Raw genomic sequence first — 66627 nt, forward strand, 5'->3', positions numbered from 1 at the left:
AAGCTGTGCTGCAGCTGCAGTTGCCTGCAGGTTCACCTCGGCTGCCGGCTCCGCTGCAATCTCTTTGTGCTGCCAGATGGGATTGCTTGCTCCTGGACATCAGGAAGCCCTGCAGACAGCAGCCTCTCCCACCGTGGGTTTCCCTTGCTTCCCTACAGCCGGCAGCTTGGCAGTAACGTGCAGCAGGCCGTGCATCAGCTCTGCCTTACAGCGTGTCCCTGTGCAAGGAGACCCATGAGAGCTGTAGGAATCTCCTGATGCAACACAGTAAGAGGAGTTAGAAGTGTGCTCTTTCCCAGGGCTGTTTATTGGCTGTACCCAACGCTGATCCATCGGCCCAGACCACGCTCTGTGCTGCAGAGCTCAGCACTCTCCACCCTGGGGCCACCCAGCGCTACAGCCTGGTCAGCATCCTGGGCACCAGTGAGCTCAGAAGGTGAGCAGAGGGGGAGCATCCCACCTCCCACCCCCAGCAAGGCAGAGGAGCGCTGCCTGAGGCTGCCCGGGCGTCCCATGCTGACAGTGGGGTGACAGCGCCAGGTTGGGTCTCCCTCTTGCTGCAGGGCTCTTGCTGTGCCAGGAGCCACTCAGTGCTCCCACTCAGAGGGCAGGATGCTGCAGGGAAGCACCAAGGGGCCTCAGGGCTGCTTCTGAGTGATGATGTCCCGGATGCAGGTGTACAGGAACACGTATTGGTCCTAAGGAAGAGAAAGAGGGTTCTGGGGTGAGGGCTCCAGCAGTTTGCCTTATTATTTTGCAATTAACCAGCAGGGTAATGGTAAAGCAGAATTCACTGTCCCAAGTGGTCCATGACTGCTCTGTACCACCAGAACTATCCAGAAAGGAAGCATCAGACACAGAGCTCACTAGGCCACCCTCATTTCCTTCTGCTATGATGTTCTGCACAAACTGCTCCAGAACGCTTCTGGGTTCCAAAAGCCCTCAGAGAAGGGCAGGGGGAGGACCAACTCCTGGCAGGGCTCTGGGAAAGGCAAGCTGTGAGGAAGGCAAAGGGCTGAGCTCCACTCACAGAGCCCAGGGGCAGGGCAGCTGCTGTGGGTCGCAGCGCCATGGGAGCCAGGAAGAGGGTTGTGGGTTGTAGACCCAACAGAGGGGCCCCCGAGCAGCTTGATGATGTGCTGGCTGAGCTGCAAGGCATGAGGAGCCTCTCCCACCCTGGCAGCAGTGGGCTCAGCCCTGCTGCATGGCCGGGGAAGCCACAGAGCCCACAGTGGCTGCACTTTTTCTATGAGCCTGTTCTGATTGGGTAATCTGCAGTGACAACCTGGAGCACAGCACAGATGTGTGCTTCAATATCCAGTGGTTACCCATAGCAACGACTCAAAAGTTCATCCTCACCCCCGTGTGGTTGTTAAGCCAAACCCACGTGACCCCACCAGGGAGGGAGGCAGCGTCCCACTGATGGAGGATGCTGGCAGTCACAAAGCACGGGGTTGGGGTTCCAGCCCTGATCCCCCTTTGCTGGCCAGCACCTGCAGCAAGGTGGGGAGGCAGCAGAGCTGCACCCGCAGCAGCTTTATGCATTTCTGGGCACGCTGTGTCCTGTTCAGCGAGAGCACTGCTGGAATACAGTGCTCTGCGGAGCTCTGGTGTGGAGCAGCAGAGGCGGTTTTTGCAGGCAGCTCTGCAGCTGGGAAGCCCCAGATCTGCCCCAGTTCTCCTGTCCTCTGCAGGGAGGGGTTACAGGGATGCTGCGTCAGCACAGCAAATGGAAGCGCTGCCAGAAGGCATCTGAGGTAGCAGCGCCCATCAGAAGCACACACCAGTGTCCCCTCCTGCCCGCCTACCAGCGTGGGGGTCATGAGGCAGCAGCTTCTCATCAGCTGGAGGGTCACCCCATAGACATCCACAGTCCTCTCTGTTTTCAGCTGGTGCAGCAGGCAATCCAGGGCGATCAGTGTCCCCATCTGGTTCTCACCACCACTGCAAAGGACGAGAGGAGTCACTGGGTCACTGACGCCAGGCCAGGCTGAGCTGGGTCTGTGAGCACTGCACTGACCAGAGGTATGAGAGCCCACAAGAGCCATCAAAGAAAGCTGGAGGCACAGCCAATCTGCCCCACTGAGCAACAGGGAGATGTGTGGCACCTGGGGACATGGTTAGTGAGCATGGTAGGAAAGGGACAAATGATCTCAGAGGTCTCTTCCAACCTTCTGACTCAATGATGCTATGAGAGAGCACGGTGGCGTGAGGTGACAGTTGGATTTAATGACCTCAGAAGTTTTTTCCAATCTTAATGATTCTATGATACTCTCCACACATCTGAAACTCCTCAGGCCATTGGTGGGGCAGAGCCTTACTGGTGGAACTGGAAGGTCTTTAGGGCCCTTCCAACCCAACTGTTCTATGATCCTATGACTCTATGACCCCATGTACCTGCAGTGCAGAAGGAGAGGGCTGGCTCTCTTCCTGCTGGGCACGCACCGCCTGACGGCACCGAGGAGCTCCACCAAGCTCTCGACATTTGGCTGCTCCTTGTTGCTCCACAGCCTGTACAGGAACTGCTGCACCTGCCTCTCCTTTCCTTTCTTCTCCTGGGGAGACACAGAGCTGATGGCTGAGTTTGGATACAGCTCAGCCACATCTCCACACACCTCTCAGCCCGTGCCTCCAGCACCCCAAAACAGCCCCACAGAGACGTACGTGCTTCACTTTCAGCTGGATACACCTCCAGCCCGAGGCAGGCTTCTCCGTGCCGCACTGGATGGTCAGCAGCTTTGTGCAGAGAGAGTCTCCTTCCAGCGGCCAGCACACGTCATGTGGAATCTGTGCACAGCAGCAGGTCTGGTTCGTGTCGATGGCGGACATCACAGCAGTCACTAATAGCTCCACCAAGGAGCAGCAGGCACAGTGCCTTACCTCCCCCATCTCCTGCCACGGCAGCAGCGTCAGGATGGTGTGAATGTCCTGCTCCCACACCAGCGTCCAGAAGTCTTCCGTGGTCAGCTTGTCAGGCCCCTGCACAGCCAGATAGTCTCTGCTGGAGCTGCAGCCCTGGGTGGGGAATGAGAACGTCACCCTCTGGTGAGGGCAGCGCAGGAACCTGGGGGGGTGGGCATTGCTGCGGGGGGCCGACTCACCGGGACGCGCCACACCTGCAGACCTGAGAAAGGGCCTTGATCCAGCAGGGAAAACTTCACTCTGGAGCGATCATCTGCAAAATAGGTGGGAGACAGAGTGAGCTGGGGCCACCGTCGTGGGATTTTTTTTCCCTTATATTGATTTGGAATATCCTACATCTTCCAAAGTGTCCCTGTTGCCTCTTGTCCTTCCATGGCGCACACCTGAGAAGACTGCCTCTTCTCAGCACCCTCCCAGCAGTCGTAAGAGCTCCCCTTTGCCTTCGCAAAGCTGAACAAACCCACCCACCTGAGTGCCATGCAGCACACACTCTCAGTCCCCAGCCACCCCAAAGCCACCTGCTGGACTCACTCCCATGTTTCCAAGCATGTTTGGCTCTGGCCCAGCATGGTGGGAAGGGGATGTGAGGTGTCACAGCACTTACATGGCAGGATGCTGGATGAGGGCCGTGTTTGCTGGGTGCCCAGTGATGGTGTAGCAGAGCTGGTTTCTTCCTTAGCAACCTCCAGGAGGGTCTGCCAGAGTGAAAGACAGAGGTGAAAGCGTGAGCAGAGCTGGAACAGGGGAGCGGGAGGGACCGGCAGCGCTCCCTGCTGCCTGGGGCAGCTCTCACCTCATACTCCCTCAGGAAGCCCACGTTGGACTTGGCTGAGTTCTGGCAGTAGTGCTGTGCAAAGCTTTTCAGTGGGACGGGGCAGGACCTGCGGAGGGAGGCTGGTGGTGAGGGTGAACAAATGCAGAAGCATCCAGGCTGTGTCTGCAGGAGCTGAGCAGGGCTGTGGGCAGAGCATGGCCAGGCTCGTGCAGCCCCCCAGCCCAGCTCTGCAGCCCTAACCCTCATCCTAATCCATTCCCAAGACGCAGCATGGGCAAGGGCATCCCATTTTGAAGGAAGGAGAATTTGGCCATATAGATAGGTGTGCGACCTCCAGAAGCACACTCAGATGATAAGGTACGTGGGCAAAGCCTGTCCTGCTCCCTCCTCTGGGCCTCTTTAAGAAGGGACATCCAAAAGCCCAGTTGCCGTGAGTCCCTGGACCCCATCCCTGGTGCGTCCCACTGATATCCACGCCTGCCCCAGGAAAGCTCTGCAGAAATTTGGTGTTGGCATTGCCCAGAAAAATGACACTGAGGAGGGGAGGACAGTTCTGGATTGGGCTCCCTGTGCTGCAGGGAACAACCAGCCCCAGGCTGACCCTTCTTAAAGCAGTGGGTGGAACAGCTGCTGGGTCACCCTGTCACCTCCTGTCCTGTCCTGGGATCCCAGCTCACTGTCTGCAGGGCTGTGGGGCAGAGTGGAGAGAAGGCAGGAGAAACACAGCAGGCTCTTACGTCTCTGTCCCTGATAAACCCAGGAGTGGTTCCTCCAAGATCTTGTCCAGGATGCAGCTGTGCAGGAAAATATACTGGGACTGGAAGGCAAAGGCAGACAGCAATGTAGAGCAATCCTGCACGATGCAGATAGCGAGAAGGGGGGTATAGCACTGCCTAGGGGGCAGGGTGTGCCTGATATTCATGCCCCCCACACTCATACCCCACAGCCTTGGTTAGCCCAATCTCAGATCTCCCACATCCCTCCCCTGGGTTGTCATGAAGGGCAGTACTGAGCCAACCTGGGGCAGAGGGCTCATCAGTTGGAAGGGACACCACAGACCAGTGACCTGGTGTGGGCAAGAACTGCCTGCAAAGGTTCTGGTCCTGTTGCTACGTGCTCTTGGGCATCTGTCTGCCAGCCCTGCAGGCTTTCATCCCAGTGGGGCTGCGGAAGAGGGAGCAGAAATCTTACCAACGTCTGGATCATCTGGTAGCGGTTCATCCGCAGGGTGTAGACCACACCAAACATGTCCACCACCTTCTCCTGCTTCATCTGCTGCAGCAACCGGTCCAGAGCAATGAAGGTGCCGCTGCGGCCCACCCCAGCACTGAGGGCACAGAGAGCACAGCTGGAACACTGCCTGACCCTGCGGCTGAGGAGGTCCCCTCCTGGACACGTCCCCCCCATGGGACACCGGCCCCAGCGCGACTGAAGGCTGAGCATCCGCAGTTCCCCATCCCCTGGGACTGGATGTCATGCTGGGGACATGCAATCCCCAGTTCCCAAGGAAGGAGACTCCACAGACCCTCAGTGCCCTCGGATGTTGTTTTCCTCCCTGCACCCTCTGCCACCCGTTGTCCCGCTGAGCAGCGCCTTGCCTGCAGTGCACCAGGGTGGGCCCAGCATCCTTGGCGCTCTGGATGTGCTCCCGCACCAGTTCCCTGAAGGCCAGAATGGATGCTGTGGACTCTGGGATCCCGTGGTCAGGCCATGCAGTGTAGTGCAGGTGGGACACGTGCCGTTCTGCCCGGAGGCCCTCCTGCCAGGGGGTACATTGGTTATCAGCGTGCATGGATGTGTGTGCACCCTGCAGCTCCAGGAGCACACAGGGACCCTGGGACACCCGACTGCAGCCAGGGCCACGTCCACCCCACCTGTCACACTACTGCATCCCCGAAGCAGCAGGGCACGTCCCATAGCAGGGACACAGCAAAGCAACAGAAAGGAGAGAGAAAGGATGAGTAAGAGGGGTGATACGTGTTGGATGTGTCTGCGCTACTAAGTTTGAGGCAGCAATAATGGGAGCGGGTTGTCCAGAGAGGTGTTGGTAACCCATCCCTGCAGACCTCCAAGGTCAAGGCAGGGGCTCTGAGCACTGCTGGAGCTGTGGTGTACATGGCAGAGAGTGGGACCAGCGGCCTTCAAAGGTCCCTTCCAACTCAAACCATCCCTGACTATGAGATGGATGACTTCTCTGGAGACTGGGTCATCTTTGAACCCTGCTGCAGGCAGGGGAGACTGCACCACCACCAAGGAGAAAAACCACTGCATGCCATGCAAACTCACAGCTGTTGATGGGTCCCTGGATCCTTACTTACATGCCACAGCTTGAACTCACGCATGGTCCACTCCTCAGCACTGCTCTGAGACAGCAGGTGAACCCGGAGCTGCCCGTAGGAGATGGGTGCAGCTTCAGACGGCCAGTAGTGATCACAGAGAACCTGGGACACAGGCAGGACAGGGTCACGGTGGGGCTGCCTCACCCAGGGTGACCTCACACCTCCCTGGGCAGCGTGCACAAACCCAGCTCACGCTCAGGGTGAGGCTGGGCTGGGGCTGGTGGGTCCACATCCAGCACGCAGACGTACCCTCCCGTTCTCCATGCACACCGTCAGCATGATGATGTTGCAGACGTTCTGCTCCCACACCAGCCTCCAGAAGTCCTCGATGGTTTTCTTCAGGGGCCCTTGGGTGACAATGAACTCCTGCGGGGACGTATAGCCCTGAACAAGAGCCAGAGAGGAGCAGTTGGCAAGGGGTTGAGGCAGGTGAGTCCTGCCCTGGGACAGCCAGTCCCGCTCTGCCCTACAGATGGAGAAGTACCCTTTGTCCTCAGCCCATGTGGGCAGAGTTTCCTGGGCAACTGACTTTGCAAGAAGCCGATTTCACAGGAAGCGAGTGCTGCTCAGCACGTGCTCTACATTTCTGGAATAAGGAATGGCAGCCCACTTCCCCCCAAGCGGTTCCTCATTCGGCCTAACCAGGGAAAGACAGCTCCAGGTCCATCTCCAGCTCCTTGCTCATTGCTGGAGGTGAGATGAGCATGCAGGGTCCCAGCCTCCTCCGCGCTGCCCCTCAGGCACACAAATGCCCTGCGGGTTCCCGTGTGCCCCGCTGTTACCTGGGAACAGCTCCGGGGTGTGGGATGCGGGCACAGCTCCGGGGTGTTCAAATGCAGCTGCACAGAGCAGAAGCAGAAAGAGCAGACAGAGACAGGGCAGCAAGCTGAGAGAGGATGGAAAGAGGACAGAGCTGAAGAAGAAGGAAGAAGGCCCTGCTGGTCTCACGCTCACTCCTCTGCGTTCACAGCACTCGCCATCAAGCAGTCTATCAACCTCTGCTAAAAGGCACCCCGACACCTCGCCGCTGCCAGCTGTGGTCCCAGCAGCAGCTCCTGCCCACAGCCCTCTCCGCCTCCATCCCGGGGTCCTTTGGCCATGTTGCTATGTGGGGAAGGTGTGCGGGCACTCACAGGCACAAAGTTGGCGTTGATGTAGTCTGAGTGCAGGTCGTCCCCCAGTTGGCTCAACCTGACCCGAGAGTGGTCGTCTGAAAGAGATCAGGTGTGTGAAACTGAAGGTGTGCACACACCACTCCTCCCAGGAGAGGAGCCAGGCTGCCTGGTGAGCCCACCTCACAGCCCAGGAGGGTGCTGGTGGGAGCAAGGAGCACTTACAGGGCAGCACGTGTGGGTATCTGTTCTTGGAGACGTTGGCTGGGAGCTCAGCCCCCACCTTCAGCTGCTCCTTCCCAACCTCCTTCAGCTCCTGTGGGACAAAGGAGAAGCCATGCACAAGCATCGTGGAGCTGCCAGCCCACCACCAATGGCAATCTAGTGCTTCACGAGCCGGGCAGGGCTCACCCCTGCACAGGGAACTGCTCCACCATTCACCCAGCATTGACAGTCCCATCTTTTGCAGGAGTCCCATCTCACCTCAAACTCCTGGAAAAAAGCGTGGCTACCACTTGCTGTCTTCATCTCATAGTACTGCTTGAAGTTCTGTATGGGGATCGGCCGGTGGACATTTCTGCATGAAATGAAGTCCGGAAGAAAAGTTGCCTCAGATGCTGGGAGGTGAAGGCAGCAGAGCCCAGTGCTGAGCTGCAGGGCAACGGAGGCAGGCAGAGAGGGAAGAGCCCAACGAGCAGCACCAACCTCAAGCTGTAGGTCACCATTTCCTGGGGCAGGCTGCTCTTCTGTGTCCTGGAAGCAGAACGGGGGAGCTGTTACTGATGCTGTCAGTGTGCTGTGTTTTGTCAGCCCACGGAGCACCACGGCCATCAGGCACATGGCCCAGTTCTCTGAATTAACCATGGGCAGCTGCCCTTCGCATGGTGCTTTTGCAGTCATAGAAAATCTTATCAGAAGGGACCCATAAGGATCACTGAGCTCAACTGGTGGCTTCACACAGGACCAGACCCAGGGGGTGCCCTGGTTGACCAAAAGCTCCTTTTATGCCCTTGCTCTTCCCCACAGCCTGGTTGAGACTTGCTTGAGATTTTCAGCTGAGACATTGGGTAAGAGATGGCCCGTCCTCACCTCCTCGCTCTGAGCTGCTTCCAGTAGACCAAAGCAAAAATAGCAGCCAGTGTCAGGAGAAATCCCACAATGATTCCAGCTATTATTGGCACTGGGAGCGGAGCTGTGTCCATGCTACCTCCAGCAGCTGGAATCAGAAAGAAGGGACAGAAGTAGGAGCCAGTATGTGACTTGGTTTTCTCCATTTATGACATTTACTACAGCCCATGAGCTCCCTCTGGCTTGCTATTAGCTAACTGCTATTAATCTCTAACCTGCGTAGCCAGGTAGGGAAGATGAGAGAGCAGCTGGGAGATAACATCCCCATCTTACCCGAGAACGTGGTGAATGACACTGCAGGGGTGACAGGGTCGTACTTGGTGAAGGCAGCGATGCTGAACCTACGGCAGAGCAGAGCACAGTGCCCATGCACCACGAGGCAGCAGAACTGGGCACCCCGGCAGAGGGGGCTGAGCTCCACACAGACCCTCCCTTGTGCCCAAAGATGTCGGGGCATCCCGTTCCCGTGGGGACCTGCCCTCCTTCCCCCTCCAACAGGGAGCCCTCCCAGCTCCCTGCAGAGCCAGCTTCCTTCTCAGGTAGGCGTCCTACGCACAACGCAGCATTTCTAAATGCACCTCTGGGTTTTAGCAGCTGAGTTTGTGGGATGCAGGGTGAGCACCCTCTGGCAGCACCCCAAACCCAATGCTGGGAGCAAATGGAGCCACGGAACGACATAAGGGTTTGTTGATGAATAGTTCAGAGACAGGAAACAAGCATTGGCTGTCGGAGGAATGAGCAGCCAGGGACATCTGATTTGCACCCTGCTGCTAACGATTAACTAGGAAAACAATAGTTGATTGAGGATATCTGTTCTTCAGGGCAGCCAGAATGAAAGCTAGCTGTGATGAGGTGCAAAAGGCCCTGCACAACCAAACTATTCTAAGTGCCTGCTATTCAACCATGGCTGAATAATGACACCGTGCCTTAAATGCCTCCTCACAGAAAGCTAATGATAGACTGCAGGGGAGCGCTGGGAGCACTGAGAGTGTTCTGGCTGGAGCCTGGGACAATACCGGGAGGGCAGAGGGGCGTCCTGCTGTGTTTGGCACTGTAAGGCAGTGCGCTGTAAGGCCAATCCCTGACTCACAGCAGAACTGGAGCAGAAATCCGGATTCGAGGCTGCAAGATTTAAGCAGCAAGGGTTAGCAATGAGGAACAGCTGGGCTGCATGGGCAGCCAGAGTCAGAACTCCTGAATCAGCTGGATGCTCTCCTGTGCCAGCTTGGGGGTGCAACACCCCAGTGTGTCTGATGACCATGGGATGGCAGTGCATCGCAGTGCAGCTGTACTGCTGGGCACGACAGCACAGCGCCTCGGGAGAGCAGTGAAGCGCTGCCAGCCTCCACGATCCTGCCCTGCGGGTGGGATTTCCAAAGGAATGGTTCTGTTGAGCTCCGAGAGCTCTCATGACAGCCATCCTTGCTGTTAGTTCCTTCAGAATGGAGAGCCGCAGTCCTCTAGATTCTGGAGGTCCCCTTTGTCAGAGGGATGCTTGGGGATTTGGCTCCTATTAACAAAGCACTGAAGAAATGATCCTTTGTTCACAACTTCCCCTTTCACTCCTGCTCCCCTTACCCACCAACCCAAACATTCCCTCCTCCTGCCCACATGGCACAGCGAGCCCTGGGGTCTGCTACGAGTCAGGGTGGGCGTGCAGCCACCTCACCGGGACCCTCCTGCAGCCCCTGGGGGCAGAGGCTGACATCTCTCACCTGTACTGCTCGTTGGCTTTCAGCTTCCCATTGCACATCGCCCGGGTCTGGCCGCACTCCTCTGTTCCCACAGGCACTCGCCAGGTTTCAGTGGATTGGGTGGAGCTCGGGTGGAAGGGGTTGGGGATGAGCACAGCCAGGTAGGAGTCCTCCGTCCCATAGTAATGGTCGTACCACGTGCTGGACATGACGTCCTGGGTGGGCCTCAGCACTGCAGGGCGATGCACAAGGTGATGTGTGGGGACCCACATCCCTTTGGGGAGCCGCTGCAATTCAGAACACTTACGTGAGTCATTAGTGGTAGCAACGACTCCATAGTACTCGATTTGGCCGTTCTCCTCGCTGAACAGGTCAGATGAAATGATGACGGTGGAGCTGGCCTCTACCTGGAAGACTTCTGCTCGCAGGGGCGGGGGAAGAGCTGCAAGAGGAACCAGCAAGCGCAGCCTGTCAGCACATCCCTGCTCCCACAGCACTGCTCCCAGCACCACTGCCCAGAGCGCTGCCAGGACTGCACTGAGCTCACAGACAGTCCCTGGGTCTAATCAGCAATGCTGGCTGTCTGCTGCAGGGTGCGCGGGGAAGGAGGGGACTCACCCTCTGCTGTTGTGTTGCAGAGCAGAGTGACAGCAGGGCTCCTCATGGCATTGATGCCCACAGTGCTCACAGTGATTCGGTAGGAGGAGTTCGGCTGCAGCCTCTCCAGGCTGGCCTGGCTCACGAGAACGCTCACAGAATGCTTGGGGGTGGGGGGGCTGTCCGAGAGCCCCTCTGTCACCACCTCGTAAGCCTCCACGTCTCCAGGAGAGCCGCTCCAGTTCACAAAAAGGCTCCTCGGCTCTGGTAGGCATCGCACATCCTCCACAGGGTTTGGCTCTTTGAATGAGACACCCAGGGATGTGAGAGGTGGGCTCACCCTACTGATGGGGTCTCCTTATCGCCTACCAAGAAAACCTGCACCCCACTGCTGAACGCAAAGGGTGATCCACCCCCCCCGTGCTTCACACCCCCAACCCCAACCTGCGCATACCCACCCATAGCCACCGCCAAGGGCTTGGTGCTGCTCCAATAGGGCCCGGCCACGCAGCTCAGGGACACGGAGTAGTTCCTGCCTGGGGTCAGCCCGTGCAGGAGGTGCTGGAATTGCCCCTTGGTGAGTGCGTGCCGCCGTGGCACTGAGCCGTTCCGGGGGTCCCGCAGCCACAGCTGGCAGTCGTCCTGCTGCCCAGGGGTGCTGCCCCAGGAGATGAGCACTGTGCTGTTCCCCTCCGCCACCGCAGAGACATTCTGGGGAACTGAGGGGGCTGCAAGGGAAACCACAGCGGGGCGGTGAGTGGGACAGCAGGCACTCTTGTGCTCTGCGGAGATGTAAGCAGAAGATGGGTAATATGCAGGGAAGCTTCGTGTGCTCAGTGATAACATTGCTGGCTGCCACTATGAGAAACGGCCTTTAAATGGCAATGGGAGGACATGCAGATGATGAACATGAGCAGATGGCTTCCTCCTGCCAATTAGCAAGTTTTGTTAACGACCTGCCTGAAGGGCTCTGCACATGACTCCCAGTACCCTGCAGTGTTGGCTGAGCGTGGGAGCAGAGACCTCTGGATCCCCCAAGCAAAGCGCAGGGACTGTGGGGATAAGCACATGAAAAGACTTATTGTGCTTATCTGCCATTTCCACATTCCTGAAAATTACAAAAAAAAAGAAAAAGCCAACTTCCCCATATTTCCCATGCCAGGAATTTTCTGAGTGCCTGGGAGCAAGGCACTGGGGGTGGAGGGGTACCCAAGGGCAATGTATTGCCTGCCCTCCTCCACGACCCCCAAAGCACGATCCCTCTGCTGCAGCTTCCAGGCAACATTCCCAACCCCATCCCTGCCCCCTTCCCCCCACCCCAGCACTCTGAGCTTCATGCAGCCCTGCAGCCCCCACTGCTCACTCGTCCAGTCGCTGATGTTCCCTGCGGAGGCTGCATAGGGCCCTGCCACAGACATCACCTCCAGCAGGTATTTGTGTCCCGGATCCAGGCCAGAAAAGGTGAACTTGCTGATGCCTTTCCCAACAGATGTGCTGGCTGCCAACACACCCGACCCCGAGTGGTACAGGAGCAGCCTGTAACCGTCGTGTCCCTGCGGTTCAGCTCTCCAGGACGCACTCAGCCTGTTGGGGTACCCTTGGTTTGTCATGTACACGTTACGGGGCGGCAGGGGATCTGCAGAGACAAAGATGAGCATCGTGTGTCAATGCAAGTCTGAGGACGTGGCTCGGGCATCCCAGCAGTGCCATCGGATGGGATGCACTGCGTGAGATGGGGCACTTCCTTGTGCTCAGCACCACAGCATTGCTGAGCCCTGGGCTTTGGGCTCAGAGGCTGCCATAAGCATCAGTGGGGCCACGTCCTTTGCTGTGACCCACACTCAGCCAAGGCACAAACTCCAAAGCCAGCTACTCACATGTCCAGTTGCTGACGTTCCCCGCAGGTGTCCGGTAGGACCCAGCTATGGAGGCCACCTCCAGTGAGTACTTGCTTCCTGGGGCCAGCCCCGTGAAGGTGACGTTGTGGCTGTCCCTCTCAGCTGAGGCCGTGGCTGCCGTGGTGCCCAGCAAGGTGTGGTACAGGGTCAGCATGTAGCCATCGTGCCCCCCGGCTGCAGCCCCCCAGGACGCGCTCAGCCTGTCAGGGTGCCCGGTGCTCAGCAGGCGCACGGCAGTCGGGGGCAGCGGGGCTGGGGGGCACAAGACCTGATGTTAGGGACCAGACATCAGGCAGAAGGTGCTTAGAAGGACACCGCACAGCAGGACCCCCGAGGGCTGGGATGTGCAGTGCCACTCTGCAACACTGCCAGCTCTCTTCGTTTCCATCCCCTTCCCACCTGTGGCCCTTGTTCCCTCCAGCTCCTGCTCTCACCCTGCTCTCTGTGCCCACCTCCAAGCATCTGCCACAGCTGTGTGTACTCATCCTCCAATAGAATTGGCATAGGACCAATATAAACCCTGCCCAGCCCTGAAACCTTTCTGGGTGAGCAGAGAGGCTGATCAGTCCACCTCCAGAGCAAAGATTTGTTCTCCTAGGAGGAAGAGGGATCAGCCTCTTCTACTGCACCAATTTGCAGAGCTTATGGAAACATGGATTCTATCTGCAAGAGGAGTTCAGCAAGTGTGTACAAATCTGTGGAGGTGCAGGGAGATGGGGCTGCTTGGGCAGCGGGGTATCACCATGTGGGCACAGCTGGGGAACCCTGCATGTCATCAGCACATACTGATGCAGTCCTACAGAGCAGAACATCCACATGCCCATGAGTTCAGCAGTGTGCCCGTGCACCAACCACCGCATGTTGCACCCATCCGCACCTCCAAAGGCACCAGGGCCCCCATAAACTCTCCGGGTGGTGCAAACCTCCCACCCCTCTGCAGGGGAAATTTCCCTGGGCACTCACGTGTCCAACCACTGACGTTGGGTGCTGCTGTCTGGTATGGTCCAGCCGTGGCACTGACCTCCAGGGAGTACTCGTACCCTGGGGCCAGCCCCGTGAAGGTGACGTTGTGGCTGTCCCTCCCAGCTGAGGCCATGGCTGCCGTGGTGCCCAGCAAGGTGTGGTAGAGGGTCAGCATGTAGCCATCGTGCCCCCCGGCTGCAGCCCCCCAGGACGCGCTCAGCCTGTCGGGGTGCCCGGTGCTCAGCAGGCGCACGGCAGTCGGGGGCAGCGGGCCTGGGGGGGAGACAGGAGTCACTGGCAGGAGCCAAGCCTGGGCTGGCGGAGGGGAGACCATACAATTATAGAATCCTTAAGGTTGGAAAACTCTTCCAAGATCACCAGTCCGACCCCAATCCGCCCACCGTGCCCACTGACCACGTCCCTCAGTGCCGCATCTCCGCAGCTCTGAACACCTCCAGGAATGGTGACCCCCCCCCTCCCTGGGCTGCTGCGCCACTGCCTGGCTGCTCTTTCTGAGAAGAAATTTCTTCTTGTATCCAGGCAATATAATAATGTGGGTGGGAGAGGAAGGCAGAATGGCCTCTGGATCAAACTGGGAATGGTGGAGGACACGACTGCAAGAAGAGCACCGTACTCACGTGTGCAGTGGGTGAGGTTGGGGGTGCTGGCGTGGTAGGGACCAGCTGCAGCTCTCACTGCCACGCTGTAGCGAGTGCCGGGGTTCAGGCCGTGGAAGATGTGACTCCTGGCACCCCCAGCCAGCACCGCGTGTCCAACACGGCGGCCGGAGGCTGCGTCATACAGCTCTGCCACGTAACTCTCTGCTCCTCGTGCCATGGCTGCCCAGGATGCCCGCAGTGCTGAGGCTGAGGGGCTGCCCAGGGTGAGGTTGGCAGGGGCCAAGGGATCTGGAAAGCAAGAGGGAGAGAGTCAGCTTCTGCGTGCCGGGATGGGACGAGATGGCCACCAGAGTTCCTCCTGGAGGGAGGCACGGGCTTAGTGCACGTAGTCCAGGCACAATATCCCCAGGGCCTGCAGCTGGACGTGGCAGGGGAGATAGAACAACAGAGAGGATTTGGAATGGGGAAGGTGATGGTGAGCACTCTGTGGGGCTCACGCGGGGGGATCTGAGGCTCAACACAGCCCCTCAGACTCACATGTCCATTGGGTGACGTTGGCAGAAGAGGCTTCCAAAGAGCCTTTGACAGCAACGACCTGCACAGCAAACCTGCTGCCTGCCTCCAGGTGAGTCCAGCTGATGTTCTGGGCATCCTGGCTCACGGTCTGCACCCGATCTCTGCTCTGGGTGAGGCTGTGCAGAACAACACGGTAGTGGTCCCTCCTGCCGAGGGGTTTGTTCCACCGCGCGTGGAGCTCGGAGGAGCTGCCTGGGTTGGTCAGGCTCAGGTTTGTTGGAGCAGCAGGAACTGCAAGGAAGGACAGAGAGAAAACAATCCAGTCCTGAACATGCCACCAACTCTGTGGAGTTTTCTCCTTGCTGCACTTGGTGCAGGAAGGCTGCAGGAGGCAGCGCATCAGAAGAACATCCAGGTGCCCTTTGTTCTGGGTGGCAGACATAGATCCCCATCCCATAAGGAGCTCCTTGCAGCTCTGAGCCACCTGAGGGTGCTGTGATCTCACCTGTGCAGCCAGTGGTGTTCCTGGGGAGGGAGCGGAAGGCTCCGGCTACTGCCCAGATCCCAACAAGATAGCACGCTCCCGGTGTCAGCTGTGTCAGGGTGATGTTGGTGCTGTCCTTCCCCAGTTCCAGGTTCCTTGCCGGTGAGGAGGAGCCTTCCTCCAGCACGCTGAGCAGGTATCCGTCCCTCTGCCCTGGAGGGGTCTCCCAGTGCACAGCCAGAGCCCAGGAAGCGCCCACAGGGCTGGCGGACAGGGAGAGTGGAGGTAGCGGGACTGTGAGAGAGAAATGGAGTTACAGGGGCAGGACTGGGACACCCAGGGCTGATTCCAGCTTGGGAATGGATCTGGGAGCCGCAGGACTGCGAGCCTGATGTGGGACATGGGCGGAGGGGCTGCCTTCCTACCTGTGTAGCCTATGGCAGTCTGAGAGGAGATGCGATGAGGCCCAGCCTGAGAAATGATCTCCACTCGGTACCGGGAGCCCGGCACCAGCCCCTCCAGGTCCAGGTGGGTGACACCACGGGGCACAGACACATTCCTGATGATGGACAGGGACTCTGCCACCGAGAGCTGCACCAAATGCTCTCTGCCACCGCCTGACTCCACCCAGCTCACGTGCAGCTCCTGTGGTCTCCGGCCAGGCTGCACGCTCACGTTAGCCAGAGACAGCGGATCTAGGAGGAAACACAGCACAGAGATCCGTGAGATGGCAAGGAAAAGCAGCTGGAGAGGACAGGAGCCAGCCCACACCTCTGCATCGCACTGAGGGAGAAGTGGTGGCCACTGCGCACGGTGTGCAGGTGGGCACAGAACAGAGCCCTCTGCTCCCCAGAACTGCTCACACAGCATCACCAAATGGCTGAGGTGAGAAGGGACCTCTGGAGGTCACCCGGTCTAAGCAGAGCCACCTAAGAGCAGGTGACCCAGCAGCAGCAAGTCCAACGGCACTCTGTGCACATCCTGCATCCCCCTCTGCTGGTCTGCGGCCAGCCTGGAGACAATGGATGCCCTAGGCAGCTCAATAGGGCTGCTCTTGGAGGGCCCGGAAGGCATCATACAGCACCGAACTCATGGTTCCCATTCCCATCAGCATGCAGAGTGCAGCTCTCGCTCCACAGAATGGCCCGGGCACATCAGTGTCACTGCGGGTCCTGCAGGCAGTGCCAGCCCTCACTCACATGTCCACTCGGTGGCAAAGTGCGACGAGGATCGGTAGGGGCCAGCGAGGACGGACACCTTCAGGAAGTACTGCACGCCAGGGGACAGCCCCAGGAAGGTGAAGTTGTGGATGTTTGGCCCCACGGAGATGTTCCTCTGCGCTGGATGGCTCTTGCTGTAGAGCTGGAGGTGGAACTGGTCCACGTCGCCTGCAGCCTTGTCCCAGAAGGCTGAGAGTCCCAGCGGGCGCCGGGTGTTGGTCAGGGTGACGCCGGATGGAGCCAGCGGGTCTGGGGGGTGCAAGAAGTGAGGGGAGGCAGTGGGGTGGGGGCTGTGGTGGGGATGCGGCACGGAGGATGAGTTGCAGCCCAACAGCATCAAGAGGAGGTGGGTGCAGGGCAGCTGGCTGCAAAGAGGGTCCTACACTGCTGTGTACTCATCACGGGCACCCTCAGCTGCTTGCCCCCAGTCAGGTCATCAGCACTGGGAAATTAAACCCCACACAGCATGAATGTCTGCTCTGCAACATAGGAGCAGGACCCCACTTGGTGTGCTGGGTACCCATTAGTAACACATTCCATTCTGCACTGAGGATTCTTTTGCTTCCAACACGGCTGGAAGTGGCTCTGACTGTCCTGCTCTTCCTTTGTCTGTCTGTCCATCCCCCCATACGTGCTCCACTCCCTGCCCTCTCTGGCCAGGCTGTGGCTGCCATCTGCAATAGTGTTGGGGCAGGCATTGCACACTCACATGTCCAGTCTGTGGCTGACCGCACGCTGGATCTGTAAGGCCCAGCCATAGCAGCCATCTCCAGTGTGTACTGTCGCCCAGGGACCAGGTCCTCAAAGGTGACATTCGTCCAGTTGTTCCCCACAGACACGTTTCTGACCTGCTTCTGAGATCTGCTCTCCCACAGGGTGCCTGTGTAGCCAGTGCTGCCCGCGGGCGCTGCTCTCCAGGCTGCTTGCAGAGAAGTGCTGCAGCCCTGATTGCTGAGCGTCAGCTGCTCCAGGGGCAAAGGATCTACGAGAAAAGGTGTAGAGCCACTGAGCTGGGGTCACCTGCAAAGGTGCAGCCCCAAACATGCTGAGATGGAGCCCCTTTCCTAGGAACGCCCACACCAGGGTGGGTCAGCATGCCATCCCCGCTGACATCTACAGACCAGCTTGGCCCAGAGACTGGTCCAGCACAGAGCCCAGACAGGAGAAGGTGTTTGGTGAGGAAAGCTGTTTCAGGGCATATCCAGCCCAAGCAGTGCCACCAAAATGGAGCCAAAGGGGGGAGAAGGGCACTGGGCTCTGCTGACCCTCGTGCTGGGTGGCAGGGGCACAGATGAGGGTCAGACACATCCAGCAACACTTCTGCCTTCTTCCTGAGCCTTGTGCCCTTTTACTGGGTGAGGCTGCAAACAATCTCTGCTATGCCATGCCCTGAGGCACAACACGTGGGAAACAGGCAGGATGCAGTGGGACCCCCAGGGCTGGCTGCAGCAAGGGCGGAGGGACTCACATGTCCAGTTGGTGATGCGCCGGGGTGTGGAGGTGTAGGGACCAGCCACGGTGCTGACCTCAAAGGTGTAGAGGGTCCCAGGGCGAAGGCCCTCATAGGTGACGTTGGTGGCACCTCTGAGCAGAGAGCTGTTCTTCACGGGGTTCTCTGTGGGGCTGAGGGCCAACATGTAGCCCTCTCCCATGGCCTCTTCCCAGCTGGCTCGTAGGCTGGAGGGGCTGCCGTGGCTGGAGAGGCTCAAAGCAGACGGTGGGAGCGGCTCTGCAAGGGACAAGGGCAGGGTCATGCACAAGGACAGATTCATGTCATCAGGCAGCACTTCTCCCATCAAATACAGGCAGGCGGGGCTGCAGGGAGATTGTTGCTCTCAGCCTCAGGACTGGGCGAGTGCCCCGCTCACTGTTCCGGGCTCCAGTCCTTCTTCCAGGAGCGGCAGCTCTGGGGCATCTGCCTGGGCACTGGCCATGGCTCCAAGTCACCCAGGAGGGGCCAGGTACAAGGAAGATGCTGCTTTAAAGGGGCTGGTGAGATACATGCCCCCAGAGCAGCTGCTGGGAGTAGAGAGAGGTGAGTGCATAGCTTTCAGGCTTGGCTGGTGCCTGCCACAACTTGGCACAGCTTTGCCACGGATCTTCAAATCCCTTCTCGTGAGGAAGAGCAGCGCAGCAGACTTTAGCTGCTTCTAGGGCCAGGTGCAGCTGTATCACACAGCCCCATCTCTGCTCCCACAGACACATCTGCAGGAGCTCAGCCTCTCTGCAAGGCACCCGAACAGCCCAACAAGACACGCTTCAGCTTTCTGCTTACGTGTCCAGGCTGCCGCGCTGCGGGCAGAAGCTCGGTAAGGCCCAGCCACCGCCGTCACCTGCACAGAGTACTGCTTGCCGGGGCTCAGCCCATGGAAGGTGACGTGGCCGTTGTCTCCCCCGACGGAGATGTTCCTGGTGGGAGCACCGACCTCCTCCTCCCGCAGTGTCACCAGGTAGAAGTCCCTCTGTCCAGCCGGGGTGCTCCAGTGAGCCTGCAGGGAGCTCTGCTCCTCCGCACCGCTCAGCGTCACGTTGGTGGGGCTCAGGGGGTCTGGAGGGGAACGGGAGGGGGTCAGGATGGGGTGTGTAGACTCCCAGCCCAAGGCCTGCTGTGTGCTGTAACTCAGGGCTGCCAGGTACAGCAGCAATACCTGCTTGGTCAGAAGGGACAGACAGCCGTGTGAGACCCCACAGTCGCCTCACACACCCCCAGCCTCACTCCTGCTGCCTTATCCGCATCCAGCCTTCAGCATCCTTTTGGAGCGTGCTGTTTCCAGTCCCCAGCACAACCATTCCTACTCAGCCCTGCTGGGAAATTCCTACGGGGCCCCTCATCTCCACGGGTGTCCTGTTACGACCTTGCTGATATTCCCAGGATCCAGCCTGGACGGAGCTCCTGGCTGGGCTGTGTGTCTGGCTCTGGGCGCTGTGCAGTCGGGTCAGTCAGACAACTGCAGGGACTGAGTCAGGCTCCACAGCAGAACCAAAGCAGCTGGGGGTGTGGAGCTGTTCCAAAATCCGAGCTGCGCAGTCAGCAGGCTGCAGCTGCCCGGACTGGCAGGCAGAGCAAGGAAGGGCTGGAGAGCATTGCTCTTGTCCACGACTTGGACTGCGCTCTGCATTTTCCTCGTGGTTTCCTGGTCTGAGAGAGCAAGTCTGAGGCTAGAGCTGCTCCTAGCACTACAGCCACTGTGATGGCAGGGAATGGTCCCTTCCAACCTAAGCTGCTATGGTTCTACAATACTATTCTGACAGCAACCAACGGGGACCACAGGCTGCCTGTCCCCTCATCTACCATCCTGGCTCCCCAGAGCTGGGTCCTGGTGTGGCTTTCTACCCTCTGCACCCAGGTGCTGGCACATTCACATTCACACTCAGAGGCTGGATCAGAGAAAGTCACGGCAACCGAGGTGCCCCCAGCCCCCATTCCATTACTCACATGTCCATGCTGTGGCATTGGGCCCCTCCACGGCGTAGGGCCCGGCCACGGCGCTCAGCCCCAGCCAGTACTGGGTGCCAGGCTGGAGATGCTGGAAGCTGTAGCTGGTGAGGCCTCTCTTGGCTGACAGGGTCTTGGTCACCGTCTGGGTGTGGAGGTTGCGGAGCACGAGGTGCAGCCACGCAGCCCCCCCTGCGCCCACCCAGGTGGCTGAGAGGCTGGTGCTGGAGCTGGGGCTGAGCCTCAGCTGGGTGGGGATGGAGGGTGCTGGGGGGAAACAGTGAGATTGGGCAGTGCACAGTCATGCTGGGGGCTGCCATCACCCTCCCTCCCCAGGGTCTCCTTCTCTGCCCCTGGCACTGTCACAGGGGCTGCAGATTCCCCATGTCCCTGCCCAGGTGAGCTGAGGGCCTTGTGAAGTCCCTCCATATTTTTCCAGGCTGTGGAATGCAACATTTGTGCAGCTCCCATCAATTGAGGCTCTTTGCTAAGGCTGCCCTCCTCTGCTACGGAGCAGAGAAGCCCCACCGGGCAATGGGGCCCACAGGGCAGGACAGGTGTGTAGGGCTGTCCCCATGGGTGACACACCATGTGTGGTGGTCCTTTCCACATCCCTCAGCTCACAGCATGGTGGTGACAGGTCAGCAGTTGGACTCGGTGACCTTACCGGTCCTTCCCAACCTTAGTGATTCCACGACTCTACGATGAGCTCCCAGCTCTTCCCCATCCTCCACAAACTGCCCATTCTGAACCGAGGTCCTCGTCCCCTTCTCCACCAACCCACGTGTTTCAACCCTTCCTCCCCAAACCCTTCATCCCGCCCAGCCTTCCCCCCGGGACACGCGCACCCATCCATCCCTACCTGTCCACTGGTGGGTGCTGGTGCTCGCCTGCCCGGCCCCAGCCAGCGTGCTGACCTTCAGGGCGTACTCACTGCCAGCAGCCAAGCCATCAAACAGGAAGGCGGTGGCGTTGGGTGGGACGGACGCATTTCTCACCAGCGTCTGTGAGTCGCTGTGGTACAGGCTGAGCTGGTAACCGTCCCACTGCCCGCTGCCGGCTGCCCAGGAGGCCTGCAGCGAGGCCGGGCTGCCGCCGCTGCTCAGGCTCAGGTTGCGGACGGGTGAAGGACCTACATGAGGTACAGCGCGATGGGGCCGGCAGGTTTTGTCGTGTGGCTCAGGAGGGGTGGGATGGGGCTTCCCGCAGGGGAGGTCCCACCAGATGGGCCCAATCCACCGCGCACAGCCCCGTCCGCTCCCTGCCAGCCCCCCGCCCTCCCACCGGCAGTGTGAGCTGCCCCATCCCCGCTCTGTCCCTTTGTGTCATTCTGCACAGTGACTGAACAGGGCAGGGAAGCTTGGCCCAGGACACACTGCTATCTGACCCCATCCCTTCTCCTGGCCATGCCCTTCCCTCCAGTTCTGCTCTCCTGTCCCAGTTTTTCTGCCTTCACCTGCACCACTTTGCCTTCCAGAGGGATGCTGGCTCCCCAGCTCTGCTCCTTCCCCAACCCTCGCCGGGGTTGGGGGGGTGCAGGGAGCAAGGCTGGGTCTGACAGCGACTGGCAGAGATGTCCCAAAATCACGGAGCAAATCTCAGACCTGTAGTCCCAGGGGAAGCCCTTACTTGTCTGTGCTGTGACTGTCTGCCTGGCAGTGTCCATGCAGCGCAGCGCGGCTGTCACCTCAATCTCATAGTATGTGCCAGGGGTCAGCCCGTGGAACCAGAAGTTGGTGACGTTGGGTCCCACAGATCCATTCTGCAGCAGTGTGCCCGACCCCAGCGGGGAGAGGGTGAGCGAAAAGCCCTCAGCACCCCCCTCTGGCTCATCCCAGGAGAGCAGGAGCGAACCTGACCGGCCCTGGTCACTTGCACTGACATTCAGGATCAGCCCTGCAGGAGCAAGAAGGAATTGAAAACATCATGAATGTGAAAGAGGTGCCCTTGAGCATCTGTTGCACTGCATAAAGACGCCAAAGGCTTCAGGCCATCACCTGCTTTGCCCACACATCCCCGTGTCTGCAGTGGGGGGGACGAGGAAGTGGCACATGGGGCTTTGTCTAAGGGGTGGGTCGGTGGCCAAAGCTGCCATCAGATCCCTGCCCTTGGAGCTGCTCAGCGCTGAGCCTGGGCACCAGTGCCAAGCTGCAGTGGGACCCCTCCGTGCTCCATCTCTGCTGCCGTCCCCAGCGCTGCAGCTTCTAAGCAGCTCTAATGCTAATAAGGCACTTGTGTAATCATTAGCGCTTAAAATTTGCAACGTGCAACATGTTGGAACAGGTTTACCTGGGGCCTGGCAGGGCAAGAAAGCTTTAACCAAGCACAGCTATTGCCCCAGAGAGCCGCCTGGGGCTGCCTTTACACAGCTAAGAGCAGTGTGGGGTGAGCCCTGGGGATAGGGGCACCTTTGGGACTGCTCAGGTGCAGCGCGTGCCCTCCCTACAAAGCCGGAGAGCACAGAACTCTCAGAACAACGTGCAATTTCCACTTCATGCAATGCTGTCATTTAGAGGCAGTAGTTGGGAAAACCGGGCAGCACGCCGGGGTGCCGGCAGCCTGCGGAGCTGAGAGCATGGCTGAGCTCCTCTTGAGGACAGCCAGAGGGGCTGCACCCTGCACAGAGTTCATGCAGCAGTGGTTTTTCACTGTGGGATCTCTCTCACATCACTGAGGTATGAGATCTCCACCCATGTTTATTTGCTTGTCTCAGGTTTCCAACGCCTGAATTGCCTTCGTCCCTCACTTAGCAATGGGCTGCTTCACAAATGTCCCAGCTCCCCAAACCAGCAGGGCACATCCTGCAGCCCACAAGGTCACAGCACCACTCACACCCCACAGACAAACTCTGCCGACCGCATCCACATCCAGGTACCCCCACAGCCCACTGCTGCTGCAGATCACCCGGCAGCTGCAGGTCTCACCTCTGTCACCAGGTGCATCCCGTGCCTCCAGCCCTGCCCGCGTTGTCCCATTGCAGCCCTCTCCCTATGGGACAGAGAACATCGGCTGAGATGTGGACAAGGTGAGGTGCTCAGAGCTGGGGGTGCGGGGGGCTGCGACTCCTGAGGACTGTCATGGCCTGGGAGAGCACCAGCACCCCTGGCCAAGGCAGGGGACAGACTGAGCAGGCAGGACATGGGAGCTGCCCCAACCCTTAGCGCAGCTCCTGGGCCCGCTGACCCACACGGAGCTGTGCTCACTGGGCGAGGGCATCCCACCAGCACGGCCAGGGCACAGGGGGAGGATTTGAGCAGGGAGGGAGCTCTGGGCAAGCAATCTCACTGCCCCGTCCCCATAACAATGCGGGGTCAGAGGTACCCCAGAGCTCAGCCTGGCTGCAGAGTGAGGACATGAGCACTGTAGGGTGCTGCCGGCAGGACACCCATCCCCCCACAGCCTGCTGGCGAGCAGGGTGTGTCCTGCTTTAGGTTGGGGACAGTTCCCCACATTAAAGGAAACCTCTGCCTACTCCCTGTCCCGCAACAAGAGAAGTAATCATTAGTTATTTTCCCCTTTGCTCTGCGGGATGATTCATTTCTGGCTTCCTCCCAACCCAAGTGCGGTGGTTTTGGGGACTGTGTGCACAGAGGGGAGCGGAGGGGCTCGGGACCCCCGGGGGGAGCCTGGCAGCAACGGCAGCAGAAACACCGGGAGACGATGGCAACGGCGAGGGGGGGTGAGCAGAGCAAAGCGGCAGCTCGTAATTGCTAACGCCGCTAATTCGGTGCAGCTGCACGGCTGGAGAGGCAGCCCAGAACGATGCCGTCATTCCTCAGCGGGGTAGGACTATGCGAGCCCCCATCGCCAGCACGCTCCGAGCCAGACACGGACAGATGGGGGGGTCCGAGGGATGGGGGCTTACCTCCGCCAGGGTCCCCAGGAGCCGCGGCACCCACAGGACGAGCAGCGGCAGAAGCGGTGGCCTCATGGGGAGCGGGGCTGCGGATCAGAGGGGTGACACGTTGGGGTGGGGGCTCCTCAGCAGCGCCTGTCCCCACGCAGCCCCGTATCCCAGCGCAGCACGCATCCCCGCACGCTCCCCAAGCGACGGGGTGACATCAGTGGGGACGAGCGATGCATGCCAGCGCGCCGCCCGTCAACCGTGCCAGCTGTCCCTGGGCTGGGAGAAGTCCAACGCGGCCGTGCGCCCCTCGCTGCGCGCATTTGCTATTGTTCCCGTGGCTCCGCGTCCCTCTGCGGTGGCGCTGCAGCTGTCCCCGTGCGCTGCGGGCAGGGAGCGGCTCGCCTGGGGACTGCCGGGGGGGGCTCCGCGCGGCTGCAGCACGGGTTGGCCATCAGAAGGAGTGCTGCGGAGTTGTGGGATTTGTGCGGAGAGGGGAGGAGACAGGACGGCACGGATGGCGGCTCCGAGCTGGGAGGGAGTGCCCGAACCGGCCCCCAGCGAGGGGAGGGAGCGCAGCCCCGGTGCTGGGGGTGTTGGCACACGCGTGGCTGCGTGGGGCCGTGCTCTCTGTGCAGCCTTTAGCCGCGTGTGCACGGATTTCTGTGCAGGGTGCAGATGGAGGAGGGAAGCTTTGGTTGTGCTGCGCGGGGGACATGTGGCTCCATGTGATGCACGGAGATCAGATCTGGGGGTTGCACACACTGAGAGCTTTGTGTGCTGCATCGCATGGGCGTGAAGATGCCTGCAGCACACTCGGCCTGTCTGAGGGTCCGAGCTGCGCCCCGCGTGCTCACGGCTGTCGGATCTGCCCTTGGCAGCGCTGTGCCCCGGCCGTGTGCTCGGCTGTGCTTTGTGCCATGTGGGGCCGTCTGTGCAACGCGCGGCTGCGTGCCAGCTCTGATTCAGAGCAGAGATGCCATTGGCTCCACATCAGCGCCGGAGATCTGGGACAGTGCTGGAAGAATCTCAGCAGAGCAGCCATCCCGGAAGGCGGCGCAGCCTGTGTGGCCGTGGGAGTCTGTCCCAGTAGCCAGCGTGGTCACCGACAGCAGCTATTCAGGCTGTGCCTTTTGCTGTCAGCTGCCCGAGCTGTCAGGATGTGACCCCATGGAACACGTCCCCTAGCTGGCCCCAGGACAGAAGATTCCCTCCCCAGAGAGTTGGAGTTTTGTCAGGTGGAGCCTGTGAGAGCAAGATCCCTCCCCAGTGCTTGGGCAAAGATGTGGGAAAGCTGTCAGTAGCTGGGAGCAGAGCAGGTAGATGTTCCCAGAGGTCCCGCACTGCTGAGAGCCATTGGGGCTGCCCAGGAAAATGACAAAGGGGGTCCCTTTCTCCTTACATGGAGGATGGAAAGGGTGCCAAGAATCCTCTTGCTTTAGCATGGACAAGCTTAATATGCACAAGCTTAATATCCCCAGCACAGCTGGGGATACCATCCTGCTGCTGAAACTAGCAGTGACCAGGAGCTGGTCAGCACTACTGCATCTGACAGTAGCTGAGGGCAGGGCAGATGCCCACATGTGCTGCCGTTGTGTTTCCCAGCCACTTGCAGGCGGTGGGAATCCGCATCCACAAACTGGGGCAGATGGAAGTGTGGTGCTGACAGTGGGCAGGGGGCTGTTTGCAAGGCCTCTTTCCAGTGCTGGGCGGCTGCAGCCAGCTGGGAGGAGGTTGGAGCTCCCCACTGCAGCCAGGCATGGCCAGGATTACCCGGGGGCCCAGGGCGGGAGCCTGGAGGCTATAGCTGGACCAGATGCATTTGCAAAGAGGCTTTGGCTGATTCTGTCTTCCCACACACCCTGACACTGGGCCTCACAGAGGAGTGACTCCACATTATGGCTGGGGACACAGGGCTGCTTCCTCAGGGTGACCCTGGAGGGAGGCAGGAGCTGCAGGGAGGGCAGGGATGAAGTGGAGGAGCAGGCAGCTGGTGAAGGGGGTTTAGATGGAGAGCTCAGCCGGATGGGAGCTCTGATCCAGAGGGGGGGGATGGAGGACCCTGGGAAGAGATCTTTCATCCCACAGTGCAGGTGACAGGAGGCAGTGTCACCAGCAATGGCACAGATGGGAGATTTTCCTGGTATGCAGACTCAAGGTGGGGCTCGTTTAGCTTCCAAGCACACCAGAGAGCTCTGGGCCAGCCAGAAAGCAACCCCTGTCCCTGGAAGTCCAAGGAACTGCCAGCTCTGAGCTTGCCCTGGGAGCTCGGCTGGACCTGCCTGTATTCTCTGCCCATCCAGCCTCTCCATCCTTGTTTCTCACACCCCTGGCACAGACTTGAGGGCTGCTCCTCTATGCTGCCATTGCTGGGGTGAAGCCCCTTCCTGCCTGCCGGCACCCTCCATGCACTGGGTGAGCAGAGCCGGCACCCTGCTGGCCTTGGGGACGCATCCCTGCCACCCCCACCAACTTCATCCTAAGGCTGTGCCTGCGGTGCAAACCAGCCCAGAGCGCCGCCGGAAGCCAAACCCAGGCCCTATTCCCGGCGCCGCGGGGCTCGGCAGCGTCCCATGCCGGTGGATAAGCTGCTCATTATGTGCCAGCCCTGCCTTCTGTGTGGTCGCCCCATGCCACTGTGCCACCGCAGCGGGGACGCAGAGGGAGACGCCGTCAGCTGGGGATGCCAGAGCCCCCGTGCGGTCCCCCCCGACGGCGAAGCCTTTAGCTGTTCCAGACCCAAAAACAACTGCAGAAGGTTTCTCCACCCAGCGGCTGGAAGCGGGCCTGGAAACTCGGGGGCTGCCGAGTCATCACATTTTCCGTGAAGCAGCAAAGGCTGCCGCGAGGCGCAGGGGGAGGGGGACGCCCAGCAGGCAGCCTGTGCTGGAATGCCGGAGCCCTTTGCATTCTGTGCCCTTTGCGCTCGGGAACGGTGCTGGTGGCACAGGGCTCGTCCCTGCATGGTCCCTGTGCCTCGGGGAGCAAGGAAACCTGATGGTAAGCTGCAGCAGGAGGGAGGATGAGGGAAGGTGTGCAGCGAGGCATGAGTCTGACGCACCAGACTATGCCTGGTGTCACAGGGTCTGCAAGGTGACAAAGTCCCCAATTCTGGGCATTGGAGGGTCATTGCCAGGGGACAGCATGTGGGCAGGGGTGCTGCCACACCACTCCAAGGGACACAGCCTGTCACCTGGAGAGGTCACAGTACAGCGGACACAGCTGTGGCCTGGCCCTGCACCACGAGCAAAGCTATCACAGAACTCTGCAGTGCTGTGGGCACTGAGAGCAATGCTGTCTCTCCCTGGGCAGGACAGGACGCCTTGCAGCCAGCCTGCACCCTGCATCACCCCATGGTACAGACACCGGTGCCACGGCAACCAGACTGGGAGCAGCTTTGGGACTCCTGTCCTGCCTACAGCCCACAGCAGCATCCCTCAGCTCCCAGTCCCTCCAGTCACAGTCTCTCCTCATGCCTGTGAGCACTGGGGGCTGCCCCAGGCCATGATTTCTTCCCACTGCCAACTCCAAGCACTGAGCACTGCCTAGTGCTGCAAGGGAGGAACAAGGGGAGCAGGGTGCATCCCTGCAGGGGATGCAGGTGCTGCTGGGATCTCTCTCTCTGTGAGGTTCACACGCTGAAGGGCCGGGACCCTGAGCTGCGCAGCACCATGATGCTCTCACTCCAAACCCTCGCAGGTGTTTGATGATTTCCATGCTGAGCTCTGCCTCCTGCCCCACACCTTCTAGCACTGGAACTCTTCCCATTTTGTGGAGGGGACATGCAGGGCAGAGCTGTGCTCAGAGCCAGGCATGAGGACACCAGGAAGCTGAGGGCGATGGAAGCAAGTCCCACAGAAGGCGATGCTCTGCACCCCTTGACTGCTGCCGGTGACAGAAACGACCTGGCAGCAGCAGCTGGGATGCCTGTGAGCATCAAGCTGGCTGGGAAGAGCAGGGCTGTGGGTGACTCAGAGCACGCCCAGCAAGCCTGCAGAGCCGGGCAGACCTGCTTTGCCCTCCTGGGGTGTGGGTGACTCTGCTGAGGCTGATCAGACTCAGTCCCCTTCCCCTGGCTGAGGCAAGAGATACCGCACAAGGAGGGCTGGGAGCAGCTTGCATCAGCACCTCTAAAACCCCTTGAACCATCACCAGTAACCCCACGGGGCTCTGCTCCCACCCTGGGACGCAGTGCTGGAGGGCAGTGCACGGTGCACAGGCCGACGCTGAAGGCACCCTGTGCTGCCAGGACCCCTGCACCCACGGATCCAGGAATGCACTTCTGGCAATGCTGTGAGCAGCTCCCAGAGCCCTGTGCTCCACAGGCAGGGAACTCAAGGCTCACACTCCCCTCACATAACATCAGTGGCACGCATGCAGGAGCTGCCCCATCCACTGCAGCCTACCCCAGCGCAAGAGTTTGCCCACGCCGTGCCATTCAGTGTGGGAGCATTCTCGCTCCATTCCCACCGCACGCATCCCGGCTTCATCTGGGAAAGGGGACGGGAGAGGAGTGGCCCCGGTACCTGTGCTGGTGGACGTCCCCGCCGTGCTCCTCGTCCCGTCCCCGCGCGCGGCGCTGCCTTGGCGCGCTCCCACTCGCTTTGCTGTTTGCTCCCGCGTGTGCGCAGCTCTGACGCTCAAGTCTGGGCTGGTCCATGGGAAGGGCTGCCTGTGCTCGCCCCACGGCCGCGGGAATGGGATCGGCGTGGTGGGGATTTTCTATGGCAGAGCCACGGCTCAGGGGTCTGCGCCGCGGAGGGCAGGGCTGCACGCAGGGGGGCTGGGCATGGCTCACAGCCCCCTGCACCATGAGCACCACGGGTGGTGGGGGGATGCTGTGATGGGGCCTTTGGAGACAGAGAGCATCCCGTTGCGTTGCCATTGCAGAGGAGCAGGGAGGGCTCTAAGGCCACAGCGGAGCCAGCACAGGCATCCAAACATGCTCCATCCCTGGGGACGATGTGGGCTGTGATGAACTTCAGTTCGCTGCCCTGAGTGCCATCAGAGCCCAGAGAGCCCCTCACTGGCTCATTACCCTGCTTCGAGGAGATGTGGGAGGAGGAGGGTCAGAATGTTGGCTAGGGATGTCCCAGAGCTCACCAAAGGGCAATGCCACATCCTCACCATGGGCTCTGGTCTCCTGGCAGTGGTTTGGAGGAAAGCCATGCCCACAGGAACAACTCCACAGACCCTTCTGTAAGCTCAATGGCTGCAGCAGGAGGAGATGTGAGAGCCCTGAACACGAGGATGCTGTCCCTGTGGCCACAGCCAAATGCACCACCTGCAGTTCGTATCTCAGGGCTCTTCACCAGCAAGTCCACCTGGCTCAGCCCCACGCAGGAGCAGTGACTTTCTTCCAGCAGTGAGTTTCTTCCCCAGCTTGTCAAGATCTCTGCAGAGAAAAAGGAGAGGACCAGCAGCACCAGCTCTATCCAGAGCAGCCCACCCGCATGGGAGGGATGTGAGGGAGCCTTGGACGCTGCTGCAGCTTGCAATAAAAACACAGACTCCAAATTTGGAAGGCAGCTTGGCTTCCAAACACCACCATGAACTGAAAAGCTCACCTCAAAATGAAACCAGCCCCAGCCTTTGGTTCCAAGTTTCCTGTGTATGAACAAACCTGAAGGACGGCTGTATTTGCACACAAAAGGGTTTGGTTTTGGGAGAAAGGCCTCTCTTTTATTTTTTCTTCTTGCAGAAGTAAACACGAGCCCTCCCCATCCTCCATGCCCACAGGCAGGAGCAGCTCAGGACGAAGGCAGGGCAATGTCCCATCTTGTTCCCTGGCTGCTTTCCCTCCTCTCTCTGGCAGCAGTGGCAGCACCACCGCCGCACTGCACTGCCCCCCACCTCGCCCCATCCAACGCAGCACCACCCCACGGGCAGAGGCACTCTGATCTCTCCTACCCAGAAGCTGCTTTTTGGGTCATTTCTTGGACACGGTGCTGGCAATTGCTGAAGGGTTTTCTGGCAGCTCTGCTTTACTCCTGTGGGTGCTGCAATTCTGGAGCAGGGGTGAAGTGTTGGCAGAGGGATGCAGAACCACCATCGCCTGCTGTCTGCCTCCTCCCGGAGCCCTGTGTAGTCCCTGTTCCTTCAGTCTGCGCTGCTCAACTCAGGCTGATGGGAGTTGAGCATCCCCATCCATGGGGCCCTGCAGAGCAACGCGGAGCTCTGATTTGGTGGCCCAGGGACGTGTGCATGGAGGTGACCCTGGGTCTGATCAACCATCGGAAGCTGTGGGTGTCTCAGTTCATCGCAGGGAGTTGGACGTGATGACCGTTAAAGGTCCCTTCGACTCAACCATTCTATGAGTCTAAGACAGGTGTAGGGCAAGGAGGGTCCATGGGACTTGGAGATATTCCAGATGCCATGATGGAAAGCTGCGCCCTGTACAAAGCTCTGGCAAGAGCTATTCTCACTGCTGAGCTGAGCTGCCCTGCCTCAGTTTACCTCTGTGCATGGGGCACACAGAGCTGCTGTGCTGCTGGAGGGGAGGGAGGGCAGCGGCCTGGATGTCGGTGATGGGGTGGCTCACATGAGCAGGGGGTTTGGCATCCAGGCCGCGAAGCCACGCTGCCCTGCCTGTCCCATGGGCGTTGCGGCTGCGGGTCCAGGGCTGCTCCAAGAGTCAGGGTGATCAGCAGGTCTGCTTGGCTGGGAGAGCCTAAAACAACAAACACTGCGGAGTAAGGGAGCGTCTCGCTGCTTTTTCCTGGTCAGATGGTTTCCTGTTTTCTAAGCAGCTCCTCCAGCTCCACTGGGGCAGAGGACTTGTCCACGCAGAGCTCAGCCCCACAGCATGCCCTCACTGGGGAGCCAAGCTGCTGTGTGACTGACACAGAAAGAGCTTCAGGATCAGCGAGAGCTGCGGCAGAGACCTGTAGCAGCAGACTGCATTGCTGCCCTCTGGCTGCATCAGCCCATCCTCTGTGAGCCCTGCAGGGCACAGCAGTGCAGGGAGCTCCTCGGGGGGCAGATCGATGTGCTTTAGGGTGACAGCCAGGCTGGGTGCTGCCACCCAGGGCCGAAGTGTCGGACTGAGGACTTGAACTTTGGGAATTTGTCTCCTTTGCAAGTGCCATTTGTCCCACTGTCTGCATGCGGAGTTTGCCTGTAGGGTGTGCCTACAGGACAGGATCACAGAATCAGAATTGTTTCAGCTGGAGGGAGCCTTTAAAGCCCATCTTGTCCAACTCCCTGCAATCGACAGGCACACCTACACCTCCATTAGGTGCTCAGAGCCCGCTCCAGCACGAACTCCCAGAGGTGATGCACAGCCCCACATCCAGGTGGGTTTGAAGATCTCTGAGGAGGGAGCCCCACGCCTGTCTGGTCCCTGCGCAGTGCTCTATCACCTGCACAGGTAGAGCGGCCCCAGCTCTCTCAGCCTCTCCTCACATCAGAGATGTGTTGTCCTTTGTCCGTTGACCACCTTGGTGGCCCTCCACTGGGCCCTTTCCAATGCACCCAAGTTCTGGGGGTCCCAGCACTCCAAGTGCAGCCTCACCAATGCTGGCCTACTCATACTCTGACACGTTAAAAGAGAGCAGGAGAACAGAGTGCAAAGATCTGGAAAACGTGGCCTTAATTCAAAGATCCATTGGGACCCAGCTGCTCAGCTTGCCCAAGAAAAGAGGAAGAGGCGCTGGGGCGAGTTGTGCAACCATGTGCGCGGAGGGAAGGACACGTCAGCAGCTGAGAGCTGGAGGAGCCGCGCTCTGGGGTCACCTGCACCCGATGGCACTGGTTTGCTGGGCAGCCCCTCAAGCCCATCTGCTGCAGGCAAATCCCCTCTGCTCTGAGCCACACCGGATCCACAGCTCTGACCCGCGGGGCTCGATGGTGCCCTCAGAGTCACACACGCTGTTTTTCATCCAGGTTCAGAAGCTGAACCCCCATGGGCTGCCAAAGTCAGCATCTGCTTGGCTCGCTGCATCTCTCACCACCGGACGTTGGCTATTTTTAACTGGCCCTGCTTTGCTTTTTTGTCTCCTGCTGTTACCGTGGGGCTGGAGGGGCTCTGTGTGCTCCTTGTGAGCAGCTCGCTGCCGACCCCAGGCCAGAGAGATGTGTAGAAAGCCAGCACTGCTCCCCCAGCCCAGCAGAGCGTGGGTGCAGCAAAATGGAAGTGGCTGCTTCTAACCGCTTCCTTTCTCTGCGGGTCTCTCTCTCCCTTCTGCCCCTCCTGACAACTTCGTTTCCTGTTATTGATAACAGCCTCTGCACCCGCCGAGGGGTCACCGTGCTCTGTGCCCTGAAGGCTGCAGGTGCCCATGTCCCAACACCACAGCTGGGAATAAAGCAACCCCACAGCAGGAGAACTCCTCTCCAGGGGCTGCCCTGTGCCCACGCAGCCCTGTTACCCCCGCCGGCTCCGGCTGTGTCGCTGCCAGCCCCACGCACACGGGGCTGATGGTCACTGCTTCATCTCTGCTCTCCTCGGCAAATCTGAGGGCAGCTCGGCTTGTTCGCAAGAGATCTAGGAAAAAAAAGTAGTTCTGTTAGGAAGGAAAAACAAACAGCGAAGAAGAAATCCATGCAGAAAGCCGTCCTCTTGCTTCTCCTTGAGGAGAGAAGCAGTAGTGCCGGGTTGGCAAGTTCAGCTGCAGATACCTTAAAAAAATTAAACAGCACTTCCAGACAGAGCCGGGCAGCGGCAGGAGCAAAGCCCGCACCGGCAGGCTGCGTCCCTGCAAGCGGTGGGAAGGTCACACACCGCTCCCAGCCCTCCGTCCAGCAACAGCACCGCGCAGGGGACGTGTGGGGGTCCGGGCTGGGAGCGGAGCGGCACCGGGAGCTCCGTGCGTGCAGCGGGGCCGCCTGTACGGCTCCGAGAGCCTGGGGCCGTCCTCGGGAATCGCTCACGCAGAGGAAGCTGCTCCGGGAAAAGCGATCAGCAGAGCGCTCGGCTGAGCTGCCGGCTGCTGTCCCTGCGACGCTGAGCCCCCCGATGCCGCGCCGCGCCCGGGCTGCTCGCACCTCCTGCGCTGGCTCTGCGGGATGCTCGGGGTGACGGCACAGCGAACCACGCACCTGCTGGGAGCTGAGCAGCCCTGCCAACGGAGGCTGCTGGATGCTGAGGCGGCCGCTTCACCTTCGTACTCATGAGGGACGTTTTGGCAGAAAGGAGATGGGAACATTTCCAAAAGCCTGCAGGACATCCTGAGCTCCAAACTGTGTCAGCAGGAGCCCCGCGTGAGCACCAGACCCAAAGATGGTGGAGGCCTGGTGAGAGCAGAGCGTGCTGCGGTGGGTGACCCCGGGGGAGCGCGGCTGTGGGGCACCATCAGAACTTTGGGTGCTGGAGCAGTGACTGCACAGTGACCCACGGTGGTGACTTTGGGGCCATGGTGCTGCTCAGAGAGGGGTTGGGGGCTGGGGGAAGGATTTGTGCTCAGGTTTGGGGGGCAGAGAAGGGAAAAGAGAGTGCAGCTATCCAGAGAGGACCCTGACCCGAACCCTGACCAGAACTCATCCTGGCACACTGGGAACCTCACCAGAGGTGGTGATGTGGTAGCAGCTTCATCCCTTTCCTTTGGGACTGTTCTTTTATCAGTAGACCCCATCACCATTCCTCATCACAGCTCTAGGCTTCATCCCCAGCTCCTGGAAGCAAACACCCCTTTACACCCCTGGCCTTAATCTGTGTTTGCTGTGTGACAGCAGGATCTCAAGAACCCTTGGTGAGTGCTGTGGTTTTGCACCAGAGCAGGAGTGAAGGAGAATGTCAGAACGGTGTGAAGTGTTACCCACATTGCTCACTGCTGTGTACTGAGGATGCGGTGAGGATGGCAAGCTCCAGGAATAGGGGCAGGAGTGAGTCCGGAGATGGGCATGCAGCAGGGTTCCTGTGTGAGGCAGGGAGGAAGGATGGGACAAGGCACAGCTGTGACCCCATGGGGCCCACTGCATCCTCTGTCCTCCATCCTCCATCCTCCATCCTCCATCCCACCCACCCCTCCTGCAGGTCACCCAGCCCCAGCAGCTCCTTCCTGTAGAACTGGTGGCTGCCCCATGCTCTGACATGGGAGGATGGAGGGCAGGAGGGAAGGGCAGAGCTGTTCCTTGTCCACGTTGGGCTGCCCTTAGGCCTCTCCAGCTGAGTTCTTTCACTCTGCATAATGCTGGGTCAGTTCCTCAGTCTGTCGCCACGCCTGCAGAGGCTGCTGGGATCCCATCACCTGCTCATGAGACACAGATGGTGGTGGTCCTTGTGTGCTGCACCAAGCAATGGGACTGGGCAGCTCCAATCCCCTGGCTGCGGAGTGGCATTGGGGCCACTGCATCCCAGAGCAGGGGGAGAAGCAGGGGATGCTGCAGGGTGGGGGCAGGAGAGGAAGGAAGCGGGGCGTGCGGTGTCTGTGCACGGAGCCGGGGCAGCGACAAACAGGAAGAGCAACAGGGACACGGTGGGAGGCAGTGAGCATCGACGGGCATCGCAGCAGGATGTGCAGCGCCCCAAGGGCAGCCCCTGCGGTACCTGAGCTGCTGCCTCAGTAAAACGCCCCCCAGACGTTCCCTGACCCGCAGACAGGGGTGCGATGGCACCCGCGTGGCTGCTGAGCACGATGATATGGGAACAAAGCGGCATTTCGCTCCCTTTGGGTGGGTGCGGTGTGGGATGGGGGATGCGGTGAGGCGGCAATGGTCGGGGCCGCGCCGCGGCTCCCCGTGGGGCGGGTGGGGGGTCACCGCGTGCCAAGAGGACGCACTGAAACCCACCGTGCAGCTCCCTCCCGTCTCTCCACGTTGGGCCGCAGATGGGCACGGAGGGCCCCGAGCTGCGATGCCCTCGGAGGAGCGCCGGGATCGGGGGGCAGCAGCGCCGTGCCCACACGAGGGGGCTTTGGTGGGGAGCGGGGCCGCGGGCTGCCGTTAGAGCCGAGCTGCGGCGATGTGGCCGGTATGCGTGTGGGCGGCAGGCAGGGTGGGGGAGAAGGAGGGAGAGGAAGCGGCAGAGGCAACAGCTCCTTTGATAAGCAGCTTCCTGAACACTTTCAAAGCCCCGGGTTCAGACCGACGTGCACAGCGCCCGCGGCCCCGTGCAGGGACGGACGGAGCCCACACCTCAGGGCGGTAGGTAAGGCACCCCCGGGCTGCGGGCACGGCCGCGAGGGTCCCTTTGGAGAGGACAGCCCCGCAGCAGCGGCAGGCCTCGGCACATGTGCTCGCTGCAGGCAGTGCAGGTGCCCCCGCAGGGATGCTGGCAGGGAGGCGGGATGTGGGGATGTGGGATGCTCCTGGGGCAGATGCCGGGAGCAGAAGCTCATCCCAGGGTCCTCTGTGCGCCTTCAGCTCGGCTGGGGCCTCTCCCAAGTGTTTCCTGGGTGATGCTGGGCTCCCAGCCCGCCTCTCCCGGCTATGAGCGGTGCCTGGGCGCTGAGAACAATTGTGGGATTAGCCAGGATTGACCCTGAGTGCTTCATCTCATGCCCCGCTGTGTTCCCACCCTGCACGGCCACGGCCATACTGTGACCCTCCCTGCTCCAGCCCCGGCTTTGTCTGTGCCCAGTTCTCTGCAGGGATGTCCCTGAGCCTGTGGGCCATTCGGTACCCTGCTCTGTGCCTGTTGAGAGCTCTGACCCTGCAGCATCCCCATCCCACTGGGTCCATCTCTCCTCGCAGAGGAAGCTGGGGAGGAGAAGGAGCTTTGCCACCCTGAGCTGCTGCCCGCACCATGGGGACGTCTGCCCAAAGAAGAACCAGCATCACCCACATCTCCCTGCCAGGGGCTGCTCGGGGCTGCTGGTGGTGGAGCCTTGGCAGCCTCCTCCATCCAGACCACCCCATCACCTCTTGCTCAACCATTCAGATAGAGCAGTTTCCTCTTGACAGTTGCTGATACTTGTGGGATGGAGGAAGCTGTCCCAGGGCCGTTCCCCCCACCCCAGTATGTCCAAACAACAGGAACTGGCCATGACCCTCACAGCATCCTCCTCTGCTCCTCATCCCTGGGGGCTGCTGCCCTCCACGTTAAGCTCACGAGCTTCCATCCCACCCCATCCAAGCCACAGATCCTTCCTCCTGGTGGGTGCTACAGGCGCTCTCTCCATGCCACCTGTGGATGCTGGAGCCCTGATGCCACGGCAACGAGGACCCGAAACACCTCCTCTGCTTAGGGATGTTCTCATCCTGGTCCAGCAAGGGGTTCATCAGCCTCCTTGTGTCTCTCTCATCTGCCCTGTGTTTTCCAGCCGCTTCTCCTCTGATGGCAACTCCTTCCCTCGGGAGCTGAGGCCCCCCCACTCCCACTCCTCGTGCTTCAGGGCGAGCGCTTCGTGGCTGCCGCAGCATGGTCCAAGCCTGCTCAGTGTGCCACAGAGCTCATAACAGCAGCCTGACAGCCCGGGTGGCCACCAAAGCCATGGACAAGGCAGACAAGCCCAGTCCCTCCACAAAGAAGCACGTGCGGCTCCAAGAGAGGTGAGCGTGGCCAGGCTGGGCAATGCCCACAGCCCAGGCTTTGCACTGCCCAGCCCCAAAGCGCTGTCTGCCAAACTGTGCCCAACTGTGCTCCGCTGGGCCACGAATTGTCGGGGGTCACCGGGGACCCTTTGCCTCCTTTGCAGGAGGGGCTCCAACGTGTCGCTGGTGCTGGACATGAGCTCGCTGGGCAGCGTGGAGCCCATCCAGCCCGTATGCACCCCGCGGGACGTCACGCTGCAGTTCCTGAGGACATCCAGCCACGTGCTGAGGACGGAGGAGCTTCAGCAGCGCGCCCAGAGCCTGGCACAGCTCCAGGAGGAGTTCTCGGTATGAGGGTGGGCGTGCAGGTGGAGGGGCACTGCGCATCTCCTGTTTGCCCGCTCCTTGCTCTCCCCTGTGCCTGTGGGAAGCCTTCCTGTGCCAAGCTCCGCTCCCATCTGTGAGCTGTCCCACCCCATTGGGGTGTAGATGGAGCTCATGCCAGCTCTGGCGATGCTGGGTCAGCATCTCACTGCCTGCGGGGCCATCTGTGCCCGATGAGGGGACGCAAGCAGCACCAAGAGGGGTTCCTCAAAGTTGTTCTCCCCTGCTGCAGAAAATCCCTCCCAACTTCATCAGTCCGGAGGAGCTGGAGATCCCTGGCCGTGCCTCCAAGGACAGATACAAAACCATCCTCCCCAGTACGTGCTGCTGCATCCCTTTGTCTCACGTTCCCCCACGTGCGGGGAGATGTGTGTGCTGTGGGTGTCCCCCCTGCGTCCCGGTGTCCCTGCTGTGCTGGTTCTGCTGCTGGCAGCCGCCTTGCAGAGGTGTGAGCCCAGCAATGGGGCGGTTTGTGGGGAGCTTCTTGGGGCATGCAGCGCATCGCAGCCCGGCCTGGGCCGCTCCTGTGCCATGCAGCTTTAAGCATCCAAAGCGGGGGGTGTAAAGGCTGAGGAATCGTTCGGGTCGTCTTCATGTGCTGTGGGAAGGCTGTGGGGGGTTGGTGCTGGGCAGGTCTGAGTGTGGCATGGAGCTGGGTGGGAGTGCACAGATCTGAAGGACAGTGCCAGGGTGCCTCTCACTGCGTCTTGCAGACCCCGAGAGCCGGGTGTGCCTCAGGAGAGCAGGGAGCCAGGAGGAAGACGGCTACATCAATGCCAACTACATCACGGTGAGCACGGCCTGCCTGGGGCACTCGGTGTCCACATCTCCTGGTGCTGCAGGGCTGGGGGTGCCGCAGCTCTGGGGTTCTGCCCACATGAGGGAATGGGCCGTCACATAGGCTGTGGGATACGGCTGTGGGATAAGCTGGTTTACATTTAACAGTGAGATTTTGGGGTGAGCAGAGCATTTGGACACGCTCCCTCCCAGATGCTTCTCCATCTGCATGCACTGGTCTGTTGTTAAGCGCAGGAAGCAAGCTGTGCCAACTGGGCATCCCAGCCTGGTATCGAAACATCCAGGAACTGCCTCTCCCCTCAAAGGGTTTGTTTAAATTGCCCAAAAGGAAAAAGGGGTGACTGTGGCTTGTCTCCAGCATCCGATGGGGTCCCCAGACAGTTATCTCCAGACTCAAGGTGACCGTTGTTGTCATCACAGCAACAACCTGGGGATGCTTGGATGGAGTGTGCAGGGCTTCCTCCATAGGCTTGCTCCTGGTTTGCTGGGCTAGGAGGATGGGGAGGACTCCTGTCTGGGTCTGTCAAAGGATTTCAGGGGCAAGTTTGGGAGGAAATAGGCAGTGTAGGTCAGGCTCTCTGCTGCAGAGGACAGGTAGAGCAGGGGGCTGAGGTGCAGACCAGGTGCCCGCTGTCTCTGAAGGGCCGTGTGCTCAGCAGGGCTATGCAGGACGTCCCCGGGAGTACATTGCCACCCAGGGGCCCATGCTGAACACCGTGACTGATTTCTGGGAGATGGTGTGGCAGGAGGAAGCACCCATCATCGTCATGATAACCAAGCTCCAGGAGCGCAAGGAGGTACCGCTGTCCCTGCTCCACAGCACCCTGACCTGGAGGGTTGGGGAGGGAAAACCCCCAGGGGCTGAAAACCACATGGCAGAGTGTGGGCAAAGTGTTCAGGGGAGCAGGTGTTGGAACTGGGATCCATCCTTCCTTACCTTCCCTTTCTATCAGCCCACATCCCCCTTCCTCACTCTTCCAAATCTCCCAAAAGCAATGACCAAAGGGCAGCTTAGACCCCAGTGGATGCCCAAAGCACAAACACTGCATTCTTCCTGCAGAAATGTGTCCACTACTGGCCTGAGAAGGAGGGCACCTACGGCCCCTTCACCATCCGTGTGCAGGGCATTAGCGAGTGTGCAGAGTACGTGGTCCGCAGTCTCTCCATCCAGGTGGGTCCAAGCCCCATCCAGGGGTCAGCAGGGGCTCAGCACCTGGCGGGGTTCTAAAATGCATGGGCTCTGTAGGAGGAGGGATCTGCAGAGCTCTGTCTGCCCTGTGAGGTTTGCAGGATGAGCCTTGGGTGGGGACAGAGGGCTGTCAGCATGGAGATTGAGGAGGGATCCTGGGCATGACTGGAACTCTCCCTGGCAGATCACTTGGACACCCTAAAGTGGCCCTGGCTCCTTGTTCTCTGGCAGAGGCTCAATGAGTCAGGAGGAGAGCAGATGAGATGGGCACAGGATGGGAACATCTCAATCTGACCCCACCTGATCCTTATTTCTCTTTCTTCTGCGCTGCAAAAGCTGGAAGGTGAATGCCGCCACGTCAAACACATCCTCTTCCCTTCCTGGCCAGACCAGCAGACACCTGAGTCAGCCAAGCCCCTGCTGCACTTGGTGTCCAAAGTGGAGGAGATTCTGCAGGCTGCAGCCAGCCCAGGGCCCATCGTTGTGCACTGCAGGTAAGTGCTCAGCCCTCAGCCCTGCCCCTCAGCTTGGGCTCACACCCACAAGCCATTCTCTAGGACGCCCTAGCAGGTGTCCTCCAGCAGAGGACAGGGGCACAGACTGGTTTCATGCTTCCAGAGTGGTTCTGGGTGGGCTGGGCATGATAGCAAGGACCACTTGTGGCAGAATGGGGCCAGCCTGAGAAAGCTGGGACTGGGACCACTGCATCCCGACAGGGATGGATCAGGGTAGCAAAGCAGCCAAGGAGCACACCCAGCTCAGACAGCCTGAGGCCCAGGCACTGTGGGCGCTCAGCACAGCTGTGTCCATCTGCAGCGCAGGCATCGGTCGGACGGGCTGCTTCATTGCTACCAGGATTGGGTGCCAGCAGCTGAAAGACAAGGGAGATGTGGACATCCTGGGAATCGTGTGCCGCCTGCGCATTGACAGGTTGGTGCTCGGGAAGGAGTCCCTGGAGGATGTGCTGGATGCAGGAGGGGTGAGGGAGGGTGCAGGGATGAGCATCCCAAGGAGGCGTGGAGGTGATTTGTGGTGGAAAATGGAAGGGTTTCTGAAAGATGGAGATGTGGGGACAGCAAAGGATTGTCCAGTGCTTGGTTTGGGGTTGGTTTTGCTGTCAGGGTTTTTTAGCCCTGAGAACCTGAAGGCATGAAGGAGAGCAGCCCCAAAGCCATCAGCTGGTGCGCTCCTTCCAGCTCAGCCGCTGACCTACAAAACGTGCCCAGACACTCTTGGAGGAGCTCTGGTGCATGTAGATGGGGTGGGGGCACAGGAATGTCTGTGCCATGGGAGCAGGGCTGGGGTTTTGGTGTCTGCATTTCCCTTGCAGAGGCGGGATGATCCAGACCAGTGAGCAGTACCAGTTTCTCCATCACACACTAGCCCTGTATGCTTCCCAGCTGCCAGAAGCAGGGGGCCGTTAGCACCGGGCTCCACCATCGCTGCCTCGCTCTGAACCCCCCCAGTGCCAAACCTGGGGACAACTCTGCTGAATCTGCTCCTGCTGCACCGGCCATGAGCCTGAGCCTCCCACAGGCTGAGCAGAGCCATCGGGATTGTGGCCCCACAAGCAGGGTTTGGGGTTTCACAAGGCATGCGGCAGGACGCACCGTGCAGAAGAGCAAGCTGCACACAGGGACTGATGCTGAGCGACCTGCCTGCTAGAAATAAACAGAGCTTCTCCTCCAGCTGCACATCATCTGCGGGCAGAAGTTGGGACACGCAGGGCTCACTCCTTTGCACACACTTCGATGCTCTTCTTGCTAAAGACACGCCTGGAGCTCTTAGTCCAAAGCTGCACTGCTGGTTGCCCTCGTTACATGGCCTGCTTTCCTCTCTGCCTTCTGCCATTGCCTTCCCACCTGCCTTAAAGTAGGGGATACTCCTAAGTGTGTCTGCACTTTTGCAAGCACTCTGCTCCGAATTGTAACCCAGCCTCATTACACGAGGGGGGTGTTTGTGTTCTTGGGTTGTGGTTTTTTTTGTTGGAATCAGAGCAAAATAATACACCCGTTTTGTTTCTTTTTCACTGTGTAAATAGAAAAGTTTCATCTTTAATTCTGCAGTTCTCCTGTCTTGTCAGCAGCCCAGGAAGAGAGGGAACCTCTCTGTGTGCCCCCCAGTATCTGCATCCTCTCCTTGCGGTTCCTACATTTTCAGGGAATGGAGCAGTGGCCATGAGCTCTGCAGCAGAGCAGACCAGCCAAGGCCTTTCCTCGCGCTCCCAGCAGGACGTGCAACGCGTCTCGTGCTCCCAGATGCATATCAAGAGGAGAGCTGCCAGGGCAGGAGCTGCACAGAAGTTCTCCCAAGACAGGCAGAGACCCGTGGCTGGGGGGAGTTGTGACCCCTCTCAGATTTCCTATCGGGGCTGGGAGTTTTGCCAGATGAGCTCTGTGATGCTGATCACAATCGGTTCAGCAGTTTTCCTGTCTTTCGATCTCAATTTCTACCCAATCTGTTCAAGGCATTTATCAGCCATTACCACAGCACTATCATCTGGGTATCTCTCAATCCTCCCTGTATTTATTCCCCAAGCACTTCTCGGGGCCATGCTGAGCTATTGCTGTGTTATTGCAAAACACCATCCCATGGCTCCTGCAATGTCAGGGGCAAAGTCAGGTGTTCTGTCTGTTCTGGCTGTATCAGGGTATGTCCTGGGAAACTGTGATGTGCCCAGCATGCAAAGGAAAGGAATCACTCCAAAATCCCACACTGAAAGGACGTCATGTTCCCCTGTGTCCTGGGCTGATATCAATTCCCTGAGCTTGGGCAAACAAGTTTCCCATCAGCATCTGTGTGGACTCCAAGCAGTCCACGGCCATGGCCCAGGAAGGAGAAATGCTGAGGCACACTGACACTCCGAGGGAGCTCAGGGAGCTCACAGAGGCCCTGCAGTCTCCCCAGCAGGTCCAGCAGTGGTGGCACCCATAGAGGATGAGGTGCACCAGCATCATTTCTCAGCACCAGAGGGACAGGTTGACCTGGTGGTTGGGAGCACTGGGGACACAGAGGGGTGTGGGAGTGGTATCTATCGCTGCTGCTCTGGTTACACAGTTAAAGAGTGGGATGGGGAACATGGAGAATAAGCCACCCATTACCATCCATGACCCCACCTTATGGCCGGCCAGTGCAAGAAAAGGATCTTTTTTGCTCATTTGCTCATTGCCCTGGTGTGGGGATGGCCTCGCCAGGTCCCCCTCTGCTGTGTTTTGTGTGAATGCTGCATTGCTGGAGTTCCTCTGGCAGGGACTGCAGAACAACGCGTGCGATCAGGAGGCAATCTGAGCATCAGCGCTGCGGGCGCTTCGGGTGGGAAGCCCCAAACTGGTGCAGGGACATTCTCTGGGCTGAAATCTGTTACTAAACATCTTCAGGAAGAAATTGCACACAAGAACTGGGAGACACTGAATTTTTCACCGGTATGAGCAAACGCTACATGAGAGCAATGACACAAAGTAGCGAGATTGCTGCTTCTTTAGGGCCCCCCTTCGAAAGCGTGGGGATCTTCAGCAGCCTGCAGCAGCTCTGAAAACAAAATGGTTTCTGTGTCTGAAAAACAAGGCAGCTTCCCAGCGACTCACAGCACATGATGGAAACCACTTCCCACCCTGAATCGCAGGCTCCGAGACACCCACGGCAGATCCAATGACAGCTCAGCTTTTATTTTCCGTGTGCCCATTTCTCGGGCAGCCCTGCAGCACAGGGAGCTGCAGCTTCGTCCCGTGGGAGCGCGAGCAGCCGCCTGGGCAGCGGGCGCTCCGCAGCCGAGATGAGGGCTCTGCCTGCTGTCCGCACCGCCGGGAGCACGGAGCAGCCGTGCCAGCTGTCGGTGTTTGCGACATCATGGAGTCACAGAACGGTTTGAGTCGGAAGGGGCCCTCAGAGGCCCTCTGGTCCCACTCCCTGCCGAGCACGGGGACACCCCCGGCCCCAGCAGCGCTCACAGCCCTGCCCTGCCCTCGGGGGGCTGCGGGGACGGGGCAGCGCCGCCTCTCTGTGACCGATCGAAATCCTGCTCTTTTCCTCTGAAGCCACCTCCCCTCGCCCACCGCACAGACCCCGCTATGGACTCCGTCCCCTTTCAGCCCCTTCGGATCGCTGCTCCCAGCAGGCTGTGAGATGACCTTCCATAAGGACGCCCTGAGAGTCGTGCCGCGGGTTGCAGCTTCCTGCACGAGGAGAGGCGCTGTGACGCGGAGCAGAGCCCCGGGATCACAGACACGAGGACGTTCCGAGTCCCGCTCCACCCCCGGCCGGCCTCCACGTTCCCCATTGTGCCCCTCCCAGCAGGGGGCGCGCTGACACGCGGTGCAGCCGCCGGGCACGGCGTCGCCTGGCCGCGTCACCGAGCCCGGGCCGCGCCGTGCAGGCCGCGCCTCCCGTCCTCCCGGCCGGCAGGGGGCGCTGCGAGCGGCGGCGAGCGGCGCGGGCCCCACCCGGCGCGGCGCGGTGCGGCAGGAGGCGCGCGGACAATACCGGGGCGGCGGCGCGGCGCGGCCCGGCGGTGCGGCGGGGTTCGGCGCGGCCCGGCCCGGTTCCACCCGCTTCGGCCCGGCTCTGCTAGGGCTCGGCTCGCCTCCGCCCGGCTGCGCACGGTTCGGCCCGGCGGGGCTCGGCGCGGCAGCATGCTGGCCCTTTTCAACAAGCTGCTGGACTGGTTCCGGGCGCTGTTCTGGAAGGAGGAGATGGAGCTGACCCTGGTGGGGCTGCAGTACTCGGGCAAGACCACGTTCGTCAACGTCATCGCGGTGAGTCCGCGCCCCGCATCGCCCCGCACCTACGGCCGTCGGGGCCGGGCCTCCCCCCCGCACCCGGGCGGCCCCGGCCCGGCGCGCTCTCTGCGGGAGCCCCGGCGCCGCCCTCGGTTCCGCCCCGGGCCGCCGCTCCGTCACGGTCCGGTCCGAGGCCCGGCCGTCGCTCCGCCCGCTGCCGCCGGGGTTCGGCCCCGCGAGGCCCGTTTGTCTCGCGCTTCCGTCCGTGACGGCAGAGCGGATTTCGCTCTCCGTGGGGCCGCGATGAGCTCCGCTCCCGAGGCGCGGCTCCGGCGCCCGGCTGGGGCTGCAGCCCGGCCGCCGCGTCCCCCGCTGGGTTCGTCCCGCCCCGCCCGTCATCCCGCGCCGCGCGGCCCCGCAGCCCGAATCCCGCCGGCTGTGCTCGCAGAGCCGCCCCGCAAAGCCCCTTTTGCCCCCCGCGTTCGGGCCGTTTTTGGGTTCTCCCCGCCGTCTCCAGACGCGGTGCGGTGCGATGCGATGGGAGCCGCCCGCGGTGCGTCCCGAAGGTTTGGGGCTGGGCTCTCGGGAATCTCAGGGCTTCATTGGGGTCTGTCTGTCTGTCCCAGTTCCCGGCTGTGGCCCCGTTGCACGCGCTATCCTTGCTCCTCGGCTCTGAAGCGAAGCCGCTGTGAGAAGCTGCTGTGCTGTCAAAGGTGGTTTTGCAGCTAATTTGGAAGCTTCAGTGCACTGCAGCTGTGTTCTGTGGGTGGGTTTCCGTTGGTTGGGCATGGCAGGAATGGAAACCAGCCTTCCCAAAACCAGCCTTCCCACAGAACCGATGTCACGGTGCTGCACCTCCTTGCTCCGAGCCCTGAGATGCAGCTCTGGGTGTTCCCAAGCTCATTGCTGGCAGCTGCTGCATGCACTCAGCACACAGCCTGGTGCTCCCACCCCCCTCTGTGAGCAGTGGCTGACAGGGAGCTCCGTGCCTGCTCTGTCTGTAAGGCCTTCCAGGGCCCACGTTGTCCCTGCCGTTCAGTGCTCTGCTTTGCAGTCTCATGTCGGGGTGGGACACAGCAGTGCCATGTGTGGGCTGGTCCTGCTGCTGCTTCTCTGTTAGTAGCAACAGAGGCTGAGTTAAGAAAAATCCAGCAGAAAATAATTTCTTCCCTCTTGAAGTGGAGCTTTACTCCAAACCTGCTGAGCTGTTTTGTCGGTGTGTGCCTGGAAATAGCGGGGAAACCCCCCACCTTCTTGCTTTTCCAAAAGCCCTGTCCCCGTGTCCCTTCCTCCCCAGCCATGCCTGATGGCTTCTGGGGTTTCCAGTTCTACACGTGAATGGCTCACATGTGACAGTTTTGCAGCATACAGGACTCCAGCGCAAGGCTCAGAGGCTCATCCCACTTCGCCACTGTGGCTGCTGTAGGGAACTGGGACGTCTGGTTATTCTGGCAGCTCTTGAGGGAGGTTCCAGTGCTTGGGCTAAAGCTGGCTGCCTGTTCTGCTGGTGTTCAGCAGCTGGTGATGGGGTGTGCAGCACCTTGCAGTCACTTTGGCTCTGGTTATTGGGCAAGGTGCTCAGGCTCTGCAGGTGGGCCTCCTGTCTGTGAAGTTATTTGGACAGTTCAGATTTTCTTTGGCAGACACACGCTGAAAACAAACAGAGATCTTTGAGGTAATGTCCTGCAAATGTGAACTTGCCAGAGACAACTGGAAAAAAACCAAGATGCCAAAAAATCCCAACCCAACAGGATCTGCGTGAGGAGCATTTGAAGCATCTCATCTGTCTTTAAGGTGTCGGAACAGAAGCGTTAGGAGAAGTGGCTGTGATTCAGGCTTCTGGGTGAAAGATAAAACAACTGAACTCTTGAAAAGCATCTGATTTCAGCACTGATGCAGAGATTCTCCAAGAAATCTGTGGGCCCAGATGACATTCTACAGTCTGAAGATTTGTGCTAGCGCTGGGGCTCATGGAGGCTTTGCATCTTCCAGCATTTTGCGCTGCTGTTCTTCACCTGGCTACAGAAATGGAAGTCAGGTGCTTAGAAGATGGGCTGGCTGCCCGCAGAGCTGCAGCCCTGCTGCTGCCGTGCCAGGGGAGGGCTTTGCTGCAGGTGGCCACGGTCAGCCAAAGGCAAAGGGCTCTGCTGGTGTGTCACCTGGCTGATGTTCCTTGTCCTTGAGTTCCCCCAGAGCATAACCTAAGCTTTAGGTGCAGCAAAGAGCTGTGTTGTAATTTTTTTTTTTTTTTTTTTTTGAATGAAAGAGCACAAACTTAAAAGGAAGCCTCAGTGAGAATGTAAACATCACTGGGTGCAAATGGGTGTGAAGATAAAAGGGCAGCGTGGGACTCGAGCAGCTCGGCTTGGAAATCTGTGGTCCAAACCCTCTCAGAGCCTCAGGGATGGCTGCAGCTTTGAGGCGCTCAGTGGAGCTTTGTTTCTCTGCCTGGCTCTTGTAGCATCTCCTGGTTGTGCCCTGGGAGAAGGCAGCAGCTGGGCAGTGGGGTCTGGCACATTTGGGACTGTGGTGCGATGCTGAAGAAGCAAAAACAACACAAAGGTTTTTTTCTTTTATCTGAGAACCCTCATTTTCCTGAAAGAAACTGTGTGAGCTTCAGTGTTACCACGTTCTTTATATACAGTATTTATTAAAAAAAAAAAAAAAAAGAAAGAAAGTTTTAGCTGCATTGCAGGCAGTAGGATGAGCCTGTCCCATGGAGCACCGTCGCAGCTGATGGCTGTGGGTCAGGGCAGCGTGGGCCATGCTGACGTTGCGTGGGCTCTTGGAGCAACTGGGGCAGCCCACAGATGTGTCCCCCGGGCCCTGGAGCTGAGGACCGCAGTGCTGGATGTCCCTGCAGCCTGGTTGGGGTTCCTACCATGCAGAAAGCCTGGGTTACTGAGCTCCTAAGGAAGGGGGCAGCTCAGGATGGTGGGCTGTGAGCGGCAGGTGTGCTTTACCCAGAGCAGGCCGTGCCTGGGGCAGCGCTGTGCTGAGAAGGGCTGACAGCACACTGGCGTCCTCAAGCGAGGGACGATGCCTGGCCTGGCAGGTGCTGGCGTGGCTGTGCGCTGCAGAGGACAGGGCTGGGACTGGGCTGGAGGCTCCGCTCATCCCCACGGGAGCCAGGAACCCAGCGGGGAGTTGGTGGGGCTGGGCAGAAGCATCGCTTGTCTTCTCATGGGACCCCAAAGCAGCGTGGCTGTGTGGGATTCTGATGGCGCCCTGGGGGTGTCACGTGCCCGGCCTGGGTTTATTGGTTGGGGTGCTGGAGCGGTTCTGCAGCCCTGCTTTCCACCCTTCTTCCCTGCCGCTGGTCCCCAGGGTGCTTTCTGAGTGCACTTTGGCTCAGAGACCTCTTGGCTGCTGTTCTTTGCTGTCAGAATGCAAAAGGGAAATGAAAAACGGAAGCGGCGCGTATTGCAGAACTGCTGGAAGAGGTTTGGAAAATCCTGAGGACTGGCTGAATTCTGCTTATCAGAAAATGGCATCAATTGCCTTCTCTTTGTGTGGTTTCAGGTCTGGGGCTGCAGGATTTCATCCCGGCTTTAAATGGGTTTTATGAATGGGCTTCCATTGTTGTCCTGAAGTCACCTTGGAGGGCCTGGGGGCTGGAGCTGATTGGAGAGGAGCGTCATTATCTCAGCAGTGTCAGATCCAGGCGGAGGTGGGCTGTGAAGGCCCAGCACTGTCCCAGCCCTCCAGCAGGGAGGCTGAGCTCCCCGCAGCACAGGGATGGCTTCTGCTCACCGCTCTGACGGCAGTAACCCAGTTTTGTGGTGGCAGTGGGCTGCTGTGAATCTGCAGCAATTTCATGCTTCAGCCCAGCACAGAGCCCAGCTCTGCTGCCTGTGTGTGGATAAGGCTTCAGCAGCCAAGGGGCAGCTCGTGGGGATGGGGGGGTGGGAGATGAGGGATTTGGGTTTGTTTCTGGCCAGACCCTCAGCCCCTGCGGTGCTGCTGCACTCCCTGGGGCAGGCTGGTGGGTTTCTGAGCCTCCTAATGCTGTTTGGCTTGTCCTTGCAGTCAGGCCAGTTCAATGAAGACATGATCCCAACGGTGGGCTTCAATATGAGGAAGATCACCAAAGGGAACGTTACCATAAAGGTGAGGTGCAGAAGATATCTTCCCAATTGGGGGGAAAGTTGGGGTGAGGGCTGACCTGTGGGCTCTCCTGTTGGAGGCTGAAGGATCCCAGCGGTGCCAGCTGCTTGTTCCTAAGGATTGCTATTAGGAAGATCTGCCCTTTAGGTTTGCACAGTACCTTCCAGAGGAGACTGTGAGTAGGGATGGAAGAGATCTGGATCTTTGCAGTAAGAGCCAGGCCAGGCTGTAAAGCTGGAGCTTGCTGGTCAGGATTTGTAGACATGGTCACCTTGCTGAGAGTGGGAGGATTGGGGAGAAAGGGCACAGCTTTTAGGTGTGTTCTCTGCCTTGAGGGTGAAGGGAGAAGAGGTTCCTGTCCCCCTGGGTCTTCCAGGTCCCCAGACTGTACTAGGAGGTAACAGTGGGCTGGTCATCTCCTTCTGCAGCTCAGCTGGAAATGCTTCAGTGTTTCTGAGAGCAGGCCTACTGCTTTTAACTGGCAAGTGCATCAGTTCCTCCAGGCTCCTGGGATGGTGGGCATGGGGAAGAGGCCCCGGGCTCTGGCCAGGGCAGCTCTCTGTGTGAGCAGAAGCTTTCAGAGCCTCTCTAAGTCACGGGAGGCACCGACCCAGGACTAATGCTCTCCAGCTGCTTGCTTTATCGAGTCTGGAGCCTCATCCTTGGGTTTGAGATCAGGCGCTGGTGGGCACAGAGGAGGAGACGGGGCTGCATTTGGTGCGTGCTGGGAGGGCAGCCTGTGATGGGGGGCTGTGCTAATGGCTCTTCTTCCTGTCGCAGCTCTGGGACATCGGCGGCCAGCCGCGCTTTCGCAGCATGTGGGAGCGGTACTGCCGTGGAGTGAGTGCCATCGTGTGAGTATCCATCAGCAGCAGTGACAACATGCAGCTTGGCCAGCCGTGGGGCCGTCCCTTCATCCTTCTCACCCTACCTGAGGGTACTGAGCAAGGCTGAGCAGCTCCACCACTGGGCAGGGCATTGCAGTCTCAGTGCCTCGTGGGCTTTGAGCACAGGGCAGCAAATGCACCTCGAGTGCCTCCAGAATCCCAGCCCTGTGGAGCCTTCCCTTCCACTCAGTGTTCCTCAGCCCAGCTGTACGCCTTGGATCTTGCCTTTCCCTGCTCCCTTGGTTGCTTTGTGCTGCTCAGCCATAAGAGGGACTGAGCAAAGGTCAGAGGGGTCTTGGCCCTTTTCAAGAGGATAATGTGAGGGCTAATGGCCAGCAGTGTATTCCCGGGTCCGTGTTTGTGCTGCTGAGTGAACCTGGTGCTTAGAGGAGTCTGTGCAGCGCTTGCTGCTGACTGTCAGCAGTCTGTGAGTGTCCTTGCATGTCCCCTACTTGCAAATATTGCAGGAAGTTCACTCCCAGAGAGTCCAAGATGGAGACAAGTCTGGCAAAGACGTTCATGGAAAGCAGACTCCTAAGAACAAACATTTACCTGCAAGCTGAGGTTGGAGTTGTTCAAACCCAGTTAGAAAATCAGATTTTTGTGGTCTTCACCAGCTGACCAGTTCTTTCTGCTTGCCACATGCCTGTGCTCAGGTTTCCTCCCCTTTCAGGTACATGGTGGATGCTGCTGACCAGGAGAAGATCGAGGCCTCGAAGAATGAACTTCATAACCTGCTCGACAAGCCGCAGCTCCAGGGCATCCCGGTGAGCTGCTGCCTGGGTAGGATAAGGGTGTCCCATCCACTCGTCCACTGCACACACACCGTCCCACTGCACTCCTGCTGAAACTGGGGAAGTGATGCTTTCTATCCCAGGGCTGGGCTGAACAGCACTTCCAGCCCTAGGAGGGAGGCTTAGAAGAGACCAAGAGAAACCCTCATGTGTGAGACTGTCCCCCTGCATGAATTTGCACCTTTTTGTGAGGGGAGACCTTCAGGTTTCATCACCCAGTAGCACAGGTGCTCAGCTGTGATGTTTGCAGGGGATGAGCTGTCAGCAGTGGGACCCGCAGTTGGCAGCTGCATGTGCCAGGGTGGGATGCTGACAGAGCCTCCGGAATTGGCATCCTTGGAAAGGAGCTAATCTAGGACCTTGCACCACATCCCAAGCATTCGTGGCCAACTAAATTAAGCTTCTGACATAAGGCACTGCATTTGCAGTGCTTCAGAGTGCTCTTTTTTAAGAACAAGGCTACTCCAAATGTAAATTGGGGGACGCTGTATTGCTGTGCTGCTGCAGAGGCCCTGATTTACAGCTGCCTCAGTGCTGTCCTTGTCAGATGACAGTCGTGTGGTTCGCTCAGGAGCGACGAGGAAGTCCTGCCTGGGGTTTATTTTCTCTGCTTAGTCCTAGGATTTCTTTGTGGATGTGAAAAGCCTTGAAGTAAGAGATCAGTGGGTACTGCAAACAGCCATTGCTTTTTTTGGGCTGGCTGCCTGCAGGGAGCAAGGCTCTGCAGGGTGTTTGTATCCTGATAATGTCAATTTTAGCCCATCCAGCTTCACTTGGATTTTTTGCTCAAAGATAAATGGCTCCTGGAGGAGTGTCCTACATGCCTCAAGGGAAACCGGTGTCCTTCAGAGGGGACAGATTGGGCAGCTTCTCAGTGGGACAAGAAAGTATGCAGGAGATGCTGGGTACAAGCCAATGAACACCGTTAATTGAGGTGCTCTGCCTTCTCATTGCCTGCTGAAGGGATTTTCTTTGTCCTCTGGTGAAGTAGCCTGGACTTCTCACATCCCAAACAGGTCTTGGTGCAGGGTGCCAGGCTCCGTTCCCTGCACACTCTGGTGCCCAGGAGCTTCACACGTCCCCTCTCCCCTTCTACAGGTCCTAGTCCTGGGGAACAAGCGAGATCTGCCTGGTGCCTTGGATGAGAAGGAGCTCATTGAGAAGATGTAAGTGCGGGTGGCGCAGGGCTGGGGCAGGAGCTGCCCGAGCAGCACAGCCTGCGGGCTGCAGGAGCCGGGGCGGCAGCTGGGCTCTGTGCCGCTGGGGGGCGCGGGGGCCCGGCAGGCCGCGCTCAGCGCTGTGCGGTGGCACACGGTGTCACCGTGCCGGGAGCTCGGCCCGGGGCATCTCCGCACTGCTCAGAGATTGCCCTCATCCTTTGTGCACCCTGTGCAGTTCCCAAGTCCTTCGTGCCCCGTCTCATTTCAGGGCCGGGCTGGATGGGGCCCTGGGCAGCCTGGTCTGGCATTAAATGCGGAGGTTGGTGGCCCTGCGTGTGGCAGGGGGTTGGAGATTCGTGATCCTTGAGGTCCCTTCCAACCCTGGCCATCCTGCGATCTGCCAGCTGTGCTGTGTAACTGAATTGTAGGATGCTCTGAGCAAAGCGGTGAGATTTCTTGGCCAGGATCTCCTGGAGGCCGGGTTCCTCCTGCCTGTCATGCAGCCCCTGTGCCAGCCTGGCTGTCAGACAGCAGGAGCAATGCAACAGTGTCTTCACTCGGCCTCCCTTGGAGTCCCCAAGATCCTGGGGACTTTGCCCTTACAGGGGCACCCCCTTCTCAGAGCCTGAGTCCAAAGGGACTTGGGGCATCACCCGTTGCTGCAGAGAGCGTAGCCTGCAGAGTCTGCAGCACTCAGCCAGAGCTCTTCCTCTCCTGCAGGAACCTCTCTGCCATCCAGGACCGAGAGATTTGTTGCTACTCTATCTCTTGCAAAGAAAAGGACAACATTGGTGAGTGCCAGTGGCTCAGGATGCCGGCGGGTGGGGACCAGGGCTTGTTGTAGTGCACCCAGGTTGCTCCCCCAGTGCAGGAGGGGGAGATAGCTGAAGGGAGAGGCTGTAAACACCCCTTGCCTTTGCAGACATCACCCTACAGTGGCTTATTCAGCACTCGAAGTCCAGGAGAAGCTGAGATCCCTTGGACTGCAGCTCAGATCGGGAAGATGCCATTGTACAAGCCCATACCCTTTCCTTCTCCTGCTCTGTCCCTCCAGCTCTTTCTCTCTAGATGGGTATTTTTAGGGGACCCCAGACTCCGCTCGCATTGAGGTGGAGCCCTTGTTTTTATTGTAAAGAAAATGTCCGACTCTGCCCTCCTTTCCTCTCTCTGTCTCTTCTTCCCATTTTGGCACTGTTCTGTTGTTGTCTGTGTATACAGTATATATATATGTATATATATTTTAATTTTTTAATTTAAGCACTAGCGCTGTTACTAAACTGGGCCCTGTGAGCTGTAGGAAGGCTGTGGGCTGCCCGAGTTCAGCACTGGGAGGAGGATGAGGTGCGTGGCAGACAGCAGCCCCCAGGACGGGGCCGGATAGGGCTGCAGGCAGGGCCCCCAGGAGGAGCTGCAGCACCCTGGGGCTGCGGGGGGCACATCTGTGCTGTCCTTCCCCAGGCTTCAGTCCCCACAGCAGGGTTTGTGGGGGCAATGCCATCTCCCCCCCCACCCCAAAGCTCTTCACCCCAGCGTGGGGATGGGGATTGGTCACAACCCACTGCCACCAGCCTGCGCACGTTGCCCTCAGCTGCCCCCACCTCTCCTCGCTGCCCTGGCCCCCTCAGCCCCGTACCCCCGGGTGCCCCAGGGCTGCCCAGTTTTGCCCTGGCCCTGGCTTTGCTGCCCAGCCTCGGGGTGCTGGCTGGCACAGCTGGCTCCTTGCCTGCACGTGGGGAGGGGAGAGGAGAGGAGGCCTCCAAGACCAGGGTGTCTTTGTCCCTTTGTGCTGAGTTACTGGGTCTGTGCTGGTGCAGCCTTGGGGTTGCTTGGGGCTGGTGGGGGTGGGATATTTCTGGGTAAGGGGGGCATGCTGGCAGCAGCAGGGAGGATGGGGCCAGGTGTGACATAGTGGGAAGGCACTGGCCCTGTCCCCAGCCCCAGTGGGGTTGTGGGGATGGCGGGCGATGGGGGCTTTCAGCTCCTGCGTGGCTCCTGGGGGTGGTGAGGCCTGGGGTTCTCTTCTGTTCTCATTTTTGCAGAATTGCACAAAGAGAGGTTTCTTTTTTTTCTTTTTTTTTTAATTTAATGGATTGTAAAGTGTTGTCATCCCTCTCCGCCCCATTTTTTTTTTTTTAAGAGATATTTTGGCGCAAATTTGACCTCTGTTGGGAAATGATTCTTGTAACTGTACAATTTTTTTGCCTCCTAATAATAATAAATTAACAATTTTGCGTTGGTGGGTGTGGTTGCAGTCATTGCTTCCTCTCTGCCTCTGTTCCCCCCTCTCCCTCCTCCTCAGGGTTATCCCTGTGCCGTGGGAGCGCTGCCCAGCTCCCTGTCCCTGCTCACCCTGCAGTACCTGGTGCCTCTGTTGGGATTGCAGTCCCCGTGGTGACACTCAGGACCTGCTGGAACCGATCCGATGGCTCCCAGTGCATTGTTTGTTTACTCATGGAGATGGGCTCCAAGCCCTCCAGCTGTGGCCATCGCTGCTTCTGGATTCTCCTCTCGCCCACACTGTGTTCTGGGCCCATCCTGGAACAGCAGTGCTGGATTTGGAGCAGCCGTGCTGGGGAGCTCCTGCCTGATCTCTGCCCTCCTGCCCCTAGCAGTTCTTCCCTGTGGGCTGTGAGCGGTGGTGGCAGGGTGCCCCGTACCGTGTGTCTCTTAGAGGCTGCCCTACTGCACCTGGAATTGCGCTTTGTGCTTACGGCACCCTGCCTGCCTGCCTGGGCACGGGGTCTGAGTGAGACCGGGGTGCAACAGGCACCACGCATCGCCTGCATGGGCTGCGCAGCCCCCCCTCCCTGCCCCCAGCCTGGCTCCTTCCTCCCCACGCAGCCGCAGCAACAAGCCGGCCTTTGTTCGCCCCTGGCCGGGGCTCAGGACGGAGCGGCACTGAGCGAGCGCCTGAGAGCGGCCACCTCGCCCTTCCTCCCGCCTCGCTGCTGCCTGTGCAGGGGGCCCAGCCCTGGGGAGCCGTGCCCCAACCGGGACCCTGCCGGGCATCTGTGCCCCAATGCACGCCCTGTGCCGTGAGGAGCTCCCAGACCCCCACAGCCCCAGCAGCGTCGGCACAACGCGGGGAGGGCTGGCAGAGAGAAAGGAAAAACTCAGTTTTGTGCTACTGGGAAGAAAACTGGGGCTTTTGTTTCCCTGGCAACAGGGCTGAGAAAGCAAAGCTCGGTGGGTGCTGCTGCACAAAGCCCACAGTGAGCCCCTCGCATTCACCCGCCCGTAGCAACCGTCTCCCTGTGCCCGGCATCCCGCGCTGGGGCGGCTGCCAGCCACACACACAAGGAGCTTTCACAGCTCGGCTCTGGGGGCAGCACGGGGGGGCCCGGCACGGCCAGCCTGCCCTCGCTGCTCCCAGCAGCCTGCCTTGGTAAGCGCTGGTGAGACGTGGATGCTGGGTTTGGAACGCGTGCTGGTTTGAGATCGGCACCTCGGGTGGGTTTTGTGCCCCTGATGGGCAAAGTGGATGAGGAGCCTGGAGCACTGCGTGGGGCTCTTTGGATGGGATGTGGGATCTTGGTTCTGCACAGTGCTTTGCAGGCTGTAGGGCACCGCCGCCCAGTGCTGAGCTTTGCTGGGACCAACCCAACCCCACAAAGCACCGAGTGCTTGGAGGAGCTCAGCAGAGGCTGCCCTGGCACTCAGGAGCACTCAGCTGCTGCCTGGCCCAGCGCCGCTTTCCTGACCCCCGTGTGTCCTCACCCCACTGAGCTGCCCTTGCCCACCCAAGCCCCCAGGTCTAAGGGAAGAGTGTGGGGTCACACAGCCCACCGTGCTCTGACCCCCCATTGCTCTGCATGTCTACGTGCACAACGTGCTCTAGTTTACTGGTTTATTGAGCTCTTACAGGGCACTGCTGGGATCTGGTCGCTGGGACCTTCTCCTACTGTGGAGGGGGCTGGCAGGAGGGGACAGGACAGGACGAGGGCAGTTTGTTTGCTAAGTCCTCTGCAAACCCTCCTTGATAGCAGATGGGACCTTTCCTGCACAACTCCATCAGCAGAGCAGCAACCTCCCAGCCTGGCCAGGCACAGAGGGAGCTGATGTCCTTTGGGCAGAGGCAAGAAGGCCACTCATGTAGCCACGGGGACAGGACACCCCTTGCCCAACACGGGGTTTGAAGCCCACGGTGCAGCCCCTGAGCTGACTCTCCTGCTTGCTCCACGTCCGGGCACGGGGCACTAATGGCAGAAACAACGTTTGGTCTTGGGAGGAGGTGGTGAAATGCTCTCTACGGCTCCTGGTTGGCACTTAGCACGGCGTGCCAAGAGCCAGGAGGGGCGGAGGGGACTCCCGGGGCTTGTCAAAGAAGATGGAGGAGGACATCTCTGTCTTGAGCTTGTTGTCGGCGCTGCCCTCACTGGAGGCGGCGTCGGGACCGCAGCCCTCGCAGCAGCAGCAGCAGCAATCCATGAAGGCCTGGCCCAGGGGTCTGCAGAGGCACAGGAGCAGGACAGGCGTCACCGAGCACTTGAAGAACAGAAAGAACTGGTTGATGAGGTTGAGCAGGTCCAAGGTCTGCTTGGACATGTCAGGGGACATGTAGGCCACCACGATGTTGCAGACGTTCTCAGGGGTGGTGCAGAGCCCGTAGATGACGGTCAGCCCGATGATGGTGCAGTTCAGGTGGCTCTCACACTGGCTGTGTTTGGTCCCACGGCACTCGGCCTTCTGCTCGGTGCCGCGGATCCTGCGGGTCACCAGCTGGCAGCTCACAGTGAAGAGGAGGGGCAGGCAGAAGTAGCAGCCGAAGTACCACCACATCCGGGCGTTCTGGTAGGTGAGCACCAGCGAGTAGACGGACTCGGGCAGGTTGGACGAAGGCTTCATGGTGCAAAACTCGGTCACCACGCCGGACACGGGCGACGTGTCCTGGGCCAGCTGCCAGAGCAGGACCTCGGGCACCGACAGCGTCATGGAGCCCACCCAGATGACAGCCAGCTTGGCAATGATGGACTGGCACTGCTCGATGGGCCGGGCGCTGGCCTGCGGGCTGGTGGCCGCGTGGAACCTGTCAATGCCCAGGGCGCAGAGGCTGAAGGTGGTGACTCCCAGGGATGAGACCTGGTGAAGAGGAAGCAGAACAGGTGGGACTTCAGTGGGGGCCTCGGAGGGGTTGACTTGACGATGGCACTGGAAGCTCCCAGCTACCCAACAGCCCCAGAGCCTTCCTCCAAGCTTTGGCAGAGGTCGCGTCCCAGGTGTGGAGCCACCTTCCTGTGACTCCTGGAGGGGCGCCGGATAAGCGTCCCTTGACCCACGTGTCCCTGCACTGCTCCCTGTTCTGCACAAAGCTTTGATGGATGCCCGTCTGTCCATCCAGCCTGGGTGGGAACAGCAGGATTGTCTCTCAGGCTCTTCTTCTATTCTGGATGTTTTTGGAGAGGAAAAGCACGGACCTCTGCTCCCATCAAAGCCTTCCCATGGCCCTGGCTGCCCAGGCTGGCTCGTCCCTGCCCTGTTCTGCAGATCTGCTGCCTGCTTCCCAGGCAGCCCAATAGAGCTGAGGACACCGTTGTCACAAACCAGCTCGGGGCGATTTCCACTGCATTGAGGAGAAACATCCCTTTTTGCCAAAGGAGGCAGAGGGAGGGCTGCCCAGGCGCCGAGGGTCACAATCAGCATTCAACCCCGCAGCCCCTGGCCAGGAGCACAGCAGTCACATGCTGCTGCCCCAAAGCCCCGTGGCTGTTCCTGGCCTCACGAAGCCACCAAACATCCCCCTGTGCTGAAGGACATTCCCAGCGCTTGGGAAACCTTGTGATGTGTGTGCAGCATGCAGCAACCTGCCAGTGGGTTTTGCAAGAAACAGACCTGGCACCTCCGACCCAGAACAGCTCTGGCATCCCCGCTGTGCCCTTTGCAGTGGCTCTGAGTTGGCCTCGTTAGTGCTGCAGGGCACAGCAGCTCATGCCAAACACCCAGCATCACCACTCAGTTTCTGTGCAGCGTCTCCCCTGACAGCACCATGGCCCTCAGCACAGCACTGCCATTGCCATCCCATACCCAGCCCCACCGCCCAGCAGTGCTGCTCGTGTCCCAGCACTTCTGCTCAGCACCAGCTGTACCAGCGCCTCTCCTTTACCCTAAGGCTGCCCCCAGGCTCTCCTCTCCTGATGCTTGGGGACTGTGCTGGGACACACATCCCCAGAGCTGCGCTGTGCCCATCCTTCAGCATCCCCCTCAGCAAGATCTCAGCATCCCTCTTTGGTGGATCCTGAGGCACTCCAGTGCTGCTGGCTCACTGATCCTGGAGGTGCCACCCTCACAGGTGCAGCAAACTGGACTGCTCAGATTCAGGTCACAGCAGCACCTCCCCATGAAGGGCTCTGCTTTGGGGGCATTCCCCTTCCCTTTCCATTCTCACCCAGCACTGAACCTGCCTTGGTAAATGCCCATCTGAATTCCCGCCCCTATCTGAGTACTCCTGCTGCCTGGTCGTGCCATGGGATGCTTGAGGTGGAGGATGGAAATGGGACAAAGCCCTCACTTAATAAGTCTGGGATGGGAGACCTCCAGGAATGAGCAACTCCTACTTTCCTGAGCAATAGAGGCATTGCTGGGATGCTGGCAGCCCATCGTCTCGTTGTGCTGGGCTGCAACCTGCAGGCGCTGGCTGCGGTCAGGGCACACGTAGGGCTGTGCCTGGAATCACCCAGACCTGTACCCAAAGTAGCATCTCTGGGTGCCCTGCGCAGGTGCGTGCATCCAGGCCACGAGCAATTGCTCCTGGGGCCTCCTGCACTAATACCCAGCCTGGCTGCCCCCAGGAGCGTGCAGAGCGCACCTCCAGAAGATTTGGGGTGATTTGGGGACTTAACGTGGACTTGGTAGCGTTAGGATCCTGGTCGGACTTGATCTCAAAGGTTTTTTCCAACCTGAATGACTCCATCCCATGATTCTATATCTTGGGGTCGTTTTTTTCACCCATAAGGAATGAGCAGAGATCTCAGGTTCCCAACCCCATCCCTGCCCCAGCTCTGCTCAGCAGTCAACATGGGAAATGTTCCCCCACGGTGAGGTCTCGGCACACGGTGCCAGGCCCTGGGCAGTGATGGCACCCCCAAAAGAAGGGGCAGAGCAGCTCCTTACCTCCATGAAGGGCACGATGCGGCACGAGATGTCCCCCAGCAGCCTCTTCTTGGTGATCTCGTTGAAGATGACCACAGGCAGGCAGAAGAAGAGGATGAGGAAGTCCCAGAAAGCCAGGCTGGCCAGGATGGAGTTCCAGGCGCTCTTCATGTAGTAGTTGTGCCACACGATGCACATCACCGACAGGTTCCCAATGATGCCCACCGCGAAGACGATGAGGGACAGGAACATGACGGCGTAGGCGCTGTAGGAGTTCTCCGTCACCGGGTACAGCGGGTTCTGGATTTGCAGCCTCTTGTCGGACACCGTGGTCAGGTTGGCGGCGGGCTCAGCCCCCCCGTCCGTGGGGACCCCCCGCTGCTGCTCAGAGGGGTCGGTGCTGGACGGCACCATGGCCCTGGTGGGGTGCAGGCTGGCGGCGTTGATGGGCCGCGGGAACTCCACCCGCACCCCCGGCACGTACTGCTGCACCGACTTGGAGTCCTCCACCGTGCCCCGACGCGGCCGCGCCTTCAGCTCTGCGTTATCCTGCGCAGCCACCGGCAGCATCCCGCCTCCACCTGCGCCCTGGTTTGGGCGCACGCCGCCTTCTGCGTGCCGCCCGGCTGCGCCCGGCATCGCCGCGGCCCCCGGCAGTGCCAGCAGCAGGAGGACGAGCGATGGGGGCGAAGGCATGATGTCCTCCGCACCCTCTGCGGGAAGCGTCTGACGGAGCAGCCCCGGGGCTGCGGGGAACGAGGAGGGGCCGGAGGAGCTCCGCTCGGTCCGGCTGCGGCCGCTGCTGTGGGCTCTGCGGGGCGCTCCGGGCGGGATAAAGGAGCGGCAGAGCCGGGCCCTCTGCTGGTCACCCACCGCTGCCGGGACGCTGCCAGAAGCTGAGAGCCACAGCCAGGGCTGCGCATCCTCCACTGCACTCCAGCGACCCCCAGCATCTCCCCATGGGGCCCTGGGCAGCCTGAGCTGGTGGGGGGCAACCAGAACAAGGCAAGGGTTGGGATCTTCCAGGGCCCTTCCAACCCAAGCATTCCATCTGTGGTTCTGCGGTTCTGTGATCTTTAAGGGACCTTCCAGCCCAACCGTTCTGTGAGTCTATGATTCTGGCTTTACAGCTCCATGACTCCATGGCTCTATGATGGTATGACACGATTCTCTGAACCCAGACCGAGATGCCCATGGCTTGGCACCTGGGATCGGCTGCAGTGCTGCCCCCCAGCAGTGGTCTGAGGAGGACTGAGGATCCCTGACCTCCTGCCTTCACCTCTCCCCATTCCCATCACCTCTGCTGTCACAGAACAGTGTGTTATGTAAATTAAACTTTATCCTACGCACTCCTTAGAAAACAAACAGAGCCAACAAACAAAAGCTGAACTCCTTTGGTCCTGGCTAACCTAACATGTGAATCCATTCACTCATCACTTCACGAGGTTTCCAAGCCACAGGTTCCCCCCTCAGTTTGTAACCTGTAACTCACATCCATCCCAACTCCTACCCTGTGCCAGTGGTGGGAGCACTCCTCCTTCCTCCTTCCTCCTTCCTCGCGCAGGTTTCCCCGCTGTCACACGGGGAAGCAGCTGTCGGATCTGCTCCAAAAGCTTCTGGGGAGAGCTGACCTATTTCTGCCTTCCAGCCCGGAGGTTCGGTCTGTGCCATCTCTGTGAGTCAATGGGCTCTGAGGAAGACTGGGCAACAAATGGGCTGCAAGAGGCAGAGAGAAGTGGAGGATTCTCATGCCTGGATACTTCTGAAGATGAAGCAGCACTCCAGCTCCTGCTGGGGTCTGCAGGAGCACAGTGAGAATGCCTGAGGGCAGTCCTGGGAGCAGTGGCTGCACAGATTTCTGGCCAACCTATAAAAAGGGGAATGGCTCAGCTGGAGCTCAGCAGCGATTGAGCAGCAGGTGAGGCTGCTGAGTGCTCCAGGTGCTCTGCTCCAAGGACACCAGCAGCCAGGGGAACAGCCAAACAGATCTAAAATGAGTTGCACGTTCTCGTTAATGGAGACCAAACCCCAAAAAGGAGAGCTCTAAGAGAGGGAAATCAGAGCGGCTTCGCAGCGCCCAGAGGCACCGACGCAGAGCCGGGGCACGGCCCTTGGGCAGCCGAGCGCTGCCGGCATTCGGATTACGCTGGATAACCGAATTATGGGTGACTCCTCCTCCTCCTCCCCGGCGACCTGCAGCGCAGAGTCGGGCGGCGCTCCCTGCAGGAGGAGGAGGAGGACGGAGCGTTCGCAGTGCCCGCAGCCGCTCTCTGGATGGAGCCCTCGGCCTCTGCCGCCTCAGCCCGGCGCTGTTTGCAGGGAGCGGGGCTATTTTTAGTTTCATTTCATTGCACAACAGCGGGTGCGGCGTGGAACCGCCTGCAGACAGCAGCGGAGTTCACTGGGGCAAGGTGACACCGCGCACGGCAGCGACCTCCGGCTCTGCTGCCCGGGGAACCGCGGCCCTCCCTGAGCTCAGCAGCGCCCAGCCCGTGGCGGCCCCGAACTGCGGGGCCCGGAGGCTCTTTGGGAACGGCGCATTTTTCCTCTCGGCCCGCATTCGCAGCTGGGCTGAGGCTGTCTCTCTGGAGATGAGAGCGCCGGGCTCTGTGAGCATCTCCTCGGAGCGCCACATCAGTTGGAGCTCCCAGCTGTCAGCCAGGACAGGTTTCTGCCCAAATCCCCTTTTCCTGATATCCCATCCAACCCTCTGCACGCACATCACATCCCATCTGAAGCGTCCCCCTCGGGCCCATAGGGACAATACCACAATGGGCCTGGAGCTGTCAGAAATGGAGCAAAAGAGAGAAGAGTTTCTGAGCAGCACACCAAAAGTCCTGTCCATCTTCTGGAGCTTCTGAAAGCTGCCGCTTTGCAATGAGAGGCCTTTGTTGCAGCCCAAGGGAGAGATGAAGCTGCTCAGCACCGCTTCACCTCCTACCTGCTACATCCCTATCACCACAACAGGGGCTGCCTGGATGGGTCCCAGTGGTGTTGCAGCTTACACGGCATCATTGTGGTCTGTCTTTCTGTCGATGAGCCTTTTGGGGCCCTGCCCGACGCCAGGAGAGCAGCCCGTTGTTTGCAGCACACAGCCCTGCCTGCAGCTCCCTGGGAGCAGAGCAGGGGCTCGGCCACGCCTGTTTGCCCAGCGCCCTGCCGGCGATCCGCCCGCTTCTTTGGAAAGTGGGGAGAGGGCAGGGAAAGGACGCAGCAAGCAGGCAGAGCCGCGGCACCGTTCCCAGCGCGGCCCGAAGGCTCGGCTCTGTTCGGCACGGCGGGGGGGGGGGTGGCCCTGAGCGGCTGCGGGATGTCGGGTGCGGGGCCTCCCTGAGCATTGCAGCCGTTTCCATCAGCCCTTCTGTTTGCAGCTGGGTGTTCAGGCAAGGATCTGAAAGCCCAAGGCGAGTTCAGCTTAGGGCAAAGGCAATATTTGCCAGCACAATAAAACGAGTGATGTCCTGGAAGCAGCGCAGGCTGTTTGGAGAGGCGCCGAGCTCAGCCCTTTTGTCTGAACCCGGTTGGCACTTGGCTCACAAATTCCCGTTGAACACTCGAGGACTCGTGAATGCAACTGGGAGCGAAACCACTGAGTTCCTCATAGGAAACAGGCCGCCTTCAAACCCTCTACTTTCTCTTTTTTTGGCCAATATGGTACCTGGTGCGACGCTGTGAGGGGGTTTGGAGCAGCACAGAGCTGTGATGTGAGAGATGACTGCAGCATCCCCTTGGGGACATCCCTGGTGAGGGCACTGTGCTGCAGGGGTTTTGTCACCCTTGTTTCCTAATCTAATGGTGCTTCAGTGCCTGAGCTGTTTTCAGCCACTCCTGCAGCCCAAACCCAGTGGGGCTGCAGAGGGACTTTGGTGATGGGACACAGTAGGTCACAGTGATGGTCAGAACTGGTGATCCTGAAGAACATCTCCAACCTACGTGATTCTGTGATATTATTTTATGGTTCAGTGATTATTTGATCTCTTCTTATTGGGAACACCACAACTTGTTGTCTGAGTGCTTTGGACTTGGCAAGGTTCTGGCAGCACACACCCTATGGGGCACAGAGGGATGGGGGGCTGCACCTGGAGCTCTGGTGCACCCAGAGGACATGGCTTAATGGTGATATGGCCATGCAGCAGCTGCCACAGGTTCCCATGCTGCAAATGTGCCACCCAGAGACCCCCATCCCCTGATCTCCTGAGCTGATGCCCCCACTTCCCTTCAAACCTTCAGTGGCTGCTGACAGCCTGACCCGGTGCTGCCCCTTCTGCACACACATCAGCCATCCTCACCGACAGCCTCTGTCACTGCAGAGATGGTGCCACCAATGCCACCACTGCGCGTCCCTCCCCGCCGCAGGGTCAGTTCCCTTGGAGCCTCTGCCCGGGGGTCCCCGTCCTTCCAGGGGCACGCTATGCAGTGCAGGCTGAGTGCAGATCCCACTCCAGTTGCCCGCAGCCCTGCAGAGCCCCCTGCAGCGGGGTTTGTCCTGCTGGCGGGGAGCAGAACCCTGCGGTGACACTTCGCAGCTGCTGTCGCCCCACCCTGGGTGGGGACGAAGGTCATCCTGCAGAAAGTTCGGCTTCTTGCTGACGGAAAAATGGGGGAAATTCCCTGCTTGGCACGCATGCAAATGAGGGCTGGGGCCGGAGACCCTGTGCCCAAGAAGCCCTCCGTCCTCCCAGGGTCACATCAAGACCCGAAGTGCTGCGGGTGTCCCTTGGAGCTGCTCACGTTCTCATCGCTGTTGCCAAAACTGGGGGAGATCTCACCCAGGAGGCCGAGGAGAAAAGCCACCATCTGTGCTGTGCCATGCAAGATCGGCCGCTGTGCCCAACACAGGGAGCTGAGCACCGTGCCAGCGGGGTGGGCATCATCCTGCCGCAGTCCTACAGTGACCCGGGATGGGCACAGAGGATCTGCTCAGCACTGACCTGTATGGCCACCATCCAGCAGCCCACACAGAGTGGGATTTCTCCGTGCTGCAATAAAGCAGCACAGCGCAAGGTGTTCTCCCTGAGATCCAGGTCAGTGCCTCCAGCCCCGCACTGAAGCCGGCGGCTCTGAGTCACCATGTGCCACAGCCCCATCCCGGTATCTGCCAGGCGTGGCAGCTCAGCAGCTGACGTGAGCCCATGGGCAGTGATGTGGCTGTAATTGCAGCGTGGAGCTGATAGCGTGGCCGTGTTCCCTCCCTGCACTCGTGACTCGGGGTGGGGGATAACTTTGTGACGCCGTCCTGCTGCTCACACCTCGCTCAGGGTCTAACGGCCTGGCTCAGAGCCGTCCCACATCTGCCAGGACTTGGGTCATCGCCTCCTGAAGAAGCCAGGCTCTGTCTCTCACTGATGGGTCTTGTAGCAATGAAAGCACATCAGTGGGAGCAAACCTGGGGTTGCCAGCAGACAGCAAAGGCAGCTAGGAAAGAGAGAAACCAGGGACTGAATAGCAGATCCCCATGCACAGAACGTGTGGCAAAGCACCTCTTGAGCTGCTGAGTGAAGGGATGGGAAGCACAGGGCAGAGCCCAGCCTGCTCCGCACACCTGGGCTCCTGCAGGCTCCTGGCTGTGGGCACGGAGGTCCCGCAGAATGTAGGAGCACCTGGGGCTGTCTGCGTGATGCCAGCATTCACTGCTGGATGGCAGAAACACAGCCATGGGTGAGTGCTTGAGCCTGTGCCACACAGCTGGGCTGCTGGCAGTGCTGCCAGATGGCACAAAGGCATTTCTGCCAGCAGAGCGTGGTGAGAACGGCTCAGGCACTGTGGGAAAGCTGCAGGAGGGGATGCCCTTTTCGCCTGTATGGGGTAGAAATGGCTTCAACGGGGCGGTGCAGCAGCACTGACCTCCAGCAGCAACACAAATGCTCCCTTATCAAACAGCAAACCTCTCAGTCAGGTGTCCGCGGACCAACCGCAGCCCAAGAGCACAGCCTGAGCCCAGAACCGAGCGCCCACAGCTCCGGACGCCGTCCAGCGCCACCGCACGCGGCTCCGGGTCCGTGAGACGCACGGCACCGCCCCGAGGGCGCACCGTGACCACCAGAAACCCAACCCAAGTTCTCACCAATGAGCTTCCAGGAGCGACCAAAGCAGCCAATCGGAGCCCAGGTCCCCTCAGGTGGGACTGAAGCAGTCAATCAGAGCGCGGCTGCCGGCAAGATCCTCTCGGCAGGGACCCCAGCAGCCAATCACAGCTCCTCCCCGCCGCACCTGCGGGAGCGCCAGCTGTGCTCTGATTGGCTGCGCTGCCGACACGGCTCCGTGCACGGCGCCTATCGCAGGAGAAGAAAATGGTGTGGGAACTGCTGAGATGGGGGGGGGGGGGGGGCGTCGGTGCGCCGGGGGCTGAGCGACCATTGCCCCCTGTGCCCCCCGGTGCCCCCCGGTGCCTCCCTGTGCCCCCCTGCCCAGAGCTGGGCAGACCCCGCTGTGCCACCGGCCGTGCGCTGCAGGCAGACGGCGCCGCTTCCATTCATCGCGCTGCTGGTCGTCACAGCAACCGGTCGTTTCCTTCTGCCTGCTCCGTCCCTCGGCCCAAACTTCCATTCGGGACTGGGGAGCAGGAGATGCTCTGACCTGGGCGGCAGGTCACCCACCCATATACGTACATCCAGTGCCGCAGGGCGGGGCAGCAGCAGCCGCCCATCGCCACCCGTCACACCGTCACATTGTCGCAGTCGCACCGTCACGTTGTCACCGTCCCTGCCTGCCATCCGAGGCTGCAGTCGGGGAAAGGCACACGAGTGGGAAAACAGCAGCCGAGGATCTGCCTTGTGTCACCGGCACGGCTGACTGTGGATGTGGGTGCAAACCTTATGCCCTACAACAGCCCAAACCCGCCCAGCCCCGCTGCAGGGCAGCCCCGGGCACCGCACCGCCAGGGGAGAGAGCTGAGCGGCCTTTGGGGCTGCAGCTCAGGGAAACTGCAGCGGTGGGAGCAGCCGTGCCCGTGGCAGCACACGCCCCACGGGCAGATATTCTTGGCACGGGGTGGGTGCAGACGTTTTTCTTTCATCGCAAGCCCTGCCCTGCCCCACGCTGCGGTGCTGGGGTGAGGGCGCGGGCACCGCTGTGGCAGTGCAGGCAGTCGTGCCCTGCAGCCTGAGTGTGTGCCAGCAGCAGCGCCCAACCCTGGCACAGCACCATGCGCTGTGCACGTCTCCAGCAGCAGCACTGTGCAGCCACCCACCGAGCCTTTGCTGCAGCTCCGCCAGGCTGTGAATGCCAGGCTGTGCCTGCAGTGTGAGCTGCTGCCAGCCTGAGCCGTGCCTGGTGACCGCACGGGGCAGCAGTAAATATCCCAGGGACGATGCAGTGACACAGGTCGCTGGCACTGGGAGCTGACACGAGTGGTGCGATGGAAAGCAGCCAGCAGAGAGCCTGGCGGGATGTGGGCACGCAGTTTGCTCAACCAGGAGCTGAGATTTAAGGTTACCTGCTGAAAAATGGGCACCTGAGCAGAGTCCTCATGGTCACACACAAGCAGCACTCTTGCAAACAGTGGCATCGCTCTGCAGTGCCCTGCGGTGCCTACTGCAGAAAGGATGAATGTGGCCATGCTAAAATTGCCTGACGGCTCTCAGACCTCTTTCCTGGGGTCCCCACGTGCTCCTGCCCATGGCTGGCCTTGGGCTCAGGGGCTGCAGGAATGCTGATGGCCGATTCCTGCTCATTCTTGCAGTGCTGCGACCACAAATTGGCATTCACCCACCCCAGGACTGGGGCACCGCCAGGCATTGCCCATTTCAGCTCATGGTGAAATGTTGGAGCTTTCTGCCTCTGACCAGCATTTCCCATCTCAGACTCCACAAGATGTAGAAACAAAACAGAATATGACTCAGATCTGTTGCCCTTGGCTTTGCTCCAGGGAAAATTTTCAAAACTTTGCCTTTTGCTCCAAAATCTTCTGTCAGAAGGGATTTGCCCATGGTTTTCTGTGCCCTGTCCACCTGGGATACATACACGGGACCTGCAGGAGGTGGGGGTGGCTGGGGCAGCAAAAGGGCATCAGGAAAGCAGGGGAATTTCTGCCATCCTCCCTGCAGTGATACAGCACCACTTCCGTGTGCCACCACCTCCCCAGTGCTGTGTTCAGGATGGTTTTGGCTGTGCAAGGAGCACGCTGCCTGGCCTCAGCATGGGCATCGCTTACAGGAGCAGAGCAGTGTGGGATGGGGAGCCTGGCGAGCAGGTTTAGGGCTGAGGCTGCTGTTCGTGCACAGCAGAGGCTGCCTGCATCCCAGTAAACACATTGCGAAAGGCTGGGGTTGGTGCAGCCAGGTCACAGCTGAGTCACCGCCGCGTGCTCCGTGCTCCGTTCACCATCCCTGCTTGGCCAGGTGCCTCCTGCTCTGTGCAGTGGCACTGATGTGGTCCCTCAGCTCAGAGGGTGGACACAGCAAGGACATCCCCTGCATCCACAAGCTCAGAGCCATGGAGGTGAGAGCGGGGTCAGCTCTCGGTACTTGGCTCAGTCCCATAAGCCCCAAAATCGTGTTCCCATCCACCATACAGGTTTGCTTGTGGGGGGATGCCTAGCATGCTGCACAGCGTGTGGCCGTGCCGTGCACACACTGCTGTGTCACCCCGGCTGCTTTCACCCATCACCTTCCCCAGTTCAAGGCTGCCTTCAGACAGCGAGCAGCTGTGATAAGTGTGAGCCATGCTGCCCGGGATGGAACACGGCTCCTGACAGCTTAGGAACCTGCTGCAGGCTGCGTGCTCTCTGCTGGAAGATACCTGGGAGCAGGCTTCCTGCAGCAGCCACAAGATCTCAATCTGCTCTCAGCACCAGGCTGTGGTTTCCTTTAACTCTTCCCTCTTCAGAATCTGGCAATACAGGAACAGCAACAACATTTGGAGAGATGGAAACAGAGAAGGTGCCAGACCGTGTTCCAGGTGTGCTGAGCATCCAGCCTGGCCTTCTCTGCCCGTGCTCCATGCCATGCCCCCAGCACCAGATATGGGGCAAAACTCTGACACCGGTTGCATTTCCAGCTCAAGCCTCAGTCTGCCCTCAGGAGCAGTGCCAGCCTCACCACCTGGGCACTCACCATGAGTCACCTGTGAAATAACAGCCAGCCAGAGGCTGCCAGTGGCATGGAGCTGTGCCCAGGCTGGAGCAGCCACCACCTGGCAGAGCCTCTTGGATTGCAGTGCCAGCAGGAGCCCAGCACAAGCCTTGGTCAGCACTGCCTCCTGGGCAGATTTACCTCTGCAGGAAACAGCAAAAAATCTCCTAAAAAATCTCCCCCCTCTCCTCCCCCCCAAGTAGCAGAGACTTCAACCCTACCAAAGAGCCTGCAGCACAGCGTGCTCCTGTACCTAAAGCCATCCTTAGCACCCCCCAAAGGCAACTGCGTCTCCTCATGCCATGCCTCAGCTTTGGATTGCCCTTTTTGTTTCTCTGTATCATTTGTTGAAGCTTCAAAACAGCACTGTTTGTGTGATGAGTGCAGCCCTCAGCACCCACACCAGCTGCAGTGCTGATGGCATTGCTCGGGCTGTCCTCTGCCTCTGCACCAAAAGCCCTGACTGAGCCCAGGGGC

General features: G+C 59.7%; 4 protein-coding genes across 11 annotated transcripts; 2 read left to right on the forward strand and 2 right to left on the reverse strand.

Annotated features, from left to right (window-relative positions):
• Positions 1-284: 284 nt before the first annotated feature.
• LOC128090287 (receptor-type tyrosine-protein phosphatase V-like) lies at positions 285-24055 on the reverse strand. Of its 4 annotated transcripts, XM_052702515.1 has the most exons (39): positions 23570-24047; positions 22629-22692; positions 21334-21600; positions 20567-20836; positions 19705-19971; positions 18544-18816; positions 17737-17997; positions 16978-17250; positions 16248-16517; positions 15474-15743; positions 15070-15342; positions 14586-14855; positions 14067-14336; positions 13429-13701; positions 12445-12717; positions 11931-12203; positions 11026-11295; positions 10589-10867; positions 10278-10412; positions 9992-10202; positions 8550-8617; positions 8238-8364; positions 7854-7901; positions 7632-7725; positions 7374-7464; positions 7170-7246; positions 6286-6420; positions 6016-6138; positions 5296-5456; positions 4889-5024; positions 4435-4514; positions 3716-3803; positions 3527-3617; positions 3102-3175; positions 2881-3015; positions 2665-2787; positions 2398-2555; positions 1809-1944; positions 285-698 (listed from the first exon to the last, which is right to left on the reverse strand). In XM_052702515.1, exons 1-39 carry the CDS (start codon positions 23633-23635, stop codon positions 639-641), a joined length of 6813 nt encoding a protein of 2270 aa, XP_052558475.1. In that variant the 5' UTR covers positions 23636-24047; the 3' UTR covers positions 285-638. The 4 variants fall into 4 exon arrangements, 1 of the variants encoding a protein (XP_052558475.1); XR_008210897.1 differs by lacking the exons at positions 285-698; positions 1809-1944; positions 2398-2555; positions 2665-2787; positions 2881-3015 and adding exons at positions 6819-6875; positions 11524-11619 and having other exon boundaries at positions 3166-3175; positions 4889-5456; positions 23570-24055; XR_008210899.1 differs by lacking the exons at positions 285-698; positions 1809-1944; positions 2398-2555; positions 2665-2787; positions 2881-3015 and adding an exon at positions 6819-6875 and having other exon boundaries at positions 3166-3175; positions 4889-5456; positions 23570-24055.
• Positions 24056-33910: 9855 nt separating this feature from the next.
• On the forward strand, positions 33911-40753 carry PTPN7 (protein tyrosine phosphatase non-receptor type 7). Of its 5 annotated transcripts, none has more exons than XM_052702575.1 (10): positions 33911-34634; positions 35749-35977; positions 36124-36307; positions 36576-36660; positions 37057-37133; positions 37798-37938; positions 38202-38312; positions 38667-38824; positions 39147-39260; positions 40491-40753. In XM_052702575.1, the coding sequence occupies exons 2-10, from the start codon at positions 35847-35849 to the stop codon at positions 40675-40677; spliced, it is 1188 nt and encodes a 395-aa protein (XP_052558535.1). In that variant the 5' UTR covers positions 33911-34634; positions 35749-35846; the 3' UTR covers positions 40678-40753. The 5 variants fall into 5 exon arrangements, with proteins under 5 accessions (XP_052558535.1, XP_052558538.1, XP_052558534.1 ...); XM_052702576.1 differs by lacking the exon at positions 40491-40753 and adding an exon at positions 39661-40388 and having other exon boundaries at positions 33917-34634; XM_052702577.1 differs by lacking the exon at positions 40491-40753 and adding an exon at positions 39661-40388 and having other exon boundaries at positions 33919-34634; positions 37801-37938.
• A 2069-nt stretch (positions 40754-42822) lies between these two features.
• Positions 42823-52230, forward strand: ARL8A (ADP ribosylation factor like GTPase 8A). Its single transcript, XM_052702591.1, has 7 exons — positions 42823-43081; positions 47075-47155; positions 47933-48006; positions 48713-48806; positions 49932-49999; positions 50714-50784; positions 50916-52230. The coding sequence occupies exons 1-7, from the start codon at positions 42959-42961 to the stop codon at positions 50963-50965; spliced, it is 561 nt and encodes a 186-aa protein (XP_052558551.1). The 5' UTR covers positions 42823-42958; the 3' UTR covers positions 50966-52230.
• Positions 52231-53826: 1596 nt separating this feature from the next.
• Positions 53827-58175, reverse strand: GPR37L1 (G protein-coupled receptor 37 like 1). The gene is made up of 2 exons (XM_052702572.1): positions 57101-58175; positions 53827-55072 (listed from the first exon to the last, which is right to left on the reverse strand). Exons 1-2 carry the CDS (start codon positions 57773-57775, stop codon positions 54260-54262), a joined length of 1488 nt encoding a protein of 495 aa, XP_052558532.1. The 5' UTR covers positions 57776-58175; the 3' UTR covers positions 53827-54259.
• Positions 58176-66627: the final 8452 nt, after the last annotated feature.

The sequence above is a fragment of the Tympanuchus pallidicinctus genome, unplaced genomic scaffold, assembly GCF_026119805.1.
Source record: "Tympanuchus pallidicinctus isolate F22 unplaced genomic scaffold, pur_lepc_1.0 scaffold45, whole genome shotgun sequence".
Lineage (NCBI taxonomy): Eukaryota > Metazoa > Chordata > Aves > Galliformes > Phasianidae > Tympanuchus > Tympanuchus pallidicinctus.

Coding starts and splice junctions, on each gene's coding strand:
- LOC128090287 (XM_052702515.1), bottom strand. CDS start 23,635: ATGAGGCCACCGCTTCTGCCGCTGCTCGTCCTGTGGGTGCCGCGGCTC. Junction 10,868..11,025: donor GCCCTTGGCGGTGGCTATGG/GTGGGTATGCGC, acceptor TCTCATTCAAAG/AGCCAAACCCTGTGGAGGAT. Junction 5,457..6,015: donor GTGAGTTCAAGCTGTGGCAT/GTAAGTAAGGAT, acceptor ACCCCCTGGCAG/GAGGGCCTCCGGGCAGAACG.
- PTPN7 (XM_052702574.1), top strand. CDS start 35,847: ATGGTCCAAGCCTGCTCAGTGTGCCACAGAGCTCATAACAGCAGCCTG. Junction 37,134..37,797: donor TCAATGCCAACTACATCACG/GTGAGCACGGCC, acceptor CCGTGTGCTCAG/CAGGGCTATGCAGGACGTCC. Junction 38,825..39,146: donor CCCATCGTTGTGCACTGCAG/GTAAGTGCTCAG, acceptor GTCCATCTGCAG/CGCAGGCATCGGTCGGACGG.
- ARL8A (XM_052702591.1), top strand. CDS start 42,959: ATGCTGGCCCTTTTCAACAAGCTGCTGGACTGGTTCCGGGCGCTGTTC. Junction 48,807..49,931: donor CGCAGCTCCAGGGCATCCCG/GTGAGCTGCTGC, acceptor CCCCTTCTACAG/GTCCTAGTCCTGGGGAACAA. Junction 50,785..50,915: donor CAAAGAAAAGGACAACATTG/GTGAGTGCCAGT, acceptor TTGCCTTTGCAG/ACATCACCCTACAGTGGCTT.
- GPR37L1 (XM_052702572.1), bottom strand. CDS start 57,775: ATGCCTTCGCCCCCATCGCTCGTCCTCCTGCTGCTGGCACTGCCGGGG. Junction 55,073..57,100: donor GCATCGTGCCCTTCATGGAG/GTAAGGAGCTGC, acceptor CCTCTTCACCAG/GTCTCATCCCTGGGAGTCAC.